Source organism: Leptonychotes weddellii, chromosome 11, assembly GCF_054177405.1.
Source record: "Leptonychotes weddellii isolate Sample4059 chromosome 11, ASM5417740v2, whole genome shotgun sequence".
In the NCBI taxonomy this organism is placed as follows: domain Eukaryota; kingdom Metazoa; phylum Chordata; class Mammalia; order Carnivora; family Phocidae; genus Leptonychotes; species Leptonychotes weddellii.
The window spans coordinates 3,703,289-3,771,812 of record NC_138379.1 but is presented as its reverse complement, the minus strand read 5'-3'; the positions used below and the strand labels follow the sequence as shown (position 1 = coordinate 3,771,812).

The 68,524-nt window shown below is 55.6% G+C and overlaps 3 protein-coding genes across 4 annotated transcripts; 1 reads left to right on the top strand and 2 right to left on the bottom strand.

Moving 5' to 3' along the window:
* Positions 1-8,567: 8,567 nt before the first annotated feature.
* Positions 8,568-21,419, bottom strand: MRPL21 (mitochondrial ribosomal protein L21). The gene is made up of 7 exons (XM_081797631.1): positions 21,269-21,419; positions 18,493-18,550; positions 16,018-16,103; positions 14,655-14,818; positions 12,260-12,312; positions 11,290-11,393; positions 8,568-8,679 (listed from the first exon to the last, which is right to left on the bottom strand). The coding sequence occupies exons 1-7, from the start codon at positions 21,366-21,368 to the stop codon at positions 8,615-8,617; spliced, it is 630 nt and encodes a 209-aa protein (XP_081653757.1). The 5' UTR covers positions 21,369-21,419; the 3' UTR covers positions 8,568-8,614.
* An 11-nt stretch (positions 21,420-21,430) lies between these two features.
* Positions 21,431-48,421, top strand: IGHMBP2 (immunoglobulin mu DNA binding protein 2). Of its 2 annotated transcripts, none has more exons than XM_081797629.1 (15): positions 21,431-21,591; positions 23,903-24,072; positions 27,055-27,238; positions 27,466-27,563; positions 29,710-29,975; positions 31,161-31,361; positions 33,067-33,214; positions 35,873-36,047; positions 38,381-38,563; positions 38,861-38,979; positions 39,477-39,571; positions 40,507-40,630; positions 41,469-42,353; positions 44,583-44,755; positions 47,310-48,421. In XM_081797629.1, exons 1-15 carry the CDS (start codon positions 21,506-21,508, stop codon positions 47,505-47,507), a joined length of 3,105 nt encoding a protein of 1,034 aa, XP_081653755.1. In that variant the 5' UTR covers positions 21,431-21,505; the 3' UTR covers positions 47,508-48,421. The 2 variants fall into 2 exon arrangements, with proteins under 2 accessions (XP_081653755.1, XP_081653756.1); XM_081797630.1 differs by having other exon boundaries at positions 21,432-21,591; positions 29,710-29,873.
* An 18,975-nt stretch (positions 48,422-67,396) lies between these two features.
* MRGPRD (MAS related GPR family member D) lies at positions 67,397-68,501 on the bottom strand. The gene is given in 2 exon segments (XM_006752473.2): positions 67,397-67,836; positions 67,839-68,501. Coding segments are annotated over 2 exon segments (891 nt in total). The 5' UTR covers positions 68,290-68,501.
* Positions 68,502-68,524: the final 23 nt, after the last annotated feature.

Here is a 68,524-nt window from a genome sequence, read left to right as displayed (position 1 = left end):
CGTTGCACCATGCTGGGAGGCCAGGAGTCTGAGATCACTGGGTGGGCAGGGCCGGGCTCTGCTGCAGGTGCTGGGAGGGGCCGTCCCAGGCCTCTCCCCTGACTTCTGGGAGCTCCGCAGTTTGTGGCCGTGTCGCTCTCAACGTCACAGGGTGTCCTCATGTGTATGTCCACATTTCCCCTTTTCCTAAGGACACCAGTCACATTGGTTCAGGAACCAGCGCCCCCAGCCTAGTGTGACCTCATCTGAGCGGATCACATCTGCAATGACACTATGTCCAAGGAAGGCCACGATCTGCAGTGCTGGGGGTGAGGAGTCCAACATACAAATTTTGGGGGGACACAATTCAACCCATCACGACCACCTGATGGGGCTGCCTCCCTTCTCCGTGTTGGCACCTGCGTACATGCTCAGGGGTGGACTGTGATGTGCCTTGCTGCCCCCCAGCTGCTTGAGCTTGGACTTTGGTTTCCCCTTGAGTTAACCAGAGGCCCTGGACTTGGCCCCTGGGTGCCGATAGAATGCCGGGGCCCCTTGGGAGCAGAAGCAGAGCTTGCGGTCCAAGAACTGTATGCATATAGGTGGCTTTCCTCTGTGTGGCTGTGAGCAGAGGTCGGGAGACTCTGACGGGAGACCGACATGCCCGCCCAGCCTCTCCTGTCCAACATGCAGCTGAGAGACCAGAGGTTCTTCAATCTCTGTTTATGCCCAAGGCACGGATTACCCAACAGGTATTTACCAAGGGTCCACCGTGTCCCAGCCGCAAACTTCACCAGGAGCTAGAGGGTTCGGCATGCCACCTGGATGCCCTGGCAAGGCTCCGCCCTGGGAAGCTGGGCCCAGGTGGCAATTAGTTTGACATGGGGTACAGAATGTGGCTCAGATGCTTCCCAAAGTAGAGAAATAGCGTGAGACATGTCAAAATGCATTTGCATCAAAGCCCGTATTTACTCTCTTTTTAGAAAAGATCTTATTTATTTGAGAGAGAGAGAGAGAGCTGCAAAGGCAGAGGGAGAAGCGGGCTCCCTGCGGAGGCTGAAGTGGGGCTCGATCCTAGGACCTTGGCACCATGACCTGAGCCGAAGGCAGACGCTTAACCGACTGAGCCACCCAGGCGCCCCACCCATAGTCTCACTGCAAAGGGATTTATTCTACCCAGTCCAGCTTTTCGTAATGGCATCTCTTGGCCTCTTGCACCCTCTTCCTCACCTCTGCAGTGACCACCAGAGGGACAGTTCCCAGAACCTTCTAGCTCTTTCCCTCCTCCGGGCCGTTGGGAACTTGGTGCTGTTTGTTTGCTCTGAGTGGTGTCATGGTCGGTGTCTGCTCCGCACCGAGGCCGGCCTGGCCCTCCAGCTGGGGGGCCCTCTCCTGGCCAAGAGCTGCTCCTATCTTGTGAATCGATGGGTTGACCAGTTGACCAGCTGACTGCAGTGTCCCCAGCCTGGGCCTCCTGCATGATGCCGGGTCTCAGTGAGGACTCGAGAGATGGGGGAGTCTCCTGGCTGCTGTGGGTGAACGTGTGCATGCACATCTGTGTGTGCATGCGCGTGCATGTGCGTGTGTGTGAGCATGATGGGGCTGCCCCAGGAGAAAGGCGGTGTGGACAGGGCTTTGCCATGTGTTGAGCATCATTACCCATGTGGTTGTATTGGATTTGTCCAAGTCGGTGAGGGGGTTGTTCGCTCTGATTTGTGTGTAGGGAATAGAGGCTCACGAAGTTTCCGAGCTGTTGGCCCACGTGGGTGTCAAGTGTGTCTTTTATCTTCTGTGCTTCTTCTTCTTTTTTTAAAGATTTTATTTATTTGTGAGAGAGAGAATGAGAGACAGCAGAGCATGAGAGGGAGGAGGGTCAGAGGGAGAAGCAGACTCCCCGCTGAGCAGGGAGCCCGATGCGGGGCTGGATCCCGGGACTTCAGGATCATGACCTGAGCCGAAGGCAGTCGCTCAACCAACTGAGCCACCCAGGCGCCCTATCTTCTGTGCTTCTGAAGCTCTGGCATTGGGGGCCTTGCTGACTCTGGAGGGACTGCCCCTCCCAGGGTTAGCGATTCCTAGAGACGGCAAATAACTAGGCTGAAGGGCAACTTTCAAATGCCAAGAAGCCCAGTTAGAGCCCTCACCCCCCACCTGTCTTACGGGGCTCTCATTCTCAGGACCTCTGTCTCCTGACCTCATCAGCCCAGGGCAGGTCCCAGACAGCCAGGGACAGCCCCTGGGTCCCACATGCCCTGAAATTACCCAGACTAGCCAAGCCTCAGCCTGTTTATTCTGCCCCACCTGTTGGTCCCGCAGAAACCACAGTGGAGGCTCCTGCCCACAGTTCCCATCTCCCTCTTGCCTCCTGACCGACCCTGGTGCTTTTCCGTGTGGCCCCCGTGGTGCGGTGTGCCCCCTCCTCTAGGGATCTGTGCGTAACACACCATCTTTTCAACAGTCACCGACTCATGATCTGTTGGCCTCACTGTACCTGAATGATAATAAAACCTATATTAGGGGGCACCTGGGTGGCTCAGTCGGTTAAGCATCTGCCTTCGGCTCAGGTCACGATCCAGGTCCTGGGATTGACTCCCACGTTGGGCTCTCTGCTCACCGGGGAGTCTGCTTCTCCCTCTCCCTCTGCCCCACCCCCCTGCTCATACTCGCTCTCAAAAAAAAAAAAAAAAAAAAAAAGAACTTAAAAAAACAACCCTGTATTTTGAGACAGAGGGATACAGAAGAGGGGAGGAAGGTGGTAGTGGAGTAGGAGAACCCTAGGCTTGTGTTGTCCCATGAACACAACTAGATAACTATCAAATCATCCTGAATATCCCAGAAATTGACCCGAAGACTGACAGAGCAAACTCTACAACTAAAGAGAGAGAAGAGGCTACCTTGAAGAAGAATGTGTTTTGCTCCATAGAATTCCACGTTGCATATTTTATTACACAGAAAGTGTGATGTATAATTTAACAAAATCAGTTATAAAAAATTTAAACCGAATGCCAAATAAAATAAAGTAAAATAAAAAAACAGAGGGATGCAGCTCCCTGCTAGCCAGGAGAAGGAGGTGTTCGCCCAGGTGACCACCTGGGGCATGCACTGAGGTCCTGGTCAGCTGTACTGAATGGCCGGGGAAGGGGTCATTGTGTCCTTCTGGATACTGAGACTGATGGCTCAGGCCGAAGGCCTCCCTGAGGCAAATAACTCTCTGGCCCCATTTGGTCAAGGAGGAAGCTGAGGCTCAGGAGGCGAAATAATTTGCCCGTCAGAACTGGGACTCTGAATAGGGTCGCCTGTTCTGAGGTGGTGAAGGAAGACCACCAAGAGAACCCCACCCAGACCCTGCATCATGAGCACGGCAAACTCATCAGTGCTATGTGTCGTTCATACGGTAATTGGGGGGGGGGCAACAGGAACAGGTGGGCATTAGGGGGAGGCAAAGGTGCAGTGGGGGGAGGTAATTCTCTGGGGTGATAGAGGGCTCTGAGCCCACGCCTCAAATCCTGCCCCTTGAAATGGCCCCACTTCTAGAATCTTCTCTGAGCATCCTAGGTTTTTTGTTCTGTTTTGTTTTGTTTTTTAAGTAGGCTCCACAGCCCAGCGTGGAGCCCAGTGTGGGGCTTGAACTCATGACCCTGAGATCATGACCTGAGCTGAGACGCTTAACCGACAGAGCCGCCCTAGGACTTTTTATCCCAGTCCAAACATTCTGGGCAAGAGAACTCTGCACGCCTTAGGTGAGCTCCAGAAAGTTCCAGCAGCAGATGGAGGAGGGGCCTGGGGGTGTTGGCAGAAGGGGGGACCATCAGAAGACACACTTGGCTCCCAGGTTCAGCCTCAGGCTGTTCAAGAGAACAGTTTCCCTTTGGTGCCTTCAGAGACTTAGAAGGTTTTCTCAAGGAAAACATTCCTTACTAGTGGAAATGCCAGTTTCTTCTCAAAGTCTGGGCTCGACAATTCCGTAGAGTCTTCCCTCGAAGGGGCAGGCACGTCAGGAGCTCCCATTTGCATGCACTGCAGCATCCCGGGAGAACTCTTCTGGAAGGCCCGACACTGGGCGCACCGTGTGCACCCGCAATTAGCCACCGCCGTGACAGTGACGATGTCTCCCCCCTGCACAGGCACAGGCGCGAGGCCAGGCGGGCACCGTGCCTATCCCCCTGTCACAGACAGGACACCGAGGAGTCTCCTGAGCCCACTCGGGGCTCGGAGGCCGACTTCTCCGGCCGACAGGCTCTCTGCTCTGAACGACTCAGGAACCCCCCTCGAAAAGACAGTTATCATGTGATCTCACTCATATGCGGAATTTAAGAAACAAAACAGAGTACAATCATGGGGGAAAAGAGGAAAAAATAAAACAAGATGAAACTGGGAGGGAGACAAACCATAAGAGACTCTTAATCATAGGAAGCACACTGAGGGCTGCTGGAGGGGCGGGGCGTGGGGGGCTGGGGTCACTGGGTGAAGGGCATGAGAGAGGACACATGATGTCATGAGCACTGGGTGTGATGTAAGACTGATGAATCACTGACCTCTACCTCTGAAACCAGTAATACATTATATGTTAATTAAAAATAAAATAAAATAAAATGATCCTTGATGCCGTGCTCTGTCCCTCAGAGACCACTCCCGGAGACAATCTGGTAGGCTCTGCTGGCCCTGAAGTTTGGTTAGGGGCCCGGGGGGCAGGGCAAGACCCCCACCTCGCCATTCTGTGCCGCACATGGAGCCTCGAACCCTCGGGTGGGCGGAGAAGGGGGCGCCGCGTCTCCCGGCCGCCTTCCGCGGGAGCAAAGGGAGAAGAAACCCAGGCGGCGCATTTAGGGGACATTAGGCGTCTCCAGTCCCCGCAGTGTTGCAGCACAGGAAGCGGGTCAAAGTGCACCCAGCCTTCCAGGTGGGGCAATTCTCTCCTAGAGACAGGTGACGATGTGTCCCTGCGCGGAAGTGGCCCTCGGCCCGGGGTGTGGCGATGTCGGGAGGAAAGGTCAGTGTGGCAGCCACACTTCCTGGGGGCTCCCGGGAGCCACATGCAAACGGAGGGAGCAGCCCTCCATCGCTGAGTCCCACCTGTACAATTTACATCTTTAATGCTTCTAGAGCTTTGTCTGACCCTGCTTCCGGTAGACACTGGACTCAATGTCTTCCACAAAACCCCCAGGTCATCAGCCTCGCTAGTGAGCCGAACAGAATTTCACCCTCGTCTTGGGGCTGGCCGTCCAGTGAGGGAGGGAGCCCAGCCAGAAACCTGGGACAAATAAATACGCATGTGCTGACCCCAGGAAGAAGGCAAGGAGCAGACAGTGACCCGGGGAAGGGTCCTCCTGACATGGGATGGCCCGGCAGCCCCATCCGAGCTGGCGACTCAGATCCATTAGCAGCCAGGCATGCGGGTCAGTGACGGAGGGGACTCCTAGCCCTTGTGCCTAACCCCTGGGCTGGCCTGCCTCCCACGGTCCATTTGCCATGCTCTCCTTACAATGCCTAACACCCCACCCCCTGCGCTCCCGGGACCTGCTGGGATCAGCCGGGAGGTCTCGCAGTGGCCTGGAGAGGGTGAGCGAGCTCTGCAGGCCAGGGGGGCACCCTGGGGCACCAGGTCGAGGGGCAGTGCTCAGAGAGGGCCAGGCCAAGGTGGGTGCCGCTGTGCAGGGGGGCTGGGTTAACAGGAGGTGAGGCAGGCAGGGGCTTGGAGGCCCTGGGTGAAGTCCACGCTATTACTGGAACAGCAAAGTGTCCCTGTGCAAAAGAGGACAGGAAGCTGGCCTGGATGAGGTGGGAGGCAGCAGGATGTGGACAAAGCAGGGGTGCAGGCCAGAGCGTCCTGCCAAGCCTGGGCCGCGTGTCCGCCATCTGCTGCCAGAACAGCGCAGCTGTGTCGGGAAGAGCCGACGTTCATACTCTGCAAAAATACAGATGTGGGTCATTTTTCTTTTTTAAGTCAAGTGATGTCATTAACCTAATCCAGGTCCCCCCTCCTTTTTTTTTACTGTGGTATAATCGACCTCACAGAGGATTTACTACCTTAACCATTTTTTTGGGAGAGAGAGAGAAAAAGAGGAGGTGGGGAGAGGGAGGGAAAGAGGGAGAGGGAGAGAGAGAATCTCAAGCAGACTCTGTGTGCTGAGCATGAAGCCCGACATGGGACTCGATCCCACAACCCTGAGATCACGACCTGAGCCGAAACCAAGAGTCGGCCACTCAACTGACTGAGCCACCCGGGCACCCCTCATCCTAACCATTTTTAAGTGACAACCCAGTGGCATTAATGATATTCCCAATGTTGTGCCTACCATCACCCCCATCTACATGCACACTTTTCCATGACCTCCAACATCAAGCAATAGCTACCTCTTCCCCAGTGCTTGCCTCCCCTAGGGACCTCTCTCCTACTTTCTCTGTGGATTTGCAAATTCTAGGTATTTCACACAAGTGCAATCACACAATACGTGTCCTTTTGCAACCGACTTCTTTCACTCAGGGTCACGTGCTCAAGGTTCATTCAGGCGGAGGCCGCTCAGGGTTTCATCATCTTCGAGGCTGAACAACATCCCACTGAACAAAGGGCCACCTACGTTTCTCCACCCACCTGCTGACAGTGAGTTCCTTCTGCATTTTGGCTATTGTGAAAAAGCCTAGTCCAGGTTTCTTTTTTAAAGACTTTATTTATTTGAGGGGCACCTGGGTGGCTCAGATGGTTAAGCGTCTGCCTTCGGCTCAGGTCATGATCCCAGGGTCCTGAGATCGAGCTCCACGTCGGGCTCCTGGCTTGGCGGGGAGCCTGCTTCCCTCTCTGTCTCTGTCCCTGCTCATGCTCTCTCTCTCTGTATCTCTGTGTCTCAAATGAATCAAATCTTTAATAAAAAAAAAAAGAATGAAAAAAAGCCTATTTGAGAGAGCGTGCACGTGCGACAGAGTGAGCGAGCGAGCACAGGAGTCGGGGAAACAGAGGGCGAGGAACAAGCAGACTCCCCAGTGAGCGTGGAGCCCAACATGGGGCTCAAATCCATGACCCTGAGATCATGACCTGAGCCAAAATCAAGAGTCCGGATGCTTAACTAAGCCACCCAGGTGCCCCAAGCCTAGTCCATTTTTTAAAAGCAGTAAATGTTCACGAGCTCAACCCTGAAGGCACATCACCCAGTTCCCCAGAGCAGAGGTTCTGCCTCTTTATGGGTAATATGCATGGTGAATAGTGACCCAGCACATCACCGGAGTCCTCACGGCGGTCTAGGGAAGCGGGTACTGGGATCTCCCCCATTTGACAGGGGAGGCAGTCGAGGCCCAGGGTGCACGGGTCTGGGGTTCACACCCACGTCTGTGGCTCCAGAACCACCTCACGGCCCAGAGCTGTACTGCTGGCCTGAGCAGGCTTTCCAGAACCTACTGGATGTTTCCAGCATATGGATGTGCCAAAGGCAGAGAACATGGAAGGTGATTCCTGTCAGCATGAGGGATGTCCGCAGAAGTTCGTGGCGTGGCCTTAGTGGAGAGCACTCCACGTTCCCAGACTGGGTCCCACCACCCCTCCCACCCCCGCGTCACAGCCCACTCGGGTGTCCTCGTCCTGTGGGACTGCGCCCCCTGCCGTCCACGGAGGGCACTTCAGGGGGAGTGTCTCCAGGGGCCGCGCCCGCTCTACTGTCTTCATTTCCACAAGGCAGGGCCGACCCCACGACACCCCACGCGACTCTCCAAGGACTCCTGCAGAAGAAAGCATGCACTACGGTTCCACAGGTTTTACTGTGCGGCTCACAAGCCCTAACTATTCTCTGGGAGGAAGGCCCTACCTCTGGGAACGACACAGCTCGGAGGGCCTTGCAGTCAGAGAGCCCCTCGTCCCCAACCCACTCCCCCGTTCCCTGACCTCAGGGCTCAGGACCTGTTGTCCCTCCTTGCCTGACTGACCCCACACAGATCTGGGCAGCCCCAAAGCCTCCCGGGACAGGTGGCTGCCTTTAGGATCCACTCCACAATGCCTCTGCCGTCTCTGCTACTGTCCCTTCACACCCAGTTCCCCGAACATCACGCAGCCCCGGCTCTCCACCCCCGCTGCCCCCCCGCTGCCCATCCTTCCCCGTCCTGCCTGTGCTGCCTGTGGTCACAGCATCAGCCCCTGCACCGCGACCCTCCTTCCCTGCTGGACCAAGAGCAAAGGACAAGAGTAAGGACTCTGGGCCCAGACTGGTTTGAATCCCAGCTCCTTAAATGAGCAAATCACTAGCAACAGGTACACTCAAGAGATGGGGTTTGCTCAGGCTTTGTCCACCTTGCCAGAAGCAGAATCCAGATCGTGTCTCTCTTGGCGTTAGCTCCCGGGTCCCAGCTGCGCCCCCACACCATGCCCTTGGGCCCTGCCGCCTTCGGTGGGGTGGAGGGCAGCCAAGAACACAACCTTATCTCCTCAACAAGCCTCCAGTCTGCAGCTTGGGACGGCCGTGCTTGTCATTCTTCCCAAATTCCAGGCTTCTCTGGCTCAGGGAGGCTTTTGCTGACAAAACTAAGCTCACAGACATGGTGCTCAAGTTAGAACAATCTGTCACGGGAACGCAAAGCTTTTTATATCATAACTCAGAAACACGGCCTCCAGAAAACAGTTTATTTTTATATACTGTAAACATGAGCTTCACAATCAGCACAAACGTGGAGCGATCTCGATGGTGTTTACCCGGAGGACAGTCTGTGGGTTCACAATAACTGGAAGAGAGAGAACAGTGTCACAGCTTGGCCACATCTGATGTTCGTGGGCTACGGTGAGACCCTGTCACCGGACGACCTGCTCTTTCCACGGGGAGTCGGCCTGGCACCAGCCCTCCCCAGGTGGAGGGCCCTGCCGACCCCGTACCATGAGGGCTTCATGGGGGGCCTGCCTGCCTCCCCCTCGCGCTCTGTGAGCCCCGGCAGAAGCAGCAGCGGCCGTAACTCCCGGGGGCTCGGAGGTCAGGAGCAGCCTGGCCTGGCCCTTCTTCCCCTCGTGTGCCGTGAGACCTGTGGGCTGCTTGGGGGTGAACGGCCCCGAATGGCCGAACCCGAGGCTGCGTGGAGGTGGCACAGGGTGGCGGAGAGGCTCCTACGGACCTGACCTGAGGGAAAGCCAGCCTACTGTGTTGGAGTATTTTATTTTATATATATATTTTTTGAAGATTTTATTTATTTATTTGACAGAGAGAGAGAGATAGCGAGAGCAGGAACACAGGCAGGGGGAGTGGGAGAGGGAGGAGCAGGCTCCCCGCTGAGCAGGGAGTCCGATGCGGGGGCTCGATCCCAGGACCCTGGGACCATGACCTGAGCGGAAGGCAGACGCTCAACGACTGAGCCACCCAGGTGCCCCTGTTTTGTTTTTTGGGTTTTTTTTTAGATTTTTATTTATTTATTTATTTGACAGAGAGAGAGAGACACAGCGAGAGAGGGAACACAAGCAGGGGGAGTGGCAGAGGGAGAAGCAGGCTTCCCGTGGAGCAGGGAGCCCGATGCGGGGCTCGATCCCAGGACCCTGGGACCATGACCTGAGCCGAAGGCAGATGCTCAACGACTGAGCCACCCAGGCGCCCTGTGTTGGGGTATTTTAATAACTCGGCACCACTGGCAGTTCAGGGTAGCAGTTACGGTGGTGACCAGGGACTGTGCGTGCTACGTGTTTCCCAAGACAGGATGCCCCAGCCTGCGGGTCCCAGCCTTAAGGAGCCCCCACAAGGTGACTTCCAGGGGAGGCTCCTGCAGGGATGGTCCTGTTCCTGCTCGTGGATTACCCGGGCAGAGGTGGGGGGCCGAGGATTAGAACAAAGAAGGGTAACATGTGGGGGACAAGAAGAGTGGAGAGAGCGCAGGCCAGGCCTGGGCTGGGCGCCCCTCCACGGTGGAAGGGCAGAAAGTGGGCAGTGATAGCTGATGGGGGCCTCCTGTGACCCCATGTGCCCCGAGGCCCTCCATCCTGGATGTGCGGAGCCCGCCCCTACCCCAGGAGGCTGGTCAGGGAAACCCAGGGCTCCTGCCCTTACCCAGGAAATGCCCTCACCTTCCCGACCCCTCGCACCACACCCTTCTGTGACACCCCTGCAGCGGGCACCAAAACGCCACCGAACGAAGCTTCTTTTCCTTTTCCTGCTAACTGGCTGCTGAGCCCACCCCAGGGCTCCTCTGCTCCCTCACGCACGGGTCATGAGCCCCCACAGGGGCACCCACGGGTGAGGCCTCTGCTGTGAAGTCGCCCCTCAGACTCACTGCTGCTCCTGCAGCTCCACTCCGGGTCTCCTGAGACCACGCCGGGGCCACCCCCTCCCCATGCGGCTCAGGTGGTCGCTGCCCCTGGTCCGCGCCCACCTTGCCTCCAGAACCACGTCATGCAGCTCCCTCTCGTCCACGGCAGGCTTTGTTTCTTCGCCTCTCTGACTCCTGACCCCACCTCCACCCCTTCCCACCTGCAAACCGACCCCCGCGCGGTCCCCAGCAGACCCCTAGACTTCCTGCCCAGCAGCGAGGCCAGCAGATGGACGCTCACTTCATCACCAAGCCACACTGCTGCCTGGCCCTTCGCCCTGACCGAGCTGGGAGGAGGGCCCTCCTGTCTGAGGCATCCCATCGCCGGCGCGCCGAAGCCCACACTCCTCATCCCGCCCCCCCTCAGGCACCCCTGGCTCCCCCTTTGAAATCTCATATTGATTTTTGGCCTTCTCTATCAACCAACAGCCCCCCGATCCTCCAGCCTCCCTGCTCCCCTGGAGACTTTGCAGACGAGCTCCCTCTCCTCCCCTTCCCATGTTCCATCACACACGCATGCGTGTAAATGTGTGCGGACGGATATATGTACCCAGAGGCACAAGGTCGGGTGTTGCTCAGGCCCCACTAGAATCGAAGATTCGTTCCCGTTCCCGTGTAGAGGGGCAGTTCACTTAGCACGTGCTGCTGAGCGACGTTCTGCTGAGAGGACCCCACAGCACGTCCCTTTCTTTGTCCAGTCTTTGTGCGGGACGGGAGAGCCACCTCTGGTGTCCCCCTCCGTGTCTCCTGGGGCACGCGGTGTCGGCTTGCAGTGAAGGCGAATGTCTGCCTTGCCGCAGCGACCGGCTGAGCCGCAGCCCGGGGGCAGCACCGGAGGCTCCCGGGGCCCTCTCCCTCCGCACCCTTGGCCTGGTTAAGAGTGACCTCCATCTGCCCCTCCCCATCAGACCCAGGGGACCGGAGCAGAGCTCTCTCCCAGGTGTCTGTGGCCCCTGCACCCCAGCGGCCCCAGGCCCCTAGCAGCCGCAGGACCAGCGGTTCATGAAGCAGGGCGGGGACACGGCGCCTGCCACACTTTCTCTAACTTACCTTTCTTCCTCTTGTAGTTTTTCCTTTTCTGAAATCTCATATTGATTTTTGGCCATGATTCTGTCTTTTCAATGACTGTGGCTTCTACCCGAACGAGATCTTTTCTAGAAGGGAGAAAGATAATCAATGATATACCTTCTTATTTTTCAATCCTACTAATGCTTTATGTAAGAATTTCCAAACAAAGTTTTACTTTCTTTTTTGCTGATTATAAAAGTAGTATGTCCTCCCTGCAGATATATATATATGTTTTTTAAAGATTTTATTTATTTGACAGAGTGAGCACAGCGAGAGAGGGAACACAAGCAGGGGGAGTGGGAGAGGGAGAATCAGGCTTCCCGCTGAGCAGGGAGCCCGATGCGGGGCTCGATCCCAGGACCCTGGGACCATGACCTGAGCTGAAGGCAGACGCTTAATGACTGAGCCACCCAGGCGCCCCTCCCTGCAGATATTTTGAAAACCACCAACAAGCATGATCAAGAACAGTGTAGAAGGAAGGGGAGAAGGCTGGGGGGACGGGGATCAAGGGGTGTGAACTTCTAGTTATGAAGTGACTTCACACAGGGAGTCTGGTTGATAAGACTGTAATCACTTTGGGAGGTGACAGAGGGTAACTAGGCCTATGGAGGTCTGCACTTGGTAAGGTACAGAGGATGGATATGATATTGTATGTGAACTGTAATTTAATAATAAAAAAGAACAGCACAGGGGCACCTGGCTGTCTCAGTTGGAAGAGCACACAACTCTTGATCTTGGGGTTGTGAGTTCAAGCCCCATGTGGGGGGTAGTGTTTACTTAAAAACAGAAAAAAAGAAGACAAAAAGTCTGTCAACAAATCTTACAAGCCTCCACTGTAATAATTAGTAACAGAATTATTACTAATACTGGTTTGGCCCAGGTGTCCTCTGCCTGGCCTCCCATGCAGCCCGCGTGGGTCCTAGACAAAGCCCAATGTGAGCGAGCGCCTTACCCAAGGAGCGGCTTGCCAAGTAACGTGAAGTTGTCAGCTCCAACCAGCAGGACCTGCGAACGGAACAGACGCGTTACCAACAAGTGACGGGACAGTCAGCGGCGCAGACTCTGGAGCATGAGGAAGGTACCGGCCACCTTCCTAGCCATTCCTGGGGTTTGAACCGGTGGGGATGCAGGCCGGCCCCGGGCTACTGTGCCGCAGCTCCTGGGGTTCCTCCTGTGCGGGCCCAACGGCAGAGCCAGGACCACTGTCCCTGAGCACTTAGCGCAGTGATGGCGCATCCAGAGAACAGTGGCAACTGTCCTGTGCAAACAACGGTGGCTTTTTTTTTTAACTTTTTATCGAAAGTTATAACATATACAGGGAAAAATCACACTGTGGTGTCTTCTGAGGCAGTTCATAACTGCTAATCCCGCTAAGATATAGGTTCAAGTGTGGTTTTTTTTGTTTTTTTTAAAGATTTTATTTATTTATTTGATAGAGAGAGAGACACAGCGAGAGTAGGAACACAAGCAGGGGGAGTGGGAGAGGGAGAAGCAGGCTCTCCATTGAGCAGGGAGCCCGATGCGGGGCTCGATCCCAGGACCCCGGGATCATGACCTGAGCCGAAGGCAGACGCTTAACGACTGAGCCACCCAGGCGCCCTCAAGTGTGTTTTTTTAAAGCCTAGGAAATTCCATGTGGACGTTCCAGAAACCGTCCTCAGCGTGGCCAAGCGTGGCCTCAAATGAAGACATCTTTGCATTGCGAGGGCAGTGGTATTTTTAGTAGATGTTGAAGACCATCTTAAGTTTTACTGATAAGAAAAATACCTGACCAGGGATGCCTGGCTGGCTCAGTTGGTTAGGTGTCTGCCTTCGGCTCAGGTCATGATCTCAGGGTCCTGAGATCGAGCCCCGCATCAGGCTCCCTGCTCAGCGGGGAGTCTGATCCTCCCTCTGACCCTCCCCCCTCTCGTGCTCTCTCTCTCAAATAAAAAATAAAATCTTAAAAAAAAAATACCCGATTGTATAAAACTTAAATATTTAAAGACAAAGTGTATTTTATAACAACATCAATGGACTCTGTACGTTTGACGATGACAAATAATCAAAATGCTATCCTACAGTTACTTTCAGGTTGACACTTTCTCTGCTACTAAATTTCCTAAGTGAGGAAAACCAATCTGCATTAGGTGGTGCTTTCTATAATATTTTCATTAATGTGAAATGTTTCCAAACAATGTCTTTTTAGGGGGCGCCTGCTGGCTCAGTTGGTGGAACGCAAACTCATGACTCTTGATCTTGGGGTCGTGAGTTCGAGCCCCATATTGGGTGTAGGGATTACTAAAAAAAGCAAATAAACTTAAAAAAAAAAAGTCTTTTAGAAATCTTCTCAGATACACTCCTAAAGCCTCCTACTTATCTCAGACATTATGGAGCAAACGTGCCCTTGCTCAGGGGCTCACGACAGAGCCCCCGTGTCATTAAGAAGCGAGCACGGCTGGCTGCTGATGGCGATACGGTTGATTAGCTCAGCTCTGAGCTTAGACCACAGGCTGTGAGAATACGTCTTAGAAACAGAGTTTAATGCTCCCCTTGGTGTAAACTCTGCAATCACAAAGGAAGGAGGAATATAGAAAACTATTATAGAAAACTTACACGTTTACAGACATACATTTTAGGATTTATTTATTTGAGAGAGAGAGAGCGCATGCTCCAGCGAGTGCATGAAGGGCGAGGGAAAGAGAGTCCCAAGCAGACCCTGCGTCAAGCTCGGAGCCTGAGGCGGGGCTCGATGCCACGACCCTGAGACCATGACCTGAGCCGAAACCAAGAGGTGGACGGTCAACTGACCGCGCCACCCAGGCGCCCCTGAAAACTTAGATTTTATATACTTTTATAAATAGAGTAAGAAAAAAACAAAGAAGGCCGCCCACAACAGCCAACAGAATCGTAAGTGATGGGTAGACACGCGAGGCCAAATACGTAGCCGAGCAGTGCAGGATGGCGGGTAAGCACGTCAGCCCCAGGGAGACGCCTCTAAGACCAGCCTCTCTGTTTGAAAGCAGCCAGCAAAGCCAAGGCCAGAGCAGCGCTCCCGCCGAAACCCTCTCTCGGTAAATACGCGGAAAGCCCTCCGCCTGTGACTGGGGTGTTCATTCCTTTCTACGGGAGAACGTTCCTGAGACGTGAGACCACTCAGCACACATAAGCAGCTCCGAGGAAGTCTCCTGAGGGAGGGGGGCAGCTGGCGGGGCCGCCACCCCCGGGGGGACACCCGCGCTCCCCGACCCTCGGCTCCGCTTGCCTCCGCCCGCCGACCCAAGAAAGCCTCCCCAGGGATGGACCCGGGGGCAGGAGGGCACGTTTGGTGACTGCGCCCCCAGGTGCACAGGCACGGCCGGTCTCACCTTCTCCAGCCGTATCCTCTCTCCACACCCAACGTCTAATGCGTTGTCAATTAAAATCAGATCCTCAGAGGTCACCTTCCACTGGTGGCTGGCGAAGTGCACCACAGCGAAGAGTCGGCCGTACCGGCCTGTGGCAATCAGCTCGTTCACCCTGCCCACGACCTCTGCGGGGCAGAAAACAGAACAGGCGGCGGGCCAGTCCGCTGCTCACACTGGGCACGGCAGCCGCGCCGCCCCACACGGCCCAGGCCCGCAGCGACAGTGATACGAGGCCGTGTGCGCCCTGCTCTCCCTCAGCAGGACATGAAGTTCCAGCCGCAGCAGGGACACCAGGTGATGTGACAGATGGCACCCCTGGTGAGGTCACCTGCTGCTGAAGGCCGCGCCCCTCCCCACGGCCAGCGCTCGGCCTGCCATTCCCAGGAGCACGGGCTCGTCTGCGAGGGGGGCTTCTAGAGACATGCGTCCCCCAGACCTCATGGAATGCCCCATGGCCGCCCGTGATTCTCTGGCCTGAGCACTCCGCGTGCCTGGCTCCATCTCTTTGACTCTGGGGTGGAAAGACCTTCACCCTGTGGGATTCCCAGTCTTTACTGAGAAAAAGCCAGAGGACTGGCAAAGCGAGAGGAGAGGCCTTTCTGCAAACCAGGAAAAGCTAGAATTACACCCCCTGGTGCTAGAACTACTTGCAAGCCTCTGGGCTTGCACACAGCTCTGGGCTGCCACGGCCTCACCTCAGCTCATGGTCCCCTCTCCTGCCCCGTTCACCGTCTGATAAGCGTCTACGAGCCCTGACCCAGCCGGCCCGGCCTGGGGCTGGGGGTTTGGAGAGGAGCACACAGTTCCTGCCTCGGAAGCAGAGTCAGGCTGGAGCCGCGGCTGGAGAAGGGGCAGAATGCCGTTAATCTTGCGCCTCGCGCTGACCTGCATCTCCAGCCTTGTGAGGGAAACAGGATCCCACACTCGCTCATGGCAACGGTGGCCGGCCACACTGTCCCTCCTCGTGTCCCGACACCCCGACAATTTCTGCGACTCCCGGGACAGCACCGGCACCCCCGGTTCTTCTGACTGTGGAGAAATCTTTCCCTGCCCCCACGTTCCTACCAACACCAGGGAGACAGGGATGGACCAAGGGCACCCCCGCTCGCTTACACCGCCTGCCTTGACCACGGTGGGTGCTTGGGAGCATTTGCGAAACGAACGAGGGTTTATATTTTTGCGTCAAGTGGCAAAAATGAGCCTGAGTGTTCACACTGTGCCGGGTCTCAGGGCACGTGGAAACATGAGATCCTGTTCTGTGGCCAGGGGACCACCTCGGTGGGGGGAGGAGGGACCACCGCCCTCCAGTTCCTGCCTCTGTCACCTGCATGGTGTCTGGTCTCCTCAGCGGGGTCTGGCAGGACAGCTTCTGGCCAAGGTGGTGAACTCAGCGATGTTTTAGGAACGTATCTGTAAAACACAGTTTACATGTGTGCGGCACGCCCGTGGGAAGACAGTTCAGAGTCTGTAAGAAATGGCTGTGCTCAGGCTGGGGGGCCGTCACTGCCCTGCCAATGCGTGAGTCTTGGGTACAGACCTGCCCCCTGGCGGGGCCAAGGACGGGCTCCTGCGCAGCCTCTCAGGTGGGCCGCGTATTTCAAGGAACACCCGCTAATCACTCAATAATCAAAACAGGAATTCCAACCATTTTATTCCAGAAGAGCCCCTCCTGGGAATAACTACCTCCCGAGGAGACTGGCCCCTCTTAGCGTCCTCGGGGCACACGGGCTCTCAGAGGTGTGGGCTGCAGTGCTGCCCCCCCCTCTCCTCCACCCAAAGGCAAGTTCTCTGCCTCTCGCCGGGCTCTTGTGCCTCACCCTGGCATTCCAGGGCTCTGCGAGCAGGGCTCCCACGACAGGACCACTTCCCCTGCTCTGCCCCAAGCCGGTCTGTCCCGACCTCTAACTCCTACCAGGTAGGTGCCCGCTCGGCCTTCATGCCCAGACAGGAGCCAGGCCCGGATCTGAACCCCACCTCTGCCACCAGAGTACCACGACCGTGGCAAGCATCTCACGACCCTGCGCTCCAGTTTCTTTCATGGAGCAAATGGGAATAAAAAAAGCACCTGCCTCCAGGGTCGCGCAGGGTCAGGAGGGACGGTGTGCCCAGAAGGACTGGGCAGTGTGGGGGCGCGCTCAGCGCTCAGGGGCCATGGCACTGCCGTCATTGCCCGGCCTGTGCTGCAGCCAGGCATCTGCCCCGCCCCCCGCTCAGCCTGGGGCCGATGAGCCGGCTGTGCAGGGAGGGGAGCCCACGGGCGACAGGAGGCGGCAGGGTCTTTCCCACTTGCTGATCTCGTTTGGCCTCGAATTCCTGAGGTCTACGAAGAGGGGAGAACTCAGGAGAGCCCACATCGAATTCAATTATTCAGAACCGTTTTAAAGCTTTTGTTGCTGTTTGCTGCCACAGAGGGAACCTTTCCTGACCTCAGTCTTTTTGCAGCAGAGCTCCGGCGAGGAAAAAAGGCTGCTCACCGGGGAAGAGCGGCCGCTTCTGCAACTGGGCACAGGCCCTTGTGCTTCTACTGGCAGCCAGCAGGTGCTCAACACGGGCGTGTACAACAAATGCTCTCTGCGCTGGGGTTCGGGGCACTGCGGCGTCAACTGGCCAGGGAAATGAAACTGAGCTCGACCGCTGTGCTCCTCTCAGAGCACCCGGAAACATGCTCCTGCTCTGTGGCCAGGCAGTGGCCTCTGATGGACAAGGAGGAGCGGGGTCTGACATAGGAGCTCTGGCCTCCTCGCCGGGCCTGGCCGTCCCCTGCTGCCGACCACAAAACAACAGATGCCGGAAACCCGGCACTCCGTGGGCAAGAGAAAGAGTAAGCCAAAGTAACTGACATTCCCCCTTAGGATCTCTCTCTATAACCTGATTCTATTTTTTGACTTCTCTTTTGAGCAACATAAAAGCCCCCTGAATCTCCCCACTTCTGAGTCTGTGATGCAGGAGCAGCCGATACTCTGGACAACTCCCTGTATGCCAGGCGCTGTCCTAAGCTCTTTAAATGTAGAAATTTACTGAATGCACACACAACTCCACTGACAGAGATCCTAACACCACTTCCATCTTGCAGAAGAGGAAACAAAGCTCAGGGACCTGGGGCTGCAAGGGGCGGGGCCAGGATAGGACCCAGGAGCTTCCTAATTCTTAACTGCCACCCTCTATTGCTCCTGGATATTCCTACCAGCGGGTGTGATTTTGTCCAATTTACTTTCTGTAGTTTACTTTAAAGGTTTTTTTCCCCTGGGGCGCCTGGGTGGCTCAGTCTGTTAAGTGTCTAACTCTTGATTTCGGCTCAGGTCATGATCTCAGGGTCGTGAGTGAGCCCCGCATTCAGACTCTGCGCTCAGTGAGGAGTCTGCTTGAGATTCTCCTCTCTTTCTCGCCCCCCCTTAAATAAACAAAATCTTTAAAAAAAAAGGTTTTTTTGCCATAAGTGTATTTTAATACTAAATAAACTCTTCCAAGTGATACTTATTTTTTTCTTCCAAATGATATTTAAGTTCTTCCTAAAAATTCTGATCCAACCTTCCTGTGATTCCATCTTCCCAGTTAGAAGTTTCTAATTAGGAGCCACAAGCTTTCCTTAATAAAATCAGCTGCATAAGGCCTAGAAGCACATTTATCTTTGGACGCTTGATGTTCCATCTACGTTTATGTCAAGGGTTTTAAAAAAATACTATCAAGAAATTAAGAGAAAATTTAGATGTTCTCGAAAACCCACGCATATGCCAGTTTGACTTTAGAAAGATAGTCCTACAAATGACGAGTCACCCAAACCCACGTTTTGATATATTACCCTTGTGGAACTGAAGTGCTCTGTGAACCGAACCTTCGGGAAGCGGACCCCAGGGAAGCTGAGGGAACAAGAAACAGTGATCGTTACCGGCAAGAAATGCCACTGCTCTTCAGAAAGCGAAATGCACAAGTACTACCACTGGTGCCCGAGTTTGAGCCCCAGATCGCAACGCACCTGCGGGAAAACCAAGGTCAACAAAGCTAGAACAACATCGCTTATAGTTATTGCTTGTGTGTGTCGAGATGTGTTCTCATGCCGTCGAAAAGGGCCTAAAACCAGAACCGCTCACCCACTGATCCGATCCTTGACCGCCAAGTGCCCAACGGGTTCAGATGCTGTTCTGTGCTTTTGAGACGGCCCGCGGAGCCCACCTCCTCAACGGAGCTGGTTTCTGCGACCAATGGCATGTGGTAGAGGGAAGGGCACAGTACTTCTCAGATTAAGTTATAAAAGACTGGAACGGAGGCCTTCTGCCCATGGTCCAGCTGGTGAGCTTGGAAACAGAAAGCCCGGCCCCAGCTGACAAGAGTGCCAGAACCACCCAGCTAAGCTGCTCCTGTAAATGCTGTGCATGACAAACGCTGGTCATCTTAAGCTGCTAAGCTCTGGGGTAACTTGTTGTGCGGCAGTAGATGACTAATACACCAAGGGACAAAGGCAATCACCGTCTACCAAGCGAAGGTCCCAGTAATCAAATGCAGAGTTTAAGAGCGAAAAGCAGAGGACAGCAACTCAGTAACTGTCAAGGGTTTATTTATTCATTTATCTCCGGAGATGTCCTGTTACTGAAGATTCCTTTGTGGGGCTCCGGGCTGGCTCAGTTGGTAGAGCATGCGGCCCTTGATCTCGGGGTTGTGAACTCGAGCCCCACGTTGGGTGTGGAGCCTACTAAATGAAGAAAAAGTTTCCTCTGTATCTATTTTTTTGAGAGTTTTTGTTATGAATGGATGTTGAATTCTGTCAACTATTTCTTGCATCTACTGATGCATGTTTTTTTTTATAATTGAGCTATAACTGACATTCCATAAAATTCACCCTTTTATAGCTACCTGTTAGCAGGTGTTCCCAATTATTGGTGTCTTGGGCTGGTTTGTCCTCTACTACCTCGCTGTGCCTGGGGTTTAGACCTTCGGCCTCATCTCTTCTTTCTCTATGATCATTCCTCTGCCGATTGCATCTAGTGGAATGAATTTAAATATCCTGTCTACACTGGTGACTCCCAGGTTTACACCTGCAGCCTGGATGTGACCATCCAGTTGTCTATTTGCTATCACCACTTGCAAGTCTAACAGGCATCTCAAAACCTACGAAGGTTCCAGATCCCCGCCATGCCTGCTTCTCTTCCCCATCTCACACAATGCTAGCTCCGTTAAAAGCAGGGATTATTTATTACTGATGTATTCCACCCCTCCCCCATCAGTTCCTGATGCAAAAACATGCTCCATAAATGGTGGGTGAATGAATGAAGTCCACTCTGCTGAGTCAGCACATGAAGCCCTGGTTGAAATACGCCCTGACGGGGGACTCAGCACCTCTCCTGGGAGCCACCCCACTGTTAAAGGCTCAGTTGGAAAGTTTCTGCCCCTGATCTGCTTCCCTGTAACTCTCAGCTATGGTCTTGCCTTAGCCCTGGACCCCAGAAGGAACAAATGCACTCCCTCCTCTCCCATGGGGTCATCCTTTAGCTCTCTGAGGACTGTGGTCTGTCTACCATCCTGTTTTCCTCTCTCACTCTTCAAGGTCCCATCCACTTATCATTTTGGTCGCCTTCTCTGTACTCCATGTTATCTGTGTTTCTTAAAGTGGGAGTCTGGAATTGAACACAGCATTCCGGAGGTGGTTTTATGTTGGTAGAATGGAGTAATTTCCAGTGCTTTTGTTAAAACGTCCCTCCCTACTTAAATCCAAGTTTTACTAATGGAAAACGTCAAGCACAAGGAAGTAAAGAGGACAGAACCCGTGAGCCCAGAGCCCCCGAGCAGCTGTTCCCAGACTCAACAGTTAACAGCTCACGACCAACGTTTTTTGATTCACACTGCCTCTGGCCCAACTTTGCGATTATTTTTACATAAGTCACAGATACATTGTTTAATCAGTAAAGATGTCAGTATACGTCTATGAAAAATAAATATTCTTAAAAAACACACATAACATAGGCACTGTTACCACATCTTAAAAAGGGAACGATTAATACTGTCAAATATACAATTAGACTTAATTTTAAAACATACTTAAACACTCCCACACACAAACAACACACTCCAATCATTTCAGGCAAAAATACAGTGTTTCTGGCGAACACAACTTTTTTGAACCTCATAAAAATACGGCTGCTGCTTTTACTGAATGGGTTAAGATTTGGCAAGGACGTTCACCACCACTTCCCAGAGGAGGACAGCGAGCGTTCTAAAGAGCGGCTCGAAGCCTGGGAGCGACGGTAGAGCACAGGCCTGGGAGCCGTACCGAGCTGTCGGAATCACTCTCGACCCACTTCCCTGCGTGTGACCCTGGGCAAGTCACCCAAGTTGTCTGAACCGAGCCTCAGTTTGCTCCCCAGGCAACACAGGCACTGTAGCGAGCTGAAGAGCTGATGTCAGTAGCGAAGCCGCTAACTAAAGGAACCAGGATCCGAACCCGGGTTTCCCCGACTGCAAAGCGAGAACTACATTCACCGCACCGAAAAAAAGCAGTCAGCACCGAAGGCACCGAGGCAGACACGGACCCGCGCGCCCCGTTCGCCCCGCTCCCTCTTCTCACCCCGCCACCCGGGTCTCACCCGCTCCGGGCCCGGACACTCTCAGGCAGCTGCGGCTGCACGCGGACGCCAGCCCCCCGAAGGCGACCGTCACGACCCGGGTTGTCACGGCCGCCGCCATCTTCCCGCAGCTTCGGCCGGAAGCGGAAACGGCCTCGGCGCGAACCTTGTGCGTCGACGCACAGGCTCCGGCCCGGGAACTCCGCCTGTCGCGGCAGCAGGACCTCAGCGGCCCTGGGCCCGGGCCCGGCGGCGGCCATGGCCTCGGCGGCCGTGGAGAGCTTCGTGACCAAGCAGTTGGACCTGCTGGAGCTCGAGAGAGACGCGGAGGTCGAGGAGCGCAGGTACGGCGTCGGTCGGCAGTTCCCCAGCCCGGCCAGCCTCGGGCAGAGATTTGCCCTCTCGCCCCCCGAGTCCCGCCAGCGGCCCTGGGGTGCTCGGCCGCCGCTGGGGATGGGACTCTGTCGCCTCCCGGGCGGCCCGTGCCGGTGTGGGGCCCTTAAGAAGCCTTTTCTTTTCGGCCTGGAGCCCCCCCACTCCCGAACATTCAGTCCTAGGTCCTGCCTCTTCCCTCAGCGCGTCCTCAGCCCTTTCCCTTCTTCGGTGCGGGGCCGGTGGGAGGGCTCGAGGATGCGGCCGCCTGGGCTTGGGCGGGCGTGGGGGGGGCCTGGGCGGGGGGCCTGGGCGGGGTGTGGGCCTGGGCGGGGGTAGGGGTGGGGGAAGGCTTGGGCCTGGGCAGGGGACCTGGGCAGAGGGGTGGGCCTGGGCAGGGGACCTGGGCAGAGGGGTGGGCCTGGGCAAGGGACCTGGGCAGAGGTGGGCCTGGGCAGCAGTGGACCTGGGCGGGGGCAGAGAGGTGGACGGGGGGATCAGGGCAGGGGGGTGGGCCTGGGCCTGGGCAGGGTGGGTGGGCCTGGGCAAGGGACCTGGGCAGGGCCTGGGCAGGGACCTGGGCAGGGGACCTGGGCAGGGGCCTGGGTCTGGGCAGGGGGTGGGCCTGGGTCCTTGTAAATGGTGCCATTCATCTAGGTGCACTCACGCTTTGTGTGTCCGCGCGAGTGCGGGCTCTCAGAAAGGGCTGAGCAAGTGTGGAGGAAGACCAGCTCCCCCTGGGGAGTGCGAGGCTAAGGCTGGCTTCAGGGACAGGTGGTGCCAAGCTCAAAAATGAGTGAGGTGGGTGGAGGAGCCATCCTGGATGAGGTGTGGGGAGATGGGCACTAGAGAGAGCCCTGCTTGCTCCCTGGATGTGAATATTCATTTAGCCGAAACAGTGACCGCGAACACTTAGAGAGTTCTGTAAATGCTCTCTCTGTATGTTCGTTTCTTTAACACTCAGCGTTTCTCTGATTTTGTGCTTGAGAAGGCCGTGACACCGAGCAGTTCAGTAACTTGCCCAAGGTGACACAGGTGGAGTCGGGTTGGAGGCTAGGCAGTCTGATTCACTGCACTGCAAATGTGGATGGGTTTGTGTGAGAGGCTTTTGATTAGAAGATTAAGGGCTTTTGCAGTCATATCGACCTGGGTAGAACCCCAGCTCCAGGTATGGCTGTGGGACTTTGCAGGTTACATTTCTGACCTTTAGCCACCTCGCCACTTCCCACTTCACAGGTTTGGGGTGAGCACGAGATGGTCTGCTGTCAGGCGCTCAGCTCAGTACCCAGAGGAGAGTGAGCACCCACGGAGAGGCAGGCAGCGCTCAGATTGAGGAGGGCCTTGTGGGTGAGCTTGTGTTGTATTCTGTGTGCAGAGGATGGCTCTCTGAGCAGTTAAGTGCAGGGGGGTGTGGGGGTGTGGGTGTTAACCTTAAAAATAAAATGGCCAGTTATTTTACTAGCAAGATGGGTTTATTCATAATGGCAGAGATTGAAATTCCGGCCAAGAAAGCTGTGGCACAAACTCTAGGTTAGAGCAACAAATGAAGGAGAGGACCTTTATTTTACGGAGAAGGAGGGCGTGGGAGGGATTGTTTTGAATGGAAGTCCATTACAGAAAGGCAGGAGTTCAGGGTGATGACCTTTGCTCACTGGATGAGTTGGAGGGGTGGTGGATTTCTTGTAGGGTATGCGATGTGCATCTTTCCCTGTTGCTTGATTGAGGATTCTGCCCTGTCAGGGTCTGTAACTGACAGGGGATGGTGCAGCTCCCCCTTCTGGCCTCCCCACTCCACTTTAGTGAGGTTTTCCTTTATTAAGTTTCGAAGGGGAGTGGATAGGGTGGATTTCCTGGGTGCTCCCGCTTGCAGCTGGTCAGGGCAAGCCCCCGAGGTCAGGCAGTTAGGAGGCAGGAAGCTCTGTCTGATCCAGACGATGAGGGGTGTGGCTTGAACTAGGGTTATGGTGGTGAGGATGAGAGGCAGAGTGGATTCATGTGGGTACAGATGGCGAGCGTTTGGTGGGGGCACCGATGGACTTAGTGACCCGGGAGAACCAGGGCGCAGAGTGTGAGTAGAGCTGGTAGAGAGACCAGCTCTACCTGCAGGAGGGGTGGGGGAGCAGCAGGATGCCAGGGCAGATGTGGAGCCCTTTTGGGTTTTATTTAGTGCCCGTGCACAGATCTTTGTCTGCTTTTCTCTCTCTTTTACATTCGTCTTGTATGGGTGGAAGTAAAAGCTGGTAAAGCGTAAATATTGAACACTCAGTGTTGGGTGTCTTCCAGGTCTTGGCAGGAAAACATCTCTCCGAAAGAACTGCAGAGCCGAGGCGTATGTTTGCTGAAGCTGCAGGTGTCCAGCCAGCGGACTGGGCTGTATGGGCGGCTGCTGGTCACCTTTGAGCCCAGGAGATGTGCATCTGCCGCGGTGCTTCCCAGCAACAGCTTTACTTCGGGTCTGTGCGTTTGCGACGTCGGCATGTGTTGCATACCGCTGGTCTCCAAACTGTGACTTTTACTCTCGTGAAGACCGGCTTGTACATGGCTAGTTGGAGAATAAAGTGTGGCAGTGAAGAACCCTTAATTAGAAATTCACCACTTATGTGGCCTTTTGGTAGCCTAGGTCTGCGTATTCAGCATGGCAGCCACCAGCCACAGGTGGCCCCAGAGCTCTTGACCTGTGCGCAGGACGCACCAGATTCTGAAGCTCCAGTACAAAAAAGTTTAGACTATCTCCAGAGTCATTTTTTTTGAAATCTGATACACGTTGAAATAGTATCTGTCATGTATTGGGTTAAAATATGTTGTTATTAAGATCAATTTACTTGTTTGTTTAAAAAAATTTTTTCTTTTTAAGATTTTATTTATTTGACAGAGAGAGAGAGAGACCATGAGCAGGGGCGAAGGGTAGAGGGAGAAGCAGGCTCTCCGCTGAGCAGGGAGCCCAACACGGCCCGATCCCAGAACCCTGGGATCATGATCTGAGCCGAAGGCAGATGCTTAACCGACTGAGCCACCCAGGAGCCCATTAAATTTTTTTTATCACGGCTCCTAGAAAGGGTAAAACTACATGTGACTGTCCTCGTATTTGCCTTGGACCGCCGTGGTGCGGTGTGCATGGTTCTGTCTTCCCCCAGCTTCTCGTGCCCAGCACGCTCGGGGTACACTCGTGCCAGCCCTGCTGGAGAGAAGAGGCCGCCGAGCCACACACCGGGGTGTCTGGTGTAGCCCTCAGACCTGGAGACAGCAGCATGGCTGTGCTGTACTTGCTCTAGAAAAGTTTCCGCCTTGTTTTGGTGGTGACGGGTTTTGGTTTCCTATTCTGATTTCCCAAACTCTTGCCCACAGTTGTTGGGCTGGATTTGGAGACAGAGGGGATGAAGGGCCGCTGGTTGGAGTCAGGTCTCACATGTTCTTGTGGAGTGAGCTAGAGCTCATCGCTGCCCGCCCTCTGTAGATGGGGGCTGGGGGCGTTAGAGTGGCATCTTTCCACTTTGCTGTTGGGGTCGAATGTCCGTGGACATTGGTTTTGAAAACCAAAAGTAAAAACCTATTCAGTAGTATATTCAGTTAGCCAGCATCGTGGAGTGTGACCCCAGAGATTCATGAGGGGTTCATAAACAGGAAGTCAGAGGAAGCGGCATTTCTGTGGAAAATCTGATGTGTCGCTGCAACTGTTGATCAGATTGAGGTGAGCTTCTTGCTTTTTCTTCTGCAGAGCAGTTTTAAGGCTCAGCTTAGAAACGTCAGTTCTATGCAGGGTGCTGGTGGGGAGGTCCCAGTAGGCATGGAGTCCTCTGTGCTCAGCCCCACAGCAGGCCCTGCACACAGAACCAGACCCTGCCCCAGGAGCATTGTTGCCGTCTGCTGCTTGTCTCTATAAAGTTGGGGAAGGAGCCAGAGAAAAGGTTCGAGGTGCAGATGAAACTCATCGCCTGGAGGAAAACAGCCCAGGCTTTAAGAGCGTGCCTGGTGCCTAGTTGACTGTGGCATATACTTTCCAACATGGAGGAGTGGGGGTGTAAATACATGAGTAGCTCTGGCTTTATCTCAGAGTGGAGTCTGTTTTGGTCAGAACTGTCTTCTGTTCCAGATGATGAAAAGCTAAGCCAGGGGTGCCTGGGTGACTTAGTCGATTAAGCATCTGCCTTCGGCTCAGGTCATGATCTTGGGGTCCTGGGATTGAGTCCCGGAGCAGGGAGCCCACCTCTCCCTCTGCCTGCCCCTCCCCCTGCTTGTGTGCTCTCTCTCTCTCTCTGACGAATAAATAAACAAAAATCTTAAAAAAATTTTTTTTAGCGGCACCTGGGTGGCTCAGATGGTTAAGCATCTGCCTTCGGCTCAGGTCATGATCCCAGCGTCCTGGGATCGAGTCCCGCATCGGGCTCCCTGCTCTTTGGGAGCCTGCTTCTCCCTCGGCCTCTCTTTCTCTCTCTCTCTGTCTCTCATGAATAAATAAGTAAAATCTTTAAAAAAAAAAGAAAATTTTTTTTTAGAAAAGCCAAGCCAGATGGGCTTGGGCAAGAAGGATTACATTGATTGTGATACTAGAAGATTGGCTTCAGGGCTCATGGGAGGTTGCTTGAAGTTAACTTCTCTCCATTTCCTGGCTTTGCCATTTTCTGGGTTGGCTTCCTTCTCAGGCAACACCTGATAGCAGTTCTGGCCCTGACATGCCCTCAGGTTTCTGGTCCAGCTGGACAGACGGAGGGCCTTTTCCCAGGTGCCAAGCAAAAGTGTCACTGCATCTCAGGGGCAGATTTGGTCCCGTGTTCATCCCTGAATAGTCACTGGGGCCGGAGACGTGGGACGCAGTGACTGGTTCAGGCGTAGGTTGCGTGCTCCTTCCCTGGTGTCAGGGTCACCTAGTGGGTGAGTGAATCACCCAACAATTACCATGGAAAGTGGGGAGATCTGTGCTGAGTGGGCAGCAAATGACCTCTCTCCCTCTTTCACTCATGTTCCCATTCTGCCTGGAATGTTCTCTCCTAGATGTGCTTGCGGCCCCCACTTTGTTCAGGGCCCGTCTTGCTTACCTGTCACCACTCAGAGGAGGCTTTGCCATACACTGTTTCTAAAATGATGCCTTTGTTCCTCTCCATCTCCTCCTGGGCTTCGTCTTTCCCTAAAACCTTTGGTGCAGACGTCTGCGTCTTGTTTTTAATCAGACCATTGCTTAGAGCAGTGCCTGGCACAGAGCGAGTAGGCACTTTAAATGTTTAATTGACTGGCATGTTTGCCTTAAACAGTTCGTTGATCTCAAGTCAATTTTCATATTAATTTAGGTGTTGGTTAACAAACTTTTACCGCTACTGGTTTCATTCCTAAAGAGAGCAATAGAGATAGGATATTTGAGATATGCTGGAATTTATTATATAAAATACTTCACAGCTTAAGTCTGCACAGTGTTTGTGTAACTTGAATCTTTGTTTCTACAGGCGATATAGTGGGTCTGTATGACGAAGGGAGTCAGCTGGCCACGGGGATCCTGACCCGGATCACGCAGAGATTGGTCACGGTGGCCTTTGACGAGTCCCACGACTTCCAGCTGAGCTTGGACCGGGAGCAGGCCTACAGACTGTTAAAACTTGCCAATGATGTCACTTACAAGCGACTGAAAAAGTAAGGGTGTGACTGGGAATCACTTGTTCTTCTTCCTCAAGCACCACTCACTCACCCCGATCGCTTGTCCTGCTGGGCAGAAGAGAGCAGTTGCAGTGAGTGTGGAGTCACTGGGGGCTGCTCATGGGAGACGGCGGCTGCAGGTGGCCACGCTGGGCAGGGGTTTGGGCAGGGAATCAATGTCTGGTTTTCACCAAACTCCTGATTCTCGTTTTCTCCCTTGGCAGGGCTCTGATCACCCTAAAGAAGTACCATTCTGGCCCCGCGTTCTCACTCATAGAGGTCCTCTTTGGTGGATCAGCCCCCAGTCCTGCAAGTGAGATACGTAAGAACCTTTGTGTTTTCTTTTCTGATTGAAGTCACTGTGGAAACACCGAGAACAGCAGGGCCTAGGGTGTTTGAGCGAGAGTTCGAGGACGTGCAGTTAGAAGGCATCTCTTTTCGTGTCTTTTATAAATTTCTTTGAGTGACTCATGTGGACTGGACTCTCGCGTACTCAGTGCAAGGAAGCAGCTCGTTCTGTTGACTTTACAGCGTTCTCTTTATCTATGTTCTTTTAAGATGTAAGGATGTTCTAGCTCGGTGATCTGTGGAAATAGGATGGCTGAGCACAATATGTGCTTAATAGTGTTTTTGTGTTTGTTTGAAAAGTCCTAATTTGGGACACCTGAGTGGCTCATTCTGTTAAGTGACTGTCTTCAGCTCAGGTCATGATCCCAGGGTCCTGGGATCGAGTCCCACATGGGGGGGTCCTTGCTCACCGGGGAACCTGCTTCTCCCTCTCCCACTCCCCCTGCTTCTGTCCCCTGTCTCGCTGTGTCTCTCTCTCTCTCTGTCAAATAAATAAGTAAAATCTAAAAAAAACCCCCAAAAACAAAAAAAAACTTTCAAGTCCTAATTCTGAACATATTTGATTGTTTCTTGGCATCCTTCAAATTGAAGATCGCTTATTTCTGATGAGAAGAGTAATATAATGTGTGTTAATTGTAGAATATTTGGAAACAAAGAAGAGCGTTAGCAAGGGAAACAGAGCACTTGAGAACCTGCCATCTGGAGTTAGCCTCCCTAGTATTTGTGTGTATTCTAGTCTTTTCCATGTAGAACACCGTGTCTTTCACATACAGGCATTACGTGTGCACACATGCACTCCTTCCTTGTCTTTGCGCTTTCTCCCATCCCTCTATGGTCTTGAAGAACCCATTTTGAGGGGAGCATGTTGTCTCCGCAAGCAGCTGCCGTGATTTGCCAATCCTCCACAGTCTGACTTTGCCACTTTCCCAGCACGGCCTCAGTGAACCTTCAGTCTTCCTGCTACCTCTGCCCACGTGATGTCGGGCCTGTGCCAACCACCCAGAGTTGTGTTGGCTTTAAACACAGGGCTGCTGGGTGGTACCTCCAGGTTCTGCACGCACTCACATTTCAGTGTTTTATTCTGCCAAATATTTATCGAGAGGCTACTATGCGGGCACTGAATTAGAAATTTATTTACTGTGTTTTAGGGAGCTCGGTAAATTGTGGTTAGGTGGGTAGCTAAGGAAAAGGGATGCGGTGCGGAGAGCGGGGCGCGCTGGGGCTTTGGGTCAGGTGGTCTGCTGCTGCTTTTCAGCTTTGTGTCAGTGGCCAGGCCAGCTCAGGGCGCTGTGCCCGGGCGTTCTGCTCACTCACGGGTCGGGCGTCTCCTCACACAGGCGCCCTGCAGAGCTGGACACCGAGCACAGAGCATAGGAGGCAGATAACTGGTCTTCATCATGGAAGATTCCGTGTTCACAAACAGGATTCCCAAATTTGCTCCTAATTCCTTTTTGTCGTTTGTTTTTGTCATTTTATGGGCGCTTATAAAGGGGCAACATGGTAGAAATAAATAACTTAATTTTTATTTTTTGAGAGAGTGAAAGAATGAGTGCACGTGGAGGGGAGGGGCGGCAGGGGAGAGAGAACCCTAAGCAGACTCCCCGCTGAGTGTGGAGCCTGATAGTGGGCTCGTCGATCTCACGACCCTGAGATCATGACCTGAGCCGAAATCAAGAGTCGGACGCTTAACCGACTGAGCCACCCAGGCGCCCCTAGTAGAAATAAATAGATTCCGAGAAACATTTACTTGAGAAAGGCCTGTTATCGTGGAGCATGAGTTGGCAAACTTTTTAAATAAGGAGATGGATCGTGAATATTTTGGGCTTCGTGGGCTGCTGTAGCAGCCAGAGCGCGTCCGTGAGTGGGCGTGGCTGGGTCCCGGGGAGACCGGGCTCACGGAACAGGCAGCCAGCTGCACTGGGCCTGTGGCCCATACTCTGCCACTTCCTGTCCCGGGAGGAACCGCTGGAAGCCCAGGCAGGTTGATTCTGTGTCAGCTGGCTGGCTCCCAGGGAGGTCCCAGAGCCCCGTGGGTGGCACTTCCCTCGGTCAGTGCCCCCTGCTGGGAGGAAGCACTGGGGGCACCGAGCGGGAGCCTGACCCTGCCGCCTCTCCCGCAGAGCCGCCGCCGTTCTGTAACACTTCCCTGGATGCCTCCCAGAAGGAAGCGGTCTCCTTCGCGCTGTCGCAGAAAGAGCTTGCCATCATCCATGGGCCTCCTGGCACTGGGAAGACCACCACCGTGGTCGAGATCGTTCTGCAGGCTGTGAGGCAGGGGTTAAAGGTGGGCCCCGTCACCACGCATGAGCTCCCCGTGCCGGGCTCGCAGGCGCTCGGCTGGGTCTCAGCCTGGTCAGGAACACTCCTGCCCGTGTGCTGTCCACAGGTGACCGATCTTCTGAGACGCGGAGTGTTGTATGTTACTGTTCACTTACATTTTTAATGGCTGAGAAAGGGTCTTTTATTCTCATCTGTGTCAACATGAGTCACCATGGATTCTGAGCATGTGGAAGAATTTCAGAAAATCTTTGTTTCTGAATGTCAGATCACAGTAAGAATTAGAATGATAATGGTCAGCATTTTACTGGGTGCTTTTTATGAAACAGTTGTCCTTCTGAGTGCTCTCCATGCATCACTCAGGTAATCCTCACAGAAACCCTGGGTGCTGGGGGCTGCCAGTGCCCCCCGTTTCCAGAGGACACGGAGCTAAGGGCACAGCCCCAGTCAGGAGCAGTGGGTGGCAGGGCCAGGGTTTGAACTCAGGCAGACTCGCTCTCCGGGGCTCTTGCTCCGAGCCTCCCACTCCTCTGCGGGCAGAACCGCTGCTTCGAGCTGAAGGGAGATCTGTCGCTTGGCCACGAAACTGTCCAGTAGTTTCCTGCAAACGAGTGACTTGGTGTAGGCATTTGAAAACTTGATTAAGTGATGACTCACTGGCGGGAAGCAGGTCTGGGGGTTTGATTGGATGCCTTCTCTTTGCATAAACGGCGAGAAAGAACACAGCCCTGTTCCCGCTCAGGCCCTCAGGATGTGGGGAGGGACGGCCGTGGAGCCTGCTTCTGAGGCTCGTGTCGGGGGGCTCTCCGCCCCACTGCCCCTGCAGCTGTCACCTGCTTCTGATGGTGGGGCTTCGGGTTTTTCTCTCCTGATTGAAATCACTACAGAAAATAGTTTTAGGAGCAAGATTGAGCCCATCAGAAAGATTTTCCCTTGTTCCACTTTGTCAGGTGATAAAGTGATTTCACTGGTGATGAGCTGGATGCTCCAGTCCTGATAATTTCAGGGCACGCTTTAATCTTCGGGTCCTTTTTTTCCCCAGTTGCAAGTTATTTAACATTTTTGGTGCTTTGGTGACTAGGAGTTCTTAAGACCCAAGCTCCTGTAGAGTCTGCGGTAATGTGCGTCCTCTAGGCTGCGCCCAGCCTTCCTCCAGCTGTAGGTTTGCGCTCGGACATGACCACTTGTGCACACTCTGTCCTCTTTTCTTTATCCTCAAGGTTTTCCCTTTGTTTTAGTGTGAACTGAAGTGGTTAACTAAAGAAGTCACCGAATGTGAGCTTTGCTTCCGCAGGTTCTGTGCTGTGCTCCCTCTAATGTGGCCGTGGACAATCTGGTAGAGCGTCTGGCTCGGTGTAAGCAGAGAGTCCTGCGCCTCGGGCACCCTGCCCGCCTGCTGGAGTCCATTCAGCAGCATTCCCTCGACGCGGTGTTAGCACGGAGTGACAGCGCCCAGATTGTCGCGGACATCAGGAAGGACATCGATCAGGCCTTTGTACGTAGCTCCTACCAGCGACCGCTCTGCGTGGTTTCTGATCCGCAGTCTTTCCTTGGAGTCACTTCTGTCTGTGTTCCTCTCGGTTTTCTTTCATCTCTGCCAGTTCTTTTTAAGAATTTCAAGCATCGGGGAGGCTTAGTCTGTTAAGCATCTGACTCTTGATCAGCTCAGGTTTTGATCTCAGGGTTGTGGGTTTAAGCCCCACGTTGGGCTCCACACTGGGCATGGAGCCTACTTAAAAAAAATAAAGAATTTCAGATATCAGGACTGCCCATTAAAAAAAGGTCTCTCCCAGTTTTATTAAGAAAAAAAAGACTGTCTACTTTTGATAGGAACTTGTACTCAGCATGTAATAGGGACTCGACTGTTTTCAAAGTAGTTTCGGGAGTAGGTGAGGGATCATCTTAAAGAAGACATCTCTCTAAGCGTCCCCTGGATCTGGTCATGTTGGCTAGGTAATGTTGGCAAGAAAATAAAAATTCAAAAACTCGTCCCAATTTTTGGTCCATTTTACACCCCCCTGTGGGAGAGAGGCAGCGGTGATGGGTTACTTGGAGATTGGAGAGGTATTTTATCTTACAGTTTGGTACTTTGGAGCTCGGTGGTTCTCTGATTGACACTCCCCGTTTGCTCGCTGTCAGCTGGCCTCACGGCCTCGCGGTGGTGCCCCTCGGTGTCCTGGCCCCACAGGGCGGGGGCCGCGAGTCAGCCTTCCTATGGGCGTGGAGTAGTGGGGTGGCACTCCAGATGCCAGTGTGGGCCCAGCAGAGGTGGGGACAGGATGAGGCATGTCATTCGAGGGTAGAGGGGGTGTAGAAGTGCGCACGGATGGTGTTCCCTCCACCGCAAGTGTAGATGACTCCACTTCTTGTTCCCGTTGACTCAGTGCTTTTCAGGGTCTTCTTCTCCATAAGGGAGGCGCAGGAAAACCCTTCCGGTCAACCCTGCCACACTCCATCCTCCAAAGGAGAAATCACAGTTAGGAAGGGTGTCTTTTTTTTTTTTTTTTTAATTTTATTTATTTATTTGACAGAGAGACACAGCGAGAGAGGGAATACAAGCAGGGGGAGTGGGAGAGGGAGAAGCAGGCTTCCCGCGGAGCAGGGAGCCCGATGCGGGGCTCGATCCCAGGACCCTGGGATCATGACCTGAGCCGAAGGCAGACGCTTGACTGAGCCACCCAGGCGCCCCAGGAAGGGTGTCTTTTTTAGTATTACAGAAAGGCCTTAGGTAAGCATTTTATAGGTTGAAGAAAATTTGTTATTCTCTTGTCAAGTGTGGACTAACAGCTGAAGTGTAGCCTCTCACCTGGAAGCAGCTAGAACCCAAATCCTGGGATGGCAGGTGTTCCTTCTTGCCCAGAGCACGTGCGGTGACTGTGCAGGATAGGGTGGGGTCCAATTTCTGGTTTCGTCTGAGTTACAGTTCAATCCGCCGCGCGTGTCGAGGGCCTGACTCTGCCCCCCTGCCTCTCCCTGCGCGGGTGATGCTCGCTGGAAGGCCGCAGGGGGTGCCAGGAGCTTGCTTACCTGTGTGGATCTGTTGCTCCTTCGAGACAGGTTTTGGACACATTAGTGCCTCTCGAGAGACTTCGTGAAGTGGACCAGCTGGTTATAAACAGAAGCACTGCAAGAGCACGAAAGAGCTAAGTTCTTGCAGAGTTGTGTGCACATATTTATGTGTTCTTGGCTTTTCTTCACAGGCGAAGAACAGGCAGACCCAGGATAAGAGAGAGAAGAGTAGTGTTTGGAGTGAAATCAAGCTGTTGAGGAAGGAGCTGAAGGAGAGGGAAGAGGCTGCGATGCTGGAGAGCCTCCTGTCAGCAGCCGTGGTGCTGGCGACAAACACAGGTGAGGGGAGTGGGTCTGTGCCCGCTGTGGTCCCCCAGAGGGGCCGGGAGGTGCTCTCCCTTCCGCAGTTTGCTGGGGGGGGGCGGGCGGGGGGGTTGTGTAGAGTTGTCCGGCAACAGTGGGTAGGATCCACCAGGGAGTTTTCCTTGTGAGGAGGTTTTCAACAACAAACTCCGTTTGTTTCACTGATACCTAATACAGGGATATCCAGGTTTCCTCTTCTTGAGCGAGCTGCTGTCTTCAAGGAATTTGTTCATTTAATCTAACTGATTGCACGCACAGGTCTAAAGTTGTTCATATCCTCCCCTGACTGTAAAAACTATCTGTGGCATGTGTAACAACATCACTGGTTTCATTCCTGGATCAGGGATTTGGAAATTGGGTTCTCCTCCCTCCCCGGAGCTTGCTGTTAGTGTTCTGTTGTTCAGTGACTTTGCTGAGCTGATTCCGAAAGGCCTGTATCGTCGCCCCGGGCGGCCTCTGAAGCCTGCCAGCTTAGGGGGCAGGAAGGATCCCACAGAGTGCCTCCTGCTCCGGAAGCAGCACATCTGCTGGGCTTGGCCGAGGGGGCTCTGTGTGTGTGTTGGGGCGCACTTTTTACAACTCCCAGGCCTCACTTCCTGTTGTTGCAGAGCCAGGGGTGAGCCGTCCGTGAGCGCTTGCGGCCTCCTCGAGTCTTGCACGTGCATGCACACAGCCTGACAAGTGTGTGTGGCCCACTGGGTCCCCGGGGACAGGCTGGAGCTTTCCCAAGCCCCCATGGACATCTCGCTCCCCGACTCTTCTTGGAAGCTTGCAGGTTACCTCTTGCTCGCTCCAGCTGTTAACGAGTTGCTTCAGAGACTCTGATGGTTTTGGGCAAACGCCTGAGGGAAGGGCTGTCTGCATCAGGTGAGCTCCAAGTCAGGAGAAATACAGTCCTGAGAGTGGGATCTTCCGGGGAGCTGGCAGACAGCCCCAGTCATGGCATTTCTCTGGGAATGGGGCTTCAAGGGAGTTCTGCCTCCTCGCTGCGGGTTTTTCCCATGATTGCCGGCCGTTGGTTTCAAGGCTCCCACAGAACCGGGGCCGCAGGCAGGGCCTTTCCTGTAGGAACACTGCAGAGCTCTGTGTTCTGGCCCAGATTGAGCCCCCTTTTTTTTTGTTGTTGGTTTTTTAAAATTATTATAAGATTTTATTTATTTGAGAGCGAGAGAGCACAGAAGGAGAGGGAGAAGCAGACTCCCTTGCTGAGTGGAGAGGATGATGTGGGACTTGATCCCAGGACTCTGAGATCATGACCAGAGCTTAACCGCTCCGACGCTTAACCGACCCCACCACCCAGGCACCCCAAGAGCCACGTCTTTTAAAACAAACACTCCCTGGGTTGCTACAAGCCTTTAGCTAATTACTAGAGTTCTGAGAAAGTTTATTCCGACAATGCTGCCGGTGTTCTTGTTGCTCTCGTGGAGGGAGAGGGTTTCCAGAGGTCCTTCTCCACCTGATCAAATCTTTAAATGTGGTGCTTGCTGGAAATCACAATGCAGCCTCCCCCCCAACTCGGCAAGGTCAGCTTGTGGCCTCTTGAGTCCTCTTGTCCTGTTGGATGGGGAGCTAGAATGGGTCTCCTGGACATGCCTCTCTTTATACCGTGAGGTTGCATCCATACTCTGAACCCACCAAGTTCTGCCTCCTCCAGCAGCTTCTCCAGCCATCCTTGCAAACCCCATCCCTCAGGGGGTTCATCAAGACACAGGTCTGAGTCTTGATGTTAAAACCTCCCTTCCTTTAAGCGTCTGCCTTCGGCTCAGGTCATGGTCCCGGAGTCCTGGGATCGAGTCCCGCATTGGGCTCCCTGCTCTGCGGGGAGTCTGCTTCTCCCTCTGCCTCTCTCTCTCTCTCTTTCTCATGAATAAATAAATAAAATCTTTAAAAAAAAAAAACAAAACAAAAAAACAAAAACAAAACAAAACAAAAAAAACCTCCCTTCCTGTGGCAGGCACCTTCGTACTTTGTCTGTGTTAGTACGTATGTACCGTATTAGGATTTGGTCATTGTAACGGCCCTGTGAGGTTCAGGTGGTGCCCACGTTTGTAGATGAGGAACAGGCTCAGGGTGGGTGGCCTGCCCGGGCCCACTGCTGGTTATGAGGGTTGGTGTGGGGCCCGGGTCTTGCTCACACGTGAGCTTTTGCCATGGCACGCCTGTCCCAAGAAGGAGCTGGGGCCGTGGTTTTGTGTTGTCAAGTACACGGGGGCTCTTCCCCTCCTCCCCAGATGGGTACTCGGTTAATTGTTGTGTGTGTCCAAGAGAACATCTTACGGGGTAATTAATTAAGCTCTAGATTCAGAAGGTGGTACGGAAATAATACTTAGAAATCAGATACCCTTCCAAGGCCTTGGTCCCAGCCCCAAGGGGTGATTGATTCTGGTGATCAGGATGTTGGGGTGGCACTTGCCTAGGAGCACACTGCCCTACACTGAAACACAGGTGGGCTAGAACAAGAGGTTTTTAATGTTCTTCCTGAGTGTTTATTCCAAGATGCATACTTCTTACACAGTCTTAATGCCAGACTGGATTCTGAACCGACTGGCCTGTTGGTGTCTCTTTCGGTGTGGTCGCAGCCTCTAGGATGCGGCTAGCACCTTCTGTGAAGGCTTACGGTTCCGATTTCACCAGGTGCTTCTTCCGACGGCCCTCTGAAGCTGCTGCCCGACGGCCACTTCGACGTGGTGGTCATCGACGAGTGCGCCCAGGCCCTGGAAGCCAGCTGCTGGATCCCCCTGCTGAAGGCCAGGAAGTGCATCCTGGCTGGAGATCACAAGCAGCTGCCCCCCACCACGGTCTCCCACAAGTAAGAGCCCTGCCCGCGGTGCCCTTCTCCGCCCTCTCCCGCCACCCCTTCAGTCCGACCTGGGGCGTGGCAGCCAAGAAGCCCTGACGTGCCCTCCTCTGCGCGTTTCCTGCCCGTTTTATTGCACGCGCTGGTTTAGGTGTCAGGCGGGTCAGGCCGCGTGTGCCCGAGCTCGGGGGTTGTAGCCGCCACGCACATCTCTGTAGTCTCAGCACCTGGCACCGTGCCCAGTCTGGGCCAGTTGAATGGAGTTTCCCTGGCGAGGCCAGCAGGTCGATGTGCCCATTCCCGCCGGGTGGGGTCCGAGAGACAGTTGCTTCTGCGGGCGGGCCGACTGGCCTCTGGGTCGATCAGCTTCCGGCCTGGCGTGGAGACTTTAGAGTCCTGATCTCTAGGCACATCCTGCCACCTAGGCCACAAGGAGCGACCCTGTAGGCTCCGATCCTACGTGCTGTAGATGGAGCGGCGGTCCCTAGTGTTGTGAGTGAGCGCGGCCGCCCCCAGCCCCCTCCTCACCTCATTCCTGCTGCTCCCCTCATCCACTGCTCCGGCCACACTGGCCTCCTCTGCCCTTGCTGTCCCTGTCCAGACAGCTCCTTCCTGGGCACAGGGTGGCCTTGCCGTCCTCCATTCAGTACTCTCTCAGGTGAGCCCCCTTCGTGGCCCCCCGTGACCACCCTGTCTCAGCGCTTCTCAGTATTTCTGAGCACGCATCCCTCCCCCTCCCGCGCAGTGGTGCGTGTCAGGTGTCAGTCTGTCTGTTCCCTGGCCGTCTCAACTAGGATGTGAGTCACATGCAGCCGGGGCCAGGGCTGGCCTTGTGTCCGTTCGCCTGGGGCCGCCCACCATCCCTGAGGCAGGGCAGGCCTTCCCGCGCAGGTGGCTGTCTTCTCGTTCCGCTGCCGCCTGAGACGGTCCTCTCCTTGGCTGTGAGTGTGGACAGGTCCCAGTGGACCTCGGAACGCTCCCTTGGTGTTCTCTGATGGCCGGAAGTGGAGACACGCCAGCGCTTGTCGGGTGGAACCCCGCCAGAGTGGAGTGGGGCCCCCAGGCGGAGGGGCATTAGGTCAGGATCCCTCAGAGAATCTGGTTCCTCAGAGCGGGTGCAGTCCAGGTGGAAATGGGGGGCTACGTTTGGGAAGTTTGTCCTGGTGGGAGAACTGCTCCCCAGGGTGGGAGTTGGCGTGCATCCACGCCTCCGGACAGGAGCTCTGTGGGTGCTATTCAGCGACTTGTTCCGGGGTGCCAGGGGCCCTTGAAAGAGAGCTTTGTCCTCCACAGACCTTTGTGTGGAGAGCGTTTGGATCTGTGCCCTCGGGGCAGGGACGCCCCCTCCCCTGCTGGGGGACGCGTGCTGGCTAGGAGGGCTAGCTCTCCGCGCTCAGTTGGGACTGGGGCCGGCAGCTGCTTCGCTCATGTCTTTGGTGTGAGTTGTTTTCGGTAGGTGTCCGTATTGGAAGAGGTTGACCATGAGGTCTTACGAGCTCACAGAGCGAGGGCCCCTGAAGTACGATTAGGAACTTTCCCTCGGTTTTAGTGTCACCGACTCGGCAGGAGGTGGTGTGCCTTCCTGGGGAAGAGGAGCTCCAGGCTCCGCAGCTCACTGGCTGGGTGGCTTGGGGCTGGTCATGCCCCCCTCTGTGTCTGACTCTCCCCCTGGGGAAGTGGGAAGCACAACACGACCTCCTAAGGCTCTGTGAAGATCCAGCGAGTCAGTAGGGGTAAGGTGTGAAGACTGAGCGAACGTTAGCTGCAGTTACGATTAGCAGTGGGTTACTTGCAGCTGAAGTATGTTGGAGTTTAAGTAATTTGTCTGTGATGGTTTGCTGTTGCTACTGGAACAAACTTAAACAGCATAGGTTAATTGTCTGCGGTTTTGGAAGTCGGAAGTCCAAACTCTGTCTCCGTGGGTTAAAGTCAGGGTGTTGGCAGGGAAGCTCCGGGGGAGGGTTCATTTCTTAGCCTTTTCCAGCTTCTGGAGGCGCCTCACTCCTTCACCTGGGCCCCACCTCCTTCTGTAAGCCAGCAGGCGGCGTCTTCAACCCTCCGTCTGGTCATGTCTTCTCCCCCGACCCTGGCCCTCCTGCCTCCCTCTTAGAAGGACCCCTGTGATCGCATCGTCCCAGCTTAACTTCACACACACAGGTCAGGTCGCATGTTCGCAGGTTCCAGGACGAGGACACGGGCTTCTCTGGGGTGACCGCACCCTTAATTTTAGGTCAGAGCTTGGTGGGGGGCTGGGTTCTGAGGCTTGAGCACTGCTTTCCTGGCCCCTGGTTTCAGGCTGGACTCGGGGGCTCAGGCTCCGCTTTCTGGTTGCTGTCTTGGCGCAGGGCTGCCCTGGCGGGGCTGTCGCTGAGCCTGCTGGAGCGCCTGGTGCAGGAACGCGGCACGTGTGCGGTGCGGATGCTGAGGGTTCAGTACCGCATGCACGAGGCCATCATGCGCTGGGCCTCGGACACCCTGTACCACGGGCAGCTCACGGCCCACCCTTCCGTGGCTGGGCACCTCCTACGGTGAGTGACTCGGTTCTGCCCTGCCTGGCCTGCCCTGGGTCCCTCGGGTCACCCGAACCATGTTCCAAGGCACCTCTGAGGCTGGTTTCAGGAGGGGAGAGGGGCCTTGCTCTTGCACTTGGGGTGCCCAGTGTCTGATGTTCTCCACGCCCCTTGTATTCCCAGTGGAGCAGCTCCGTTCTCCCCTGGGAAGAGCCCGTGCCCAAGGGGGTGACGGGAGACGTGAGTTCTGTGGTTAGGACCTTAGCTCCGCTTTATTGCCCTGGCCTCACGAGTTCAGTCTTCCTCTGTGTGCAGGGACCTCCCAGGAGTGGCTGCCACGGAGGAGACCAGCATCCCCCTGCTGCTTGTGGACACGGCCGGCTGCGGGCTGTTTGAACTGGAAGAGGAGGACGACCAGTCTAAGGGGAACCCTGGTGAGCTTGCTTGGACGGGGCCAGCTTCCTGGCTTACACAGACCCTGAGCTCCTCTTCGTAGAAACCAGAGTGTCTGCAGTTGCCCACCTTGGAGGAGCTGAGTGAGGGGGGAGAAGAGGGGAGGTGGGAGCCCGTCCCCGATGAGCTGGGGGGTTCGAGCCAGACGGGAGCACTCGCAGCGCCCTTCTCAGCGGGCAGCCCTGGTTCGGGGGGAGGAGGTGGCCCAGCTCTGCCTGCTCAGCCTTCGGTGAGATCCTTGCGCACCCACGGTGCCAGCCTGCTGGGTCGCACACTCGGCACTGCAGAGGTGAACTGAGGCTCAGCTGCGTGGCCTGCGTCTTCATTGTCTGGATGTGCAACCCTGCGGCTCAGGGCATTGCCCCAGGCGCAGTGTAAGATGTGCTTGTTGAATTGGGCGGAGGGCTGAAGGAGCTAGCATGCATGACGGGGATCAGCGCGGGTGACCTGGACTCACAGCCTGCTTGCTGCCCTCCAGGTGAAGTGCGCCTCGTCAGTCTGCACATCCAGGCCCTGGTGGACGCTGGTGTCCGAGCGAGTGACATCGCCCTCATTACGCCATACAACCTCCAGGTGCGAGGGGCAACTTTGTGTGTCGGGGCGCAGTCACCCACAAGTGCCTGAAGGACGGGGGTCACGTAGTGTCTCTGTGACTAAACTCCAGGTGGAATCGACCACCTCACGACTGGATCCGGGGCTCACATGACATCAGCAAGCGTCCGCGTCCGTCCGTCCCTTGTACTTGCTGTGCCACACCCCTGCCCCATCCTGATGTCAGCCGGCTTCCCCGGTTGGCCTCGTTTTCTGGACAGCTGCCGAGTGGCCCTGGCTGTTTTGGGCTGGCGCCATCCTTACAGGGCTGCCCCAGGGACCGCTGGCCCCTTCACGGCATCTCCCACAGGGTCTCAGCTTTGGCCTTACGAGTCTGGCTCAAGTCCCCATCTCTGAGCTGGTTGCTGTGGCCAGAGGAGGGTCCCTGCCCATCTCTGGGCAGGAGGGCCGGCTCTGCTTCCTGGGCTGAGCGTGGGATGGGCAGTTTCTTGAAGGAAGATCGGGGTGCTGCCTGTTACCTGGAGGAGGGGTGGAGGCTGGGCCAGCGGGAGCAACCATCACGGGCTCCTTTCTTTTCGGGGTTTCTCGCATTTTCTCTCTCGGTGCCTACGTGCTTATCGGTAAAGCCTGTCTTTCTTGGTGGGAAAACGCAGCTGCAGCAAAGTATCATGAGGTCTGTGGATCGGCTGCCACCCCTTCCTGGTTCACAGCCATCACCCAAAGGGGCGTCCGAGGCAGGTGGCTTGTCACGAGCCAGAAGAAACGACATGATGTCAGTGCTGGGCTGTGGGGCCACGTCTGACCTGTTGAGGTGCTGCTTTGTGTGTTCACTGAGCTGTCAGGCGGTGGTCGTGGCTGTTCTGCGGTGTGAGGCCCTCTGCTGAGTCCCAAGGGCAGAGTGTCGAGGCTGCCCTGGCCTGAGCTGAGCTGAGGACCGGCCTTACTTGGTGTTCCAGGTGGACCTGCTCAGGCAGAGCCTTGCCCACAGGCACCCCGAGCTTGAAATTAAGTCCGTCGATGGCTTCCAAGGCCGAGAGAAGGAGGCCGTGGTCCTGTCCTTCGTCAGATCCAATAGGAAAGGTACGTGGGGCTCAGCAGAGTCCTCTGGGGCGGCACAGAGGGCAGACTGCGGTTCTGCTAGGGGCTGTGCCGGGTGGTGCGAGTGCGGCCTCTGTGAGCTCGCCGTCGGGCTGGAGGCAGGCGAGAGGGCGGGCAGGGAGTAGGGGGCAGTGGGGCCCTGACGGAGCCCGCTCGGGGCCAGTGCCACAGGGGGCAGGGGTGGTCCCTGGGCTGCTGCGGGGTGGGGCCCGGTGCTCCCGGCAGAGGGGACAGAGCGAGAGGCTGACAGCACGGGGGTGCGGGCGCGCCCTCGGGGACCGCCTGGACGCCCTGCCCAGGCCGGGGAGGCCCCTGAAGCACAGAGCTTGGTTTTGGGCCTCAAGGTGCAGTTAGCCTCAGGGCCTGGCTTTTATACTGCTCTGGCGTGTGGCCGTTCCTTTGGGTGGTGTACCCAGAAGCAGCTTGTCTGGGCTTCGTAAGGCGCCTTCAGTGGGAGGCTGAGGACGGATGAGAGCGTGGGGAGGGGTGGCAGGGAGCTGAGGTGCTGCAGCGTCCCTCACGCCTTCCCCACTGCCGGCTGCCGTCACTCTCTGGGCTGGGCTGAGGGAGGAGGTCGTACCTGGAGATGAGCGGTGCTTTGGGAGCTGCCACCTGCAGGCCACGTGTGGTGGAGGCGGATTGGGAGGCCCTGGGCGGACTGTAGGACGCCTGCGCGGGCGGCGGTGTGGGGGCGGCTGGTGGCCGGTGGGGCGGGCTGTTGGGTGATCCCCTTGGTGATCCTCACTGCTTGGGTGCAAGAGTCCGTCTTCCGTTCCTCCCTCTTGGGTCCGCTCTGCCACTCACCCTGGCTCATTCCTAGGCGAAGTGGGCTTCCTTGCCGAGGACCGGCGGATCAACGTTGCCGTCACCCGCGCACGGCGCCACGTGGCGGTCGTGTGTGATTCTCACACCGTTAGCAAGCACACCTTCTTGAAGACCCTGGTGGATCACTTCGCGGAGCACGGGGCAGTGCGCACGGCCTTTGAGTATCTTGACGACATCATCCCTGAAAACTACTCCCACAAGAGTTCCCAGGGCCACGGCCGAGCTGGCGCGAAGCCCCACGGCTCTGCGGCGTTGGCCAGGAAGCCTCCTGGGGGCCGGCCGCGGGAGGGGGCCCAGGAGGCCAGAGCAGCTGAGGGGCTGGAGCGGAGGAGGTCGGGTGGGCAGCCCTCGGGCCCTGAGGTCCCTTCTCAGCCCAGGCTCCACGGAGGCAGCCCAGAGGGAGCGGGGAGCGGAGACCGTGCAGAACACTTCAGGGCCAAGATCGCCGAGTTTGTGGCGAGTGAGAAAACCCAGTTGGAGTTTCCTGCTTCCCTGAACTCCCACGACAGGATGTGGATCCACCAGATAGCCGAAGAGCATGGGCTGAGGCATGACAGCACTGGGGAAGGGAAGAAGAGGTTCATCACCGTAAGCAAGAGAGCCCCGCCCGCCCCGCCAGCCCTACAGCGTCCAGCAGGGACCGGCAGCCAAGCCCCTGTCGGGCCCACGGCCCCCAGCCCCACACAGAGCAAGCCCCCTCTTGGGGAGCAGAGCAGTCAGGACCCCCTGAATCTGAAGGCCCTGCACCTGGAAAGGCTGCAGAGGGAGAAGAGCAGGCGGGAGCGGCCAGCCAAGGAGGGGCCGGCCAAGGAGGGGCAGCAGGCCTCGTGCTCCGGGCCGCGCACGTTAGCAGAGAAGAAGAAGAAGAAAGAAGCAAAAGGTAAGTGGGTTCATCTAATGGGAATACAGGCCTGGTGTCCCCTTAGCTGGGGTGTTTGCCCCACTTGAAGCCCGCTTGTCACCCTCAAAAAGGTTCAGGACTTCTTGGTGCTACTGCCTTGATTCTGCATCTTGCGCCTTGATTGGGTGTGAGCTCCTTGAGGGCAGTGATTGGTCACGGTGACCTTGATGTCCCCAGGTCCTCAGGCAGGGCCTGGCAGGTAGAAGGCCCTTGGGGTGCACTTACTGCAGGGGAAGAGCCTGGAAGAGGAGACGAGGACAGTGGACAGGAGCCCGTGGGCAATCGCAGACCTCCGTGCTGGGCTTCATCCGTGTTCCGCTGGGACCCGAGTGGGCTCGCAGGTCGGCTGGCCCGCGTCCCGGCTCCCATCCTCCGCGGCGGCGGCTGCGCGCTTGTGTGCTCCGTGGGGCTCTCTGCTCTGCCCCCCCGTCCCGCACTGTGATTGAGCATCCACGGGCCCTGAGCTTGAAGACCTGGGTTTTCTGGAGGCCTCTGGGTAACCTCTTACTCCAGCTGTCGTTGCTCTCCCAGGAGGACCGCACAGCCAGGCGCGTCCTCTTTCTCTCGTTGAGTTCCTGTGAGCAAAGCTGCGCGGGCACGACTCCTGGTCTTAGAAAGCAGCTTCAGGGCCCTGAGGCTGTAGCTGATTCATTATGTGGGGTTTAGTGAGTAGCTCCCACGTGCCCAGCTTTGTGCTGGGGAGTAAGATCACCCCTGCTCTCCAGGGCGGCTGTAGAGGCAGAGGGAAGAAATGTCACGTGCCTTTCTAAACCACACCGAGAGGAGGTTAGTACTGTGAAGGGCAGGTGCTGGGACACTGACGGGAGGACCTGGCCTGCCTTCTGGGGGTGTGTGGTGTGTTCACGTGAGGACAGAGGGTCCTGGGGAGGCTTCGCCCTGTTTAGGCCATGGTAGCATTGCTCAGTTTTGAAGTGTTTATTCAAGCAGCTACCTTCAGAATTCATCTTGCCCCTCAGGCTCCGAACATGACCCGTCCAGCTGGTCCCCAGACTCTGCCGAGGTCCCCGCACCTGAGAAGCAGAGCCAGTCTGAGCAGGCCCCTGGGGCCATGGCTGGAGGCCCCTCAGGGAAGGGTGCCACTGGATGCATCAAGGGCTGCCTGCCACGCAGGAGGGTTGGGGGAACGACAGGTCCTGTGGGATGAGTGGTCAGCACTCTGTGAGATCTCATTTCTGGGTTGGGGCCTGAACACTGTGTGCCTGGTCCCTGCGTCCTGTTTCCTGAAGACGCCGGCGAGCAGCGAGCACCTTGGCAGGCCTTGTCCGAGCCTCCTGGTACCGCTCCTGGGCCTCAGCACATCTGTCCCTCCCCTGCCTCGGGGCCCATGTGAATGCAGCAGAGCCTAGCAGCTCTGCAGCCCGTCTGGGGGGGCGGGCTAGGGGCACCTCCCCATTTGCAGGGGACCGTGGCAGAGTCGCACCCGCATGGAGGGACCGGCGTGGCCGTGGCCGACTGAGGCGCCTGCAGGCCAATGGGGCTGAGCTCACGGTTGCCCCCGGGTCCCCGCCACGGCCGACCGTCCTGGCCCGGGTGCCTGGCACTGCGGCATGCCGAGTATGAAGAATTAACTCAGGGAAAACGCACGCCGGCGCGTCTCGTCTGTGTCCGTGCCCCAGGTCATTGGCGACAGCTGCCTGGTGGATGCCTTCCCGGTGTTCCCCGCACGTCCACGCACAGGTGTTTGGGGTACACGTGTGTGTTTCACAGAACTGCACTTACACGTGATCTCGTGGTTTTCTTCCGCTTGTGAGCATTTTCTGATAACTTCAAAAGATTTCTACGTACCTGGTCAGGAGCGCTGAGGTCCCCTAACATTGTGATCTGCGAATACGCTGTGGTTCGTCCAAATACGCTGTCGTTTCCCCGGTACGGTTAACGTCGTAAGGAACATCGTCGTGTTTACATGTTCTGTTGATGAAAGAGGACGGGCTCTTCAGGGGCCCTTTCCGTGCACTGCCAGCCCCTCCTAGGAGGTCCGCATGCGGCCCACACCTCCCGGCAGGGACCGGTTATTAGCTCGCTGAAGGAGGGCCGCTCTAGGCTGGACAGACACCGAGCATGACCGAGGGTCATCTGCCTGTTGACTGTGAACTGAAATCGGGAAGCTGGGCGCGGCAGCTCGGTGGGGCAGCCGTGAGTCCGGCGTCTGTGTTCTTCCCTGTTTGAGTGGCCCTTTTCTTCCGCTAGGACACGCGGCTGTAGATTTGCCCGGTGAGGAGGACTTCGAGGCCCTGGTCGCGGCCGCCATCAAGGCTGATAACACGTGCGGCCTCGCTAAGTGCACGGCCAGTGTCGTGACTGTGGGCCAGCTCTGTCTGCACTGCGGCCGCCGCTTCTGCCTCAGCCACCACCTGCCCGAGGTACGGCGGCCCCTCCCGGGGTTCAGACGGCGGTGGGGGGGGCGGTGTCTGCAGGGCTCTGGGCAGATGTGCTCCGCACACCAACGGTGCCTGGCCGCGAGCACTGGGCATTTCCGGACAGACACAGACCCCGGCTTTGTTGTGAAGGCATCCGGGTGTGAGGAAGTAAAACGTCACACTTGCCAGGTTGCAGCCAAGTTGGTGGGAATTCTGGGCAGAGAGGATTTTGTTCAGTGTCTTTGGGGTCCGTCATGATTAGCCTAGGGGAGGTGGGAGGTGGGGCCTCCGGCCTGCGGTCTGAAATGGGCTGGGTGCCCATTTCCGTTCATTTCTTGAGCCCATTTGGTTGGGAACCTCCTCTGCCAGGCATGGGGAGCTGGGGGCCAGAGCAGGCTTCATCTCTGCCCCAGGGGGGCGAGGACCTGCGGGACCTGGGTATGAGGCCACGTCTGGTGAGGGAGGACCCGGTGCCGAGCTGGCGGCGGGGGTGGGGGCTGGGCTGGGGAGGGCATGTGTGAAGGCCCCAGGGAGGGGGTGCCTTTGTGCAGCTGGGAGCAGAGCAGGCGGCAGGGTGGAGTGGAGGCTGAGAAGCCTGCGCCCTGAGCAGTCGAGCCCTGGTTCCGGAGGCTGCGGGAGCCCTGAGGGCTTGGCACCACCATGTTTTCGGAGCCCTGCCTGCAGCACAGGGACGGCTCAGGGCGAGGCTGGGAGGTCCTGGGGTGGGTCGTGAAGAGCGAGGAGCGGCGGGCTTGGGCCCTGAACGTGGCCTGGAGCCGAAGACACAGTCAACAAGCGTGCAGAATAAACGGCACTGGGGGCCCTGAACGGGTTGTGGGTCGTGATGGAAAGGGGAAGGAGGACCCAGAGGGGCCCTTGGGCTTCCGGTTTGGGCCGATGGGACGTGGCAGGGGGGCTCTCGGAGGAGGGTGGGGGGGCAGGTGTGGGGGAGGGCATGTGGTGCCTGGGGTGTCCCCGTCCTGGACGAGCTGCACGGGGTGCTGGTGGCGTCCCACTCTGGGTCAGCGGGTGGAGCGGCTTGCCAACAGGGAGCTTTGCCACCTCTTAACCTAGAGAGGGCCTCCTCCCGGGCAGGGGCTCCTCTCCCTCGCCCTCCACGCGTGCACACACTTTCCCCTCCTGACACACGCCCGTGTGTGCACAGTTTGTATTCGTGCCCGTTGACAAAGCGTGTGGTGTTCGGGAAAGCTGTTTATCTAGGACGTTTAGACGTCGTCAGGTGCGAGGTTTGGGCGAGCAGCTTGCGTTACCGGCGCAGCGTGTGGGTCCCTGTGCGGGGCGGAGGGAGGTGCCAGACCCTGGGCGGCTCCCGCTGCAGGAGCAGCTCCCGGCCCCCGGGAGCACATGTTCCCCATGTGGCCGGAAGTGCCGCGGGGAGCACCAGCACCGTGTCCCGTCTGACGAGAGGTGCTGGCTGCAGGCAGGGCCACAAGTCCCCCTGCTCAGAGACGTGCCGTGGGCTAAGGCTCTGCAGAAATGGCAAGAGCTGGGCGGCGGGGACTGGGCCGCAAGCACCAGCCCTGTCACCTGCCCCCTTGCGACATGGGCAAACGAACTCGGCCTCAGCCCGAGCCGCTCTTCCCACACGTGCAGTGAGCAGTGTGCCTCAGCCCTCGCCCCCTGACCTGGGTGCGGCGAGGAGTGGGGGACACTGGGTGTGGGATCCTGGGCCACGTGGAGAGGTTGGCGCCACCCGGCTGTCTCTGGGAGAGCTGTGGCAGGCAGCCTGTGGGCCTGGGGCCGCCCAGAGGGCGAGGGTGAGGACACCCCGTGGGGGGAGGACAGGCACTGCGCGGGTGGCCGGCCGCAGGGGTCTCGGTGAGCTGCGCACAGGGCTGGGGGCGCCGATGAGTGAGGTCCAAACTGGGCCCCACCCGGCAGTTCCCAAGGGAACAGCCTTGGTCTGTGCAGTGGGTTAGCATGGGCTTTCTAGACAGAACCCGGGACACACACTGGTTGTAGTGCTGGGCACTGGGCAGGCTCGGAGGTTTCCTTCCGTCTTTCTTCCTGTCCTTTCAAAAACGGAAGGAGTTACGTGAGAGCTTCCTGGAAACACGGGGGCACTCCATCGGGTCGGGCTCGTTGCGGAGCTCCCACCACAGGCCTAGCGTTGGGGGCAGATTGAAGAGCGCAGCTTTTGGCCCAGAGGGGACAGTGGTTGTACTTGGGCCGCGTGCTCACGGAAGGGCAGCGTGGCTGCAGGGCACGTCGCCAACGTGTTGATGTTCAGACGCCGCTGCCGGGGGCCCTGGGTGTGTGTGCGTCACCCCCCATCAGGGAGGGTGTGGGGATCTGGCCGTGCACCACCATGTGCGCAGAGGACGGTTCGGGCTGAGCTGAGGGCAGGGGTGTGGTTGCGCCCTCGTGCCCCCCACCCCGGCAGCCTGCTGGTGAGGACCGGGTCCGGCTGCAGGAGGAGTAGGGAGCCCCTCCAAGACCTCGTGCTGGGGCTTCGTGGTCCCCGAGCTCTGCGATGGGCAGCATTGCAGGCCCTTTGTCCCCGTTTGGCTCGGCACTGACTGCTGTGTCCCCCCAGATCCATGGCTGTGGGGAGAGGGCTCGTGCCCACGCCCGGCAGAGAATCAGCCGGGACGGAGTCCTCTACGCCGGCAGTGGGACCAAGGACAGGTCCCTGGACCCAGCCAAGAGGGCCCAGCTCCAGAGGAGGCTGGGTAAGAAGCTGGATGAGCTGACCAGCCAGAGGAAGAGTAAACGGAAGGAGAAGGAGAAGTGACGCGTGAGCTCTTCACACGCAGCTCCAGAGCTTCTGTCTGAAAAAAACCTGTGGGGGCGAGCAGGGCTGCTTTCTGCTTTCTTGTAGCTGCTCCCCGTGACGGTGTGCAGCCTGGCCCACCTGCCTGTACCAGAGCCGGGTGGGGCACGGTGTCTGTGGGAGGAAGGGTGAGGTTTTGGACCCTGGAGATGAGCTCTTCTAACCTGATAGCTCTTGGAGGAGGGTGCCTGGGGCATGCAGTCATTGCTACATGGCCCCCTCTCTGGGCTTGGTGTGGGTCGGTCCGGGCAGGTCCCGTCCCTCTTCTGCCCTGGACCATTTCCCAGTCTCTTCCTTCCTTCCCAGTCAGAACCGAAATCCCAACATCTGAACCTTGGGGGTGTTGCTGTGAGGGTCTCCCTCAGACTGCCCCAGCCCAGTGCCCCCTCAAGCTTCGTACAAGGAAATTCCCACCGTTGGGGGCCGGCCAGCTTTCAGGCCACCAGAGGAGGGAGAGCACCTGAAAAGTCAGATCACGCGTCTGAGAACGCCGGGTGCCTCTCCCGTGTGTCCCCACGCAGCTGACTTCACCGAGGCCGGTTTCTGTCTGTGCCCTGTTCCCTGCCGGCTGCGGTGACCCGTCCTGGTCGTGCAGGGCGGCAGACACAGCTCAGGCTGCTCCTGCTCGGTCTGGAGGTGCCCCCGAGGTGCGTGGCCCGAGCGAGCCCTTCGCGGGTGGCGGTCGCAGGAAAGAGCTGTCGCAGGGCAGCGGCGCGGCCGACACAAAGCCGAGCCCTCCCACAGGTGTTCTCCAGCGTTCTCTGCCGGCTGCTGTAGTGGGGAGAACCTCAGGCGATGTCACAGTTTAGTCTCAGAGTTTTGTTTGTTTAAGTGGGCTACAAATTAAAGAGTAAAATAAAGATCTATGCACACCGCCCGTGGTGTGGTTATGTGTCTGCGGTGAACGCGCTTCCCCCTTCCTGCTCCCTGTCCCTTTCCTGGAGTGTCCTGGGGCTCAGGGCGAGCCCACGTTTGCTCCGAGCGCTGGGCATCCGGAAGGTGCTGGCAGCCCTCGGAGCAAGGAGGTGGGCGTGCAGGGCCCCTGTGGGGGCCTTGTCCCTGTTGGCAGATGCCAGAGGGGAGGGAAAAAATCCTTGGCTTTTCTACCAGTTAGAAGGAAAGTTTGAAATCGGGAAGGCTGGAGTTGTGAGCTGGTACAAACCAGCCTGCCTCTGTGGAGAGGTGGTGGGAGCGAGGCTGCTGCCCCAGGAAGAAAGAGGCAGGCGGCACAGACGACACCTCCCTGGGGGCTGCCTCCCCCTCACGTCCACGGCCCCGGGTCTGACCACCCGCTCTCGGCCCACTTGGAATGTCCTCTGCCCTCCCCACCGCCACCAGACCCCTTCACACAGACCTTGCACCTGCTGACCCTAAACGCTAAACGCCATTCGTGTCCCTGTGACCGCAGCCTCCCTGACCAGGCATTCAAGATGTCTGTGTTGTCCTGGGGCGCCTGGGTGGCTCAGTCAGTTGGGCGTCTGCCTTCTGCTCAGGTCATGGTCCCGCGGTCCTGGGATCGAGCTCCCATTGGGCTCCCTGCTCAGCGGGGAGTCTGCTTCCCCTCTGCCTGCCGCTCCACCTGCTTGTGTTTTCTCTCTCCATCTGACAAATAAAATCCTTAACAAAAAAAAAAAAAGAAAAGATGTCTGTGTTGTCCTTAGGAGCCTCCTCTGTCTTATCCTTCTGCAGCTGGCCCCCAAGTGCCGTTTATTCTGCACGTTTGTTGACTGTGTCTTCGGCTCCAGGCCCACGCACTTGGACCGCTCTGCTTTCGCCAGCGCTGGGCCACCCTCTCCCAGGGACAGCCCGTTCCCCTTACCAGCGTGGATGTCCTCTCTGCCACCGTGGCCCCCCACCTTCCCCGTACGTGGACGCCTTCCTTGCTCCTGTCAGCTGGCTCTAGGACTGAATTGTGCAGGAAGGGGAGGTGGTGGGGACCCCACGGCAGTGTGTGTGAGGGCCACACGCAGTCCACTGGTTCGTGTCGGCGCCGGGGGTCCTGCTGCCTGCAGGAACCACGCAGAGCGTCCCGATGGCCAGCTGCTGTTCTCACTGCCCCCAGCAGCCTGTGGCTGATGGTAAACAAGGCCGCGAGGTGATGAGATCTGTGCACACAAAGCAGTGACTAACCACTGTTGAGGGACACAGTGGCAGCCGTCTTGCATGCTGAGCTTGCTTGCTTTTTCTCCCTGTCTTTGTGGTAATAAGCTCTGATCCTCTGGCCACAGCAAGGCCTGGTTCAGGGATGGGCCAGAGTCCAAACAGGGCCCATCAAGGTTCTAGCCTGGGGTCCACACACACATGCTGATACAAAGATGTTGCCTCTTTTTACTGAGAGTGGCTGGCAGAGAAGAAGCCTGTCTGTAGGAGGGAAGGAGGCCAACACAGAAACAGCCAAAACTAGGGGTAGGGAAATAACAATCACATTGTTTGAGCACCTGGATCCAGCCACACCTGATCCCTACGCCCTTCTTCCCAGCGTCCTGAAGTAGTGTCCTTTTTTTTTTTTAGCTGAAGAAAGTCTGCCTTGGGTTTCTGTCACTTGTAGCTAGAATGATCTTTGCTGGTCCACTGGGCATACCCAGTCCCAGCATGGAGGCAGTACCGAATCAGGACACCTCTGCTCATTAGAGAAGGAGCAGGTCCTGCACCTTCATCCACGTGCTCTTCCCATGGGCCATGTTGCCAGGAAGAGCTTGAAGTAGGGGAAGGAAGACAACGCGGCATGGGCTGGGGTGGCCGGAGGCCTCCGGAATCAGAAGGCCCTGCGTGGGCATGCTCGCTCCATGGAATGGGGCTTCAGCCAGTGCCCGCCTCCCTGAGCTCGTCTGCTCCTTGGTGATGGGGTTGAGAACAGTCTTCCCCTCACCAGCTGTGCAGACACGGCCACGGAATGACCCGTGGGCAGCGTCGCGTGTGTTCTACACCCTGGGTCTGGGTTAGCAGGTTCTGCGGCAGCGCCCGGCATGGGCTTTGCTCTGGCCGCCGCGCCCACCTGCCCCTGCACGGAGCCTTCACCCTCCCCCACCGACTTCCATGCAGGCTGGTTTTGACGCATCGTTAAAATGTCAGAGTTGATGGTTGCAACACAAAAAGTTTCCGTTTCTCGTCCCAGGGAGACCTTGTTAGGACAGTGTGTGTAACTGGTTGCTTGAAAAATGTCCTGCATTTGGCCTGGACAGGGTGGCCCAAAAAAAGGGGAAAAAAACGTGCCAAGCCAAACATCTTCCCAGGCAGTGAGGGTGGTCTTGCCGGCAACCTGCAGGCCGCAGCCTTTTCTCGGGGAGCCGCCCGGGGCTGAGGATTCCCTTCCGGGTGGGCACTGAGCAGGGAGCCCTGTCTTTTCTTCTTTTGGGGTTAGGGGACAGTATGGCACAGGATAGAGCCCCGGCTTGGGCCGTGTCAGCCCTGGGGGTTCCTTCAAGATTCACCCCATATGGGCTGCATGACTCGTGCCTCCATTTCCCCATCTGTAAAGTGGGTAAATAACAGGACCTGTCTCCCAGCGTTGCTGTGCAGGTGAAATGCTTTAAGGTCACAGGGCCCCCGAAACCATGCCTGGTGCTTCCGTGTTCGGGGAATGTCCGCAAAGCTGCAGACATTAGGAGGGGGTGCTTCGTGCGGGTTTGACACATAGCCTTTCCTGCTCCAGTCCTAGGGGAGGGCGCCCGGGGCCCCAGGAGCCGGTCAGCTGCCAGCCGGGGTTGCTGGTACAGCTTCGCGTGGGCACACCAGGCTTCCTTGGGGGCAACGGGACTCACCCTCACCCCCTGCCGGTGGGCCAAGGACAGCCGCCGGGCCAGCCCCGCTCTGTTTACCCGGGTGGTTTGGATCGTTACCCGGAGGGACCAGTGGGCTGACGGGCACCATGCTGCTTTGGGACGTTTTAGGCCCGAGTTATAACCTGGCACTTAAAAGGAACTATGGTGTGTGCCAGGAGCATTGCAAAAGCTGCAGCCTTATTTGGTCTGGAAACTTCTTTGCTTGGAGGAAAAGGGGAACGAGTAAGCAGACCTCTCATCTGGGCAGGCAGATGTGTCATATGCCAGGACTCGGTGTCCAGTGTGAGGATTGTTTTGCTCCCTTCTGTGTGTGGCTGCCTGGCCGCTCGGCTCTCTGCCCTGCCCTCGATGGCCGGTGTGCGGTTGCATCGTGCAGCTCTCCTGAGGTGTGATCGCCAGGTCATAAAGTCCACCCCTGCAGGCCTGCAGCTCAGTGAGCATCGGGGGACGCAGAGGGCTCTGCCGGCCACCGCCCTGCCCGGCTCCCTCGTGCCCGGGGCTGCGATGATCAGGCCGCACGTTCCCTTCCCTCCTGTGTTTGCTGAGAATTTATTTGTGCATTGAGTTATTTACTTGTTTTTTTTTTTAATTAACTTTTTTGAGATAGCACGAGTGGGGGGGAGAGGGAGAAGCAGGCTCCCCACTGAGCAGGGAGCCCAACGCAGGACTCGATCCCATGATCCTGAGATCATGACCTGAGCTGAAGTCAGATGCTTAACCGACTGAGCCACCCAGGTGGCTCTCATTAGTTGATTTCTGAATGTTAAACCAACCTCGTACTCCTGGATAAATCCCACTTGGTCATGGTGTTTAATTTACGTGTATGTTGTCGATAGGGGTATATGGTTGGGAGTATTTGGAAACCATTGTTTTCGGGATCTGCTCCAAATCAGAAGTGACTCTCCTTCTGCGGGGCAGCCATGCTTGGGTTTTTTTTTCGTGAAATGAGACAGGGATTTTAGGACTTGGAGAAACAGACCCCCTGAAGGGTTTCTCGTGCCCCTTGTCCTCCACTGAGCGCAGTGCCCAGACCGTCCTGGGCGGTAACGCACTCGTGTTAGCCCTCACTCCGAGCGCGCACCTTCAGCATCAGCATGGCCCCCGGGGGGTGGACCGAAGCAGACCCCTGCGTCAGGCCATGCGGGGTGGGCTTTGGGGGCGAGTTGGGGCTGCAGTTCTCCGTGGAGTAATGCCCTCAGGCTGTGGCCACTCAGAGGAAGGGATTGCTAGCTTCCAGCTTGCGCAGCGACGCTGCGGGGGCTGCTGGTGGCCCTGGCTGTGGGCAGGGGTGGGGGTACCGGGGCGAGATCACACAGCCCACCCTGTGCAGGGAATTTCTGCTCCGTCCTCTGTAGTGAATGAAGGAGCGTCCTGATGTCTCTTACACTCATTCCTCCAGTCGCAAGGACAGAGCTCCTGGCTTGCTCCTCCCTGTCCGCCTCCGTGCCCTCCCCACTGAGCTCTATGGGGCCAAGCCCTAGCAACCCCCCTCCGGTGCGCTGGCTCTCTCTCTGAATGTACGGGAAAACACATTCGTGCGGGTGGCCAGTGCGTCGTTGAGGGGGGAGGGCCCGGGGAGCCGGGAATGACCCTGCCTCTCCCTTCCACCGAGCCGACATGCTGCTGTCTTCTGGGCCAGACAGGAATCGCCACGGCCTGCTTGAGAACAACAGTCGTGCTCTCTTGGTCTTCATTCCTGAATGGTGAGGCAGCAGGACGCTCAGGCCCCACGGGGCGGCGGGGGGCGCTCCCCAGCCCCCAGCCCCCAGCACGGAGGGCAGCCCGTTTTGTAGGAGGTCAAGGTGACATGGCAAGTTTATGCTGAGAGGCACTGCCCCTCCCCCCGCCCCCATCTGACCTGACACTCAGCGGTGATACACAAAATGGAAAAAGTTTTAAAAACATGGAGCCACACTCCAAAGATAAGCATCCCTGTTTTCCAGAAACCCAACAGGGCAGTCAGAGGTGTGGACACCGTGGGCCTGCAGGGTGCTTTCCCGTGGGTGACGGGGACGGACAGGGCCGATTCTCAAGCGGGATCAGAGCCAGGTTCCAACCCCTCTGGAACTAGAAGCCGGGGCAGGACTGCCTGACTCATCAGAGGAGAAAAAGCTGTTCCCGTTACCATGCCTGCATGGTACATTTACCCGAAACTGTGGTACGAACAACCATTTACCATGCTCATGGGTTCTGGGGCTCAGGAAATCGGACAGGGCAGATTTCAGAGGCCAGCCCTTTGCCTCAGGTGGGACAAGCAGAGCCGCCGCGGGGTTGGCTGACGACAGTGGTCTCCAGCCAAGACCGTGTCTTTGCTTAATTTGCCCTGAGCCCACCCCGCTCCCTTCCCTATCCTCCCCAGTGGCCTCTCCCAATAAACCCCGCGCACCAGAGTCCAGTCCCAGGCTCGAATCCCGCAGACGGGCCTGAGCCTCTCCGTGCAGCCTCGGGGCTGTAAATGCCCAGTCCTCACTGAGGGCTCCCCACTGATGATCTGCTTTGCTGTCTTCCCCCAACTCCGAGTGATGGCCTACTCACATCTCCGCTTAGATATTTAAGAGGCATCTCAAACTCACCGTGTCTGAATCTGAGTGGCCTGATCTGCTCCTCAGTAGCGGACTGAATGGTGACAAAAGATATGTCCGTGTCCTAATACCCAGAACCTGTGAGTGTGAACTTATTTGGATAAAGGGTCTGCAGAGATAGTTAAGGATCTTAAGAATGAGCCCATCCTGTGGGCTGGTGGGCCCTAAATCCAGTGACAGCTGTCCTTCTGAGAGGCACACAGAGGACAAACACACGAGAGGAAGAGATGACCGTGTGAAGTCAAAGGCAGAGGCCAGGGAGCGCCTGGGGCCCCCAGAAGCTGGAAAAGTCAGGAAGGACCCCCCCACACCCCTACCCCAGAGCCTTTGGAAGGAGTGCGCCTACATCTTGATTTTGGATTTCCAGAAACCACGAATGAATAATTTTCTGTTGTTTTTAGCCACCCGGTTTGTGGTTTGTGTGCTCGTCACCCCAGGGCCGCTGGTGTTTTCACCACATGCTTCTGCTCCAGATCCACCTTTTCTCCTCTGCTCTCTGACTCTGGGCTGACGCCCCAGAGGGGGACTGGGAGTTGGGAGGAGGGACTGGGGTCCTGTACTTGCCTGTCCCTCCTGGTGTCCCCCCCGCAGTGGCAGCTTCCCAAACCAGCCTCTTGCCCGACCTCAGAGGCCACCCGTTCCCCTCCCCCCGGAGTTCTGTGGGGCCCGTCCCGTGAGCTCCTGAGTTCTGGACACCCTCTCTGTCCCCGCCTGTCCTCCCTGTGGTAAAGGTGGTGACTGCTTCCTGTGCTTATTTTCTCTGTGACCTCAGTGCCCCAGATCAGAGCCCACGGTTTGAGGCGCCCACTGTGGGCTTCCCTTGTTCCTGAACAGATCCCGGCTGATACCCTGGTCTTCCAGCCTCCTGCCTTTATTCTCAACCACACAGTCAGAGGGGTCATACTGGAGACAAGCGGGGTCTCTGGAGTTAGCCGGATGGAACACAGAACTTTATGACCACCGCCCGTATGTGTCTGCCCAAACCGCCAGGTTTGTGCTGTTTTCCTTTTCCCGGTGGCAGTCCGTGAAGTCCGCGTGATGGGTGGTGACCAGGGTTGTAACCAAAAGTGAAATGAATGGACTAGAATAAGGTGTGCAGGAGCGACCAGAGCGAACAGATGTGGTGCAAGGAAGCCCTGTGGGGTGAGACCTCCGTGCAGGGGTCTGCGACACGCGGTGCCCCTGCGGCTCTTTCTGGGACCGCCTCACGGAGCTTTCCAGGTAACACTTGTCGAGTGCGCAACTCGGGGCCATCCCTCCGCGGCTAGGGCGGTGCCTCTTTGTGCTTCTGTCCAGGGACATTTTCTGCAACTGTTGTGCCAATTCCTCTCCTCTTACTTTATTTTTTTAAGATTTTATCTATTTAAGAGAGAGAGAGAGCGCGCATGAGCAGGGGGGAGGGAGGAGGGGCAGAGGGCAGAGGGAGAAGCAGACTCCCCGCTGAGCAGGGAGCCTGATGGGCTCGATCCCAGGACCCTGAGATCATGACCTGAGCAGAAGGTAGACTGACTGAGCCACCCAGGCGCCCCTCTAATTAGGTTGTAAACATACATTTGCCCACTTGTCGGATCCGCGGTGCTCTGGGGGCCGAGTTGGGGTGTGGCAGGGTCTCCGCAGCTGCTATTCGTGCCTCCGCTGAGCGCCCTTGTGTTTGTGTGGGATCCCCAGCGCCCCACTGCACCCCGCTGCACAGGGAGACCTGCACACACAGTCTCCCCTGAGACTGGGCAGGAGGCTTCCCTGAGGAGCAGAGGGGGTTGGAGGATCTGATTGCTTCTTCCTTTTTTTTTTTTTTAATTGTGGTAAAATAACATAAAATTTGCCATTTTAACCACTTTAGAAGGCACAGCTCAGTGGCACTGAGTGCATTCCCACGCAGCCATCACCATCATCTGGAAACTGCACGGGACACACCATCTCCCGTCCCTCCCTCCCCGGGCCCTGGTGAACCTCAGTCGACGCGGGAGTTCCGTCTGCCATCTGTACCCAGAGGTCCTCTGTGACATTAAAGAATTCCTCTTTTTGCAGATACGTTGTAAAGCCAACCAGTAGAATCGTTTTATAATCACAGCATACAATCACAAATGTGAACCTTTAATAATAAAAGTAGGTTATAAAACTACACGTTCAGTGTCTTCCGACTTAGTCGGAACACCTATCTATGCACAAAAAAGATGAAGAGGCATAATAAGGCCAAATTGTAAATGTCTGTCGCCTTTGGGATTTGGTGTGATTCTTACTATCTCCTTTGTACTTCTCTGCCTCCTTAGTTTTTGCAGAAGGTGAGTACTGGTTTTGTCATTGGAACAGAACGACTCCTATTGGCTGGTTTTGCGGCCAGTCGGTGGAACGGGTCACAAGCAAGGACGGGGGGGGGATTCCTGCTGGGTCTGGGGTCCTCACGCACCTTCTCCATCCGGTGACTGTGGCTCTGGGTCTCACGGGTGGGAGGAGGTGAAGGCGGGTGGTGGGAAGGAGGAGACGGGCCCCAGTTGCATTGTAGAAAAATCGCTCTGGGGAGGCCATGAGGAGCGGGTGCTGGAGGTGGGCTGGAATCGCATAGGAAGGCCTGCTGGGAGGGCAGCAAGAGTCTGCAGAGGCGCCGGGCCGGGCGGCGGGGCCCAACTGCAGAACATTTGCGGGTTCAGTCATCAGAGCTCCCCGGCTGACCCACCGTGGGCGTGGAGGATAGGGAAGATCTTCACGTTTCGGGCCCAGGCGACAGGCAAGTGGCTCAGGAAGGGCCGCCCCAGTGTTCTTTTTTTTTTTTTTTTTTAAAGATTTTATTTATTTATTTGACAGAGAGAGAGAGAGACAGCGAGAGAGGGAACAGAAGCAGGGGGAGAGGGGGCGGGAGAAGCAGGCTTCCCGCCGAGCAGGGAGCCCGATGCGGGGCTCGATCCCAGGACCCTGGGATCATGACCTGAGCCGAAGGCAGATGCTTAACGACTGAGCCACCCAGGCGCCCTGCGCCCCAGCGTTCTTAATAATAATGTACTTCTTTCACTTTTAATTCCCACATGCTGCCCGGAAGTTATGTGCACCCGGGAATGTATGTGTATGAGGAATTCTGGATTTTCCAGTCATGTCAAGCTGCATGCAGTCTGTTCTGCGGGAGTCCCTCCGGGCCTCACCGTGGGCAGCATGGGGCCAGGGACAGATGCAGGGGAGGCCGTAGCACCCCGGTGGGAATGGAGCTTCCTGGGAGCTCTTTGTCCTCCTTGGGGACGGGGTCCCCACGTCGGCTGGACAGCGCTGAGCTCTTCTCGCTGACCCAGGGTCTGCCTCATGGGGGGTGGCGGTGCGTGTTTAGTGGATCGAAGAACCGTGTACGTATTTGTGTGAGGCGCTGGTTAGGACAGCTGGCCTCGCTCTCGACCGCACTTTGCAGCCGCCTTTCCACCCCCAGGCCAGCTCTCTGGGCGCCGCTTTTTCTGTGGAGGTAAAATTCACATAGCATAAAATTACCTGTTGTAAGGTGAGCAGTTTGGTGGCATTCATAATGTTGTACAACTATTATCTCTAGCTCCAGAACATTCTCACCACCCTAGAAGGAAGCCCCGTATCCGTTAGCAGTCACCCCTCCCTCTCCCCCCGGACCCCACGGAGCTGCTTTCTGTCTCTGTGGATTTGCCTGTTCTGGACATTTCATGTATATGGACTCATACACTCTGTGGGCCTTTTGTGTCTGGCTGCTTTCACTTAGCAGAATGTTTTCAAGGTTCATCCACATGTCAGGACTTCATTCCTCTTTATGGCTGAATACGATTCCATTTGTCTGGCTAGATCACGTTTTATTTATCCATTCATAGTTACCCATTCAGTTGGTAGGCTTTGGACTTTTCCCACTTTTTGGCTGTTGGGAGTAGTGCTACTATGGACATTTGTGTACAGGTTTTTATGAGAATGTGTTTTCACTTCTCTTAGGTGGTCAGTCTGGGTCCTCTGGACTTCTTCTTCTTTTTTTAGATTGGTTTATTTATTTTAAAGAGGAGGGGAGGGGCAAAGGGAAAGGGAGAGACAGTCTTTTGTGTGTGTGTGTGTGTTGTGTCTTTTTTTTTTTACCTTTTTATTGTTATGTTAATCCCCATACATTACATCATTAGTTTTCGATGTAGGGTTCCATGATTCATTGTTTGTGCATAACACCCAGTGCTCCATGCAGAGCGTGCCCTCCTTCATACCCATCACCGGGCTAACCCATCCTCCCACCCCCCTCCCCTCTAGAACCCTCAGTTTGTTTTTCAGAGTCCATCGTCAGAGACAGTCTTAAGCAGACTCTGTGCTGGGCACGGAGCCCAATGAAGGGCTCAGCCTCACAGCCCCGAGATCAGGACCTGAACCGAAACCAAGAGTCGGGTGCTTGACCAACTGCGCCACCCAGGAGCCCCTCCTCTGGACTTCTTGAAAAGCACCCAAGACTTCCAGCCTGCCGTATCAGCCAGGCTCTTTATAACTCTCATGGCCTTTGGGCCTTACTCTCCTCTGTGAGGGAGGTGTGCTCGCTAGCTCCATTTTTCAGGGTGAGGAAACTGAGGCCAGGGCAATGAGAAGACTTGCTGACCGCCACTGGCCAGTCCGGCCTCCCCGCCTCTGCTCTGTGGCTCTGAGGCTGCCTCCCTCTGAGTGAGGAGCGTGGTCAGTGCCTGCGTGGGCTGGGCTGGGCTGTTGGCAGGCTGAGGAGGTGCGAGCCGAGCACTTGCTGACCACTAAGACACAGGAAACCGTCGTCCGGAAGGTGCCCGTGAGGGACCGTGACTGAGGAGGACAACACGCGCTGCAGTTGAGGCGCAGAGGAGGGCTCCCCGTGGGAGAGGGTGGCACCAGGAGTGCCCCCACTTTGGGGACCTACCAGATGCTGGGTGCATGTGCCCACTTCCTGCGCGCAGCAGTCCCCGAAGAGGGAGCTGAGGCTTAGCCGAGTCAAGGCCCCGGGATGATTGAGGACCAGAGCTGGGTTCAAATCCCTTTATAGCCAAAAGTTAGGATTTTAATCACTGGCTACACCGCTTCCCCGAGCCTCCAAAATTTCATTTTGTGACAGGAGCTGGGGCTTATTATATTGGTTCTTCTTGAAAAAAAAAATGCGAAGGAATAATGATAAAAACTCCTCATGATACGCTAACTCAACACGGCTATTTTGATATTTTGCAGATTACCCTTGATATGCTTGCATGGTTTGCATAGTTACCATCGAACTGTTCAGACCCTTGTGTGTTCTGCTATTTCTCACTGAATGAGTCACAAACATTTCCCATATTTTTTGTATTTGTCACAACTCTCATTTTATTTTTTATTTTATTTTATTTTATTTTTTTTTTAAGATTTATTTATTTATTTGAGAGAGAGAGAATGAGAGAGAGTACATGAGAGGGGAGAGGGTCAGAGGGAGAAGCAGACTCCCCGCCGAGCAGGGAGCCCGCTGCGGGACTCGATCCCGGGACTCCAGGATCATGACCTGAGCCGAAGGCAGTCGCTTAACCAACTGAGCCACCCAGGCGCCCCAAGAACTCTCATTTTACATAGCCTCATAGTACTGCATGGTGAGGCTCTCCATAATTCAGTAAACCAGTCCCCTAGTGTTTGTTATTTAGATCAGGAATTGGCACATAGAACGTGCAGGCCAGATCTGGCCCACCACCTTTGTGTATGGTCCACAAGCTAAGAATGGGTTTTACTTTTTTAAATGGTTGGGAAAAAAAAAAATCAGAAGAAGACATACGATACTGAGTATTAAATGCAAATTTCAGTGTTTGTTAGTAAAGTTTTACTGCAACACAGCCACGCCTATTTGTTTACCGTTTTCTGTGGCTGCTCTTGGCCGAAATGGCGGTGTCAAGTATCTGTGTGGGGACCATGTCCTCAAAGACTAAAATGTCTCCTATCAGTCCTTGACAGAAAAAAGTTTGCTCACTCCTGATTAAGATTATTTACAATTTTTTTTTTTTTGGTTCTTTATTTCTTCAAAATATTTTGTGAAGTGCCAGGTGCTGTCTAACTCTGGGGTACAGTGGGGCATGGAGTGAACAAAGCCTTCAGGGTTCCTGAGCTCCTGGGTATGTTCTGGAAGTGATGTTGGGTGGGATGGGGAGAGGGACAGTGAAATAAGATCATCTCAGAGAGTGGCCAGGGGAAGGTCACGGGGTCTAGGAAGGCCTCTCCAAGGAGGTGACACCCAGGAGGTGATGTTGGAACTGAAACCTGAATGTTAAGAAGGGGCAGCCATGCAAAGACCATGGAGAAGGACATTCTGGGTCAAGAGAGGAGTGACTGCAATGTTAGCCGAACTGATTGGGGTAGTCATTTCATGATAGATGTAAGTCAAACCATCATGCTGTATGCCTTAAATGTATGTAGTGATGTATGTCAATTATTTCTCAAACTGGGGGAAAAAGAGTAAGTGCGAATGCTCTGAGACAGGAACCTGATGGACACTGTTGAAGAGTCAGTAGGAGGAACTCGTTTGAGTGGGACAGAGGGTGATTGGAGGGTCCAGATGGGCGAGACCTCAGAGGCCATGGAATGGAGCTTGGATTTTGCTTAGAGCCACCCTGTATGAGGGTCCTTGGCAGACCCCCAGGCTTGTAGAAAACGGACTGCAGGGGCAGAGAGAGTGCAGGGTTGATGGAGAGAATTGCATGGATGCAGGATATTTTGGAGGTTGGAACTTACAGGATTGCTGAAAGGATGTGGGAGATGAGGGATTGAAGAGAGGGGTTAAGATACCTCCTCAGTTTTTGGCTTAGGCAGCTGGGTGGATGGGATTATAATTCCTGAGATAGAGCAGACTGGGAGAGGAATGGAGTTTTGGAGCCGGGATCAGCACAGGACTGCAAGGACTCTGCTGATGATGTGTTAAGTTTGTGGAGCCTATTAGACATCCAAGGAGAGATTTTTAAGAAGCCAGGTTGATATGAAAGTTGGAAGCTCAATAGGTAGGTGGGTGATGGGATACAGTAGGGGACAGGGGTGTCCCTGGCTCTAGAATGCTATTAGGCCATGGGGCTGGATGAGCTCATGCAGGAGGACAGATCAGGGTAGAGCAAATAAATATGATAAACGCTGATTACATTTCCTTTCTTGAACAACTCTTTGTTTTTACTAGTTACTAATTGCCTTGTTTTTCTCATTTGCTTAATTTTCTATGCACTTTCTATACACAGCCTCAAACACTCTGACAGAACTAAAACCCCTCTTTCTTGTTTTTGGCTGTTAGTGGCTTTCTGAGAAAGAGTGAAGGGAAGGTAGACTTTTTTTTTTTTAAACTTTTCTTTATCTAGTCTCACACTTGGACTGATGGTTGGATCCTAGGTTGAAGATCGTTTTCAACCTGACATCGGAAGGCGCTGTTTTCTGCTGCTTTGCTTCTTCCTTCAACACCCTGCATGGGTCTGTTTCCTCTGAGTTCCTTTCTCCATTTTGTTTTGGCATCTTGTCTTTCATGTTTAAACTTTCTTTGGCGATCTTTGACTCTATTTTTATTTAAGAGTGCAGTAATAAGAGCTGATGGAAAACTCCGTGGGTGGGGGGCAGGGTGAGTTGAATCCTGGTTTCACTATCAGTTTATAGAGAAGGGACCACTGGTTTCTATGAGAAAACACTACACACAGTCTGTAGGTCTTATCTCTTGGTAGGCCATTTTGCAGTATGGTGGACATCACCCAAGGATGTTTGTGTGCTCATCTCCAAGGCCTATGTGTATGTGAGTGACCTTAATGGTGAAAGGGACTTTGCAGATATAATTAAGATAGGGAGATTATTCTGGATTGTCTGGGTGGCCTTAATAAATCCTTAAAAGAGGGAGGCAGGCATGTGAGAGATAGAAAAGGTGATGTGATGGAACAGAAGGAGTGATTTGAAGGTGGTAGCTGGCTGGCTTGGAAGATGGAGAAGGGGCCACAGCCAAAGCATGCAGATGGCCTCTAGAACCTGGAAAAGGCAAGGAAACAGATTGCCTTCTACAGCTGCCAGAAAGAACTCAGCCCTGCTGATCCATTTTAGACTTCAGACCTCCCAAACTGTAAGATGATGAATTTGTATTGTTTGAAGCCACTAAGCTTGTGGTCATTTGTTACAGCAGCCACAGGAATCTAACACATCCAGTAAAGAACCCTCCCACTTTCTGCCCAGGGAGCTGGGGGGTCTCTCTGCTCTGACCAGTGTGTGCTTTCACTTTTTCTCCTTTTCAGAATGGCACCTCTTTCCTGTTCTTGGTCTTGTGGCTGGATACAAACCTGAGGTTGGTTTGTTTTACTTTGGAGAATTCTAAGCATTTGTCATTTGCCTGGTGTTTACCAGTGTGAATTTGTGCTGGGCTCTGAGTTTGCTGAAGGGTGTGAAATATGGAGACTCACTTTCCCACGCTGGTGCCCACCCTCTAGAGGCAGAAAAGCATGTGGGTTGAGCTCATGGACTCTGGAGCTAAATAGCTGGCCTCAGAGTCCACTTTTGCTGCCTCCTGGTCTTGTGACAAGCCACTCAGCCCTTTCCTACCTGAGTTGCCTCAGCTGTAAAAGGAGGGTGCGGATAGAAACACCTCCCAGCGCTGTAGGGGACTGAAAGGGTTCATGGCTATTCAGTGCCAAGAATAGCACCCGGCCCGTAGTGAGGGCTGCCTGCCTGCAAGTCGTGACTGGTTAATAATCACATGTTGAGTCTGTATTATGTGCCTGGCATTACACAGTCCTTCCCCTGCTTTATCTCATTTAATCTTCTCTGTAACCCTATGGGGTTGATTTAGTGAATTCTTTCCCCAGGAGAAATTCCCTGCAATGGGAAGTCCTGGGTCAGTGTTGCAGCTGGGGATGGGGAGGGCGGTGGTTGTGGTCTTAGTGCAGGGGGGCCTTTACTTAGCACCCAGCCTCCCCTGACCAGGCTGGGTAAGGGGAGGCTGTCTCAGGCACCCCTGGGATCCAAGGCTCAGGGCCAGGGAATCCAGGGTGGGGTTGTGGCTGCTGGAGGCAGTTTGCATGAGGGGGGCTCTAGCAGGAGGCTTTTGAGCTTCAAGGGCCCCCTGGTACTTGCCCCTTCTGCTCCAGGCAGGCCTGCTCTTCTTCACCCAGGCAAGACACTCTAACACTTGCTGGGGGAATCCTTTTTAGGAGGTGGAGGGTGGGGGTGGGGGGGCGCACAGCTGGAGGTTGGGTGGGGTGTTCTTGGAGTGTTACTTGGGGAGCTTGCTTGGCAAAGCTGGGCTGGGGGTGGGGCTCGGTGCGGCGTGGGGGGAGGTGCGGCAGCTACAGTGGGCGGGGCAGGAGCTTGTGTGTGAGTGGGAGCAGGTGGAGCCTGGGACATGGCTTAAATGGAGGGGCCTGATGGGGTGGGTGCTGGGCTTGGAATGGGGCTTGTCTGGGTGGGGCCAGGGCTGTGCCCTAGTGGCAGGGGTGGGCTTGCCCAGGGTCCTGATTCCTATCCCTCTCCTGGTGATCAAGTATTTTTGTGTAGGATGAACAGCCTGGCCCAGAGGAGAGGCAGCCTCAGGTCACTCTCAGAGGGCTGAGCACTCTGCCAGGTGGTCACTGTGCCAGGGCACCCCGTGTGCCTCTTTCGTGGGGCCAGAGATGCTTATCTATACCCGTTGCAGGGGCTTGAGAAGGGAGAGGAGTTTGGGGAGGGAGGAAGGCTTAGTCAGGTGTCAGGCCATTTCTCTTTTTCTCTCTGCGTTCCCTCTTCTGCATGCTCCTGGCTCTGCCCCAGGTCTGGAAAAGGCAAATGTTCCCTTTGGCAAAAAGGAGGTGAGAGGAGCCTCTCCAGGGAGGGGACCTTGGCAGCAGAGTGGACTGGAGGGGAGGTTGTGTACTATCAACCTGGCCGTTCCTGTCATCTTGGCCTCCACAGGTCATCTTGACCTCTCTTGTCATCCTGGTGCCCCTGGCCATCCTGACTGCCCTCTGTTTACTCTCCCTGAGTAGGCCCTGAGGTCTCCAAGTTTGAAGCGGAATTCCCCAGTGAAGGATGGAGTACAACCCTGTCACAGAAAATGAAACATAGAAGGTGAAAGAGCCAAATAAGTCATGGCCTTATTTGAGAGGAGAGGTCATCTTCCGGGAGCCTGCAAGTCCCCTTGGGCTAACATCTTTTACCTGACCCTGGTGGCCCTGGGATATGATGGAGGGGGCCTGGGATAGCTTAGACAGGGCTGGGCTGTGCCCATATAGCGCTAACGCACCACAGGCTCCTTGCTGGAAGGGCCCAGGGTTCCACCTTTGGGATAGTGCTTCCCAGTGCCCAGCGATGGATGGATACAGGACCTGTGTGTCCTTTCCACATAGAAGATTGGTAGAGGAGAAAGGTGATTGTCCCCATTATACAGATGAGAAGACAGTTCAAAGAGGGTGCAGGTTGGGTCCAAGGGCACCCAGGACAGTGATGATGGAGCCAGGGTTAAAGCCAGAGCCAGGCCTTTTCCTCCAACACTGTAACACCTTAGTGAGGTCTGAGCCTTCCCACCTACTCACCTGTACAACTCTTTGGGACTGACTTCTGGGTGGGATGGGGGGATCACAGGCCTGCTCACTGTAGTGGTGGGTTTAATTTTCAGAGGTGCAACTCAACCCAATTCTCAATTATTTACAAGTGATAGATCTAACAGATCTAACTCCTTTCTTATCTGAAAGGTTGAAAGGAAAGGTTGAAAGTCAAAGAAGGCAAGAAGATGCAACTGCCAACCAAAGAAAGCTGGTGGAGCCAAGTTAATATCAGACAAAATAGATTGTAAGGAGTAACATGACTGTGATCAACGACAGTAACTTCATAATTTATCACCAAAGCTCCACTTCCCCAGGATGATATAATGCCCCTAAATTTGTATGCTCCTAATAACATAGTATCAAAATAGATAAAGCAAAGTAGCAGCTCATGCATGGACTAGTATTTTCATTTTGGAAGTCATATATATATATATTTTTTTTCTTGACAGAATTCAGTCTTTGCCATTAGCCTTGGTGAGGCTGAAAAGAGTCAGGCCCTCCTCTCAGGGAGTTTGCCCTATAGGGGGAGGAAAAAAAACACCACAGATTCATGAAACAGCTGGAGACTACTGGTTGGCACCAGCTGTGGAGGATGTATAGGTTGTGTTCTGAAGACACACTCATACTCATAGATTTCTTTCCACACTGGCATAGAGCGTCCCTGAATTTCAGTCCTAATCTCAAAACAAGACATTAAAGATCTGAGTTGTCATTCTGTTCATGCAAGGTATCCTGGGCTGTTGGAAGCAGCCCCCTGTCCTGTAGTCCTGGGGATCCTCCTACTCCTCATGGATGTCTATGGCAGTAGCTCTGTGGTCACACTCATGGGTCCTGCTGATCATCCTGATCAGATGACAGGGAATTCCTCTGTCCTCCATCCAAGGACAGATTCTGTGGGGACCAAAGCTTATCAACAGGAGGGGGACACTCTAAAAAAAGAACACAAAATCGTAAATACAATTAGCTATAACGATGAATATCTATTTAGAATGGGACAAGAAATCGCAGCAAATTGTAGATTTTTAGAAGCGACAAATACCACAAATAATGCAAAATACAGAAAAACATCTGCAGTAATTTTTCTACCATTCTTGCTGTATACTTTTTGATAGCTTTTGCATATGTAACAGTTTTGAATATTTTCCAAAAAGAGAACCGAGAGATAATGCAATCTTTACTTAGCATGGTTGAACAAAAATTGTTTTGTATTGTTAATAGTTTGAAGATATTTCTTAGCTTCACAGAACATTTTTTTTTTAAGATTTTATCTATTTATTTAAGAGAGAGTGAGAGAGAGAGCGTGCATGAGCAGAGGGGAGGGGCAGAGGCAGAGGGAGAATCAGGCTCCCCGCTGAGCAGGGAGCCCGACTCTGGACTCATCCCAGGACCCTGGGATCATGACCTGAGCTGAAGGCAGACACATCACCAACTGAGCCACCAAGACACCCTTCACAACCCATTCTTGGTAATGTTGGTAATGTCATACACATTTTTAGGACTGTGATCAAGTCTGGGAAGATATCTATCCAGTTTTTCATACCTGGATAGAAAAGTTTCAGGGCACGTCCAGTTTTTTTTCTTTTTTTTTCTTTTCTTACAGATTTTATTTATTTGACAAAGACAGACAGTGAGTGAGCACAAGTAGGGGGAGCGGCAGGCAGAGGGAGAGGGAGAAGCAGGCCCCCCACTGAGCAGAGAGCTAGACGTGGGGCTTGATCCCGGGACCCCGGGATCATGACCTGAGCTGAAGGCAGACGCCCAACTGACTGAGCCACCCAGGGACCCCAAGTCCAGTTTTCTTGTACAGTGATTGATCTGAAAGAGTCTTCGAATTAATGACACTCGTTAACTGTTTTGTTGCCACTGCCCTTGCTGCCATGGTGATTTACAATTTTAAGCTGATGTGAAATCAGCACGAAATGTAAATATTTCCCAGTGTGTTATGGGATGCATCCCTCTTCATTAACTGGATTATCGGAAATCCAACAGGCTCTTGATTTCTCCTATTCCACGGTGATCTCTTCCTCTTGAATTACTTTTGGTTAAATTCAGGTCTCATTTTCAAACTAATGGCTCCTCGTTCTGGACCCAGGAGACTGTGGGAAGAGAAGAGAGGTGAGGGGAGCAAGGCATGCTGATGTGTGTCCCAAATTTTCCCTCGTTGGGCATCGGCCCTAGAGGGGAGAAGTGTTCCCATCAAGTCGAGGAAGAGGCAATCCATGGGGGCACAGACGCTTGCTCTGTCAGCCACACGGGTCTCTGGGACGAAGCTGCCTCTGGGCTGCCCCATCTCCCGAGCACAGTCCCATCAAGGTCTGTTGTGCATCTCCAGGGAGGCCAGGCAGGGGCTCTCCTGGTGCCAGGGCAGCCTCCCCGAGCAAAGTGAACAGCCCCACCATGGTTGCGAGGCATGGTGGTGCACGGCGACCTGAAGGCAAAGGCCAGGGTTCAAGCGCTGGCCTGGGCCACGTGGAGGATGAGGCCGTTTCCTGGCTTACCGCCAGTGAGAGTTTGGTCAGTGATGGACACGGTTGGTGGCCGAGGCCTGAGGTCCCGGAGGGGGTCAGCAGGACACCTGGTGGAAGGCAGACCAGGGGCATCCCCCTGGAGGTCAGCTGATGCCCAAGGACCAGCACCAGGCCACAGGGTCACAGGAACCACACCCTGCCTCCGGGGCAAAGATGTCCTTGGAGGGTAGAGAAGGAAGCTGGGAGAAAGTGCTTTCCCACTCAAAGGGAAGCAGGCTACTCACCTGCAGAGACTGGGAAGAGAATCAGCTTTCCACAGGCCAGGCCTCAAAGCGAACCTGAGCCCTCTGACAGGCGGGAGCAGACAAATTGCATTTCGTCTTCCCATGAGTCCCATTGTGAGCGCCAGGACACACCGAGCTGTGGGGGGCTTGGCATAGAAGAAAGGGACCCTGAGAGGGCAAGAGGCAAGTCTTGGGGGCTGTTAACAGCAGGCCAGACAGGCACCGGGCAGGGCGGGCATGCAGATCTGGGGGGGCGCCCCAGGTCTCAGGCCCCCAGCTCGTTGGTGCCGGTGGAGGGTGTCTCCCTCCCCTCCCCCTCAGGCTCCTCCCTCAGCGCCCTGAGGAGTACGGCCCCCAGGGGCACCCACAGGCCCCGGTGACCCTGGCTGCCCACCACGAAGTAGACGACAGGATTGGCACTACTGCTCAGGGCTGACGAGAGGCATGCCACGTGGTGGAATAGAGCCTTCTGTTCCTGGGGCACGTCCAGCCAGTAGAGGAAGAACCAGCTGATGCCGAGGGGCAGGGCGCAGACGAGGAACACCATGACGGAGGCCAGGAGGACCACGTACAGCCGCGTGGGCCGCCTCCGCCACTGCCACGAGCTCCTCCGCACCCGCACGAAGAGTGTCATGCTGGACGGGGTCATCACCGGGGTGAAGATCCCCATAATGAGGAAGCTGAAGACAGAGTGCCGTACCAGGACTTGCTGCAGAAGAGTGAGGCCAGCACGTTCATCAGGAGGGACAGCGCCCAGAGCAGGGCACACACCACGGCTGACAGGTACTGGGGCTGGTGACACTTGTACCAGATGGGGAAGAGGACAGACAGGCAGCGCTGCGTGCTGATGGCCGTCAGCAGGCTCAGGCTGGCGGTGTAGGCGAAGAACTTCACTCTCTGCATCACCTCGTAGGCCAGCACGGGGGTTTCTAGATAGAGCGTGACGGCCGTGCAGAGGAGGAAGAGGAGGTCAGCCACGGCCAGGTGGAGGACGTACATGCAGAAGGGGGTCCTTGGACCCCGGCAGCTCAGCAGCCAGAGCACCAGGCCATTGCCCATCATGCCGCACGCACAGATGAACGTGGCCAGGGAGCTCAGCACCTCTGGAGTTGTGTCCAGTGTGTCTACCTGGGGGTTGTCTTCGGGGATTTTACTCATCCAGCTGTGGTACACGGTCTCGTTCAAGTCTCAGCAAGCTTGAGAATCAGTTCATTTACCCGCCACCCCCGGGGTTCCCCTTCTTGGAACACCTGCTCAAAGTGGCTGCCCCCTTTTTATGTGGGTCTCCTTTCTGCTCCTTCTTAATTTGCGGGCGTCTGAATCCTTGCTGGTTTTAGACACTGCAGATGTCATTCTCTGAGAGCTCTCTTCAGTATGGTAGCTTTCTGTGTTG

Excerpts from the sequence above, each read along its gene's own strand:
- MRPL21 (XM_081797631.1), bottom strand. The coding sequence starts at position 21,368 with ATGGCGGCGGCCGTGACAACCCGGGTCGTGACGGTCGCCTTCGGGGGG. Across the intron at positions 16,104-18,492 it reads AGCACTTCAGTTCCACAAGG|ATACGTTCCTAAAACATCGC; the intron begins GTAATATATCAA and ends TGTGTTTTACAG. Across the intron at positions 14,819-16,017 it reads GGAGACCAGACACCATGCAG|AGGTCGTGGGCAGGGTGAAC; the intron begins GTGACAGAGGCA and ends TCTGCCCCGCAG.
- IGHMBP2 (XM_081797629.1), top strand. The coding sequence starts at position 21,506 with ATGGCCTCGGCGGCCGTGGAGAGCTTCGTGACCAAGCAGTTGGACCTG. Across the intron at positions 29,976-31,160 it reads TGCCCGTGTGCTGTCCACAG|GTTCTGTGCTGTGCTCCCTC; the intron begins GTGACCGATCTT and ends TTGCTTCCGCAG. Across the intron at positions 40,631-41,468 it reads CGTCAGATCCAATAGGAAAG|GCGAAGTGGGCTTCCTTGCC; the intron begins GTACGTGGGGCT and ends GCTCATTCCTAG.